The sequence below is a fragment of the Quercus lobata genome, chromosome 2 (genome assembly GCF_001633185.2).
Source record: "Quercus lobata isolate SW786 chromosome 2, ValleyOak3.0 Primary Assembly, whole genome shotgun sequence".
Lineage (NCBI taxonomy): Eukaryota > Viridiplantae > Streptophyta > Magnoliopsida > Fagales > Fagaceae > Quercus > Quercus lobata.
In genome coordinates, this window is record NC_044905.1 from 88624902 (window position 1) to 88696990 (window position 72089).

General features: G+C 37.5%; 4 protein-coding genes across 11 annotated transcripts; all 4 read left to right on the forward strand.

Annotated features, from left to right (window-relative positions):
* Positions 1-33877: 33877 nt before the first annotated feature.
* LOC115977066 lies at positions 33878-38120 on the forward strand. 2 transcript variants are annotated; one of them, XM_031098706.1, is made up of 3 exons: positions 33878-34097; positions 36443-36617; positions 37668-38120. In XM_031098706.1, exons 2-3 carry the CDS (start codon positions 36466-36468, stop codon positions 37813-37815), a joined length of 300 nt encoding a protein of 99 aa, XP_030954566.1. In that variant the 5' UTR covers positions 33878-34097; positions 36443-36465; the 3' UTR covers positions 37816-38120. The 2 variants fall into 2 exon arrangements, with proteins under 2 accessions (XP_030954566.1, XP_030954565.1); XM_031098705.1 differs by having other exon boundaries at positions 33880-34097; positions 36461-36617.
* A 4996-nt stretch (positions 38121-43116) lies between these two features.
* Positions 43117-44534, forward strand: LOC115956969 (probable carboxylesterase 15). The gene has a single exon (XM_031075226.1). The coding sequence runs from the start codon at positions 43257-43259 to the stop codon at positions 44274-44276; it is 1020 nt and encodes a 339-aa protein (XP_030931086.1). The 5' UTR covers positions 43117-43256; the 3' UTR covers positions 44277-44534.
* Positions 44535-47206: 2672 nt separating this feature from the next.
* On the forward strand, positions 47207-51799 carry LOC115977068. Of its 5 annotated transcripts, none has more exons than XM_031098710.1 (6): positions 47208-47557; positions 49061-49106; positions 49202-49463; positions 49870-49960; positions 51281-51347; positions 51447-51799. In XM_031098710.1, the coding sequence occupies exons 3-6, from the start codon at positions 49289-49291 to the stop codon at positions 51498-51500; spliced, it is 387 nt and encodes a 128-aa protein (XP_030954570.1). In that variant the 5' UTR covers positions 47208-47557; positions 49061-49106; positions 49202-49288; the 3' UTR covers positions 51501-51799. The 5 variants fall into 5 exon arrangements, with proteins under 5 accessions (XP_030954567.1, XP_030954570.1, XP_030954572.1 ...); XM_031098712.1 differs by having other exon boundaries at positions 49207-49463; XM_031098707.1 differs by lacking the exon at positions 49061-49106 and having other exon boundaries at positions 47207-47557; positions 49207-49463.
* Positions 51800-67101: 15302 nt separating this feature from the next.
* Positions 67102-70830, forward strand: LOC115977069 (EIN3-binding F-box protein 1-like). 3 transcript variants are annotated; one of them, XM_031098714.1, is made up of 3 exons: positions 67102-67393; positions 68085-69990; positions 70048-70830. In XM_031098714.1, the coding sequence occupies exons 1-3, from the start codon at positions 67369-67371 to the stop codon at positions 70049-70051; spliced, it is 1935 nt and encodes a 644-aa protein (XP_030954574.1). In that variant the 5' UTR covers positions 67102-67368; the 3' UTR covers positions 70052-70830. The 3 variants fall into 3 exon arrangements, with proteins under 3 accessions (XP_030954574.1, XP_030954575.1, XP_030954573.1); XM_031098715.1 differs by having other exon boundaries at positions 67103-67393; positions 68085-70031; positions 70089-70830; XM_031098713.1 differs by having other exon boundaries at positions 67103-67393; positions 68085-70830.
* Positions 70831-72089: the final 1259 nt, after the last annotated feature.

Genomic DNA, 72089 nt, shown 5'->3' on the forward strand with positions numbered 1-72089 from the left:
CAAGATTGGAATTATTAATATGACATTTTTGTAAGACTTATTATGCAGCATGACAAAGTACATGATTCATTCGTGGAATTTTATTGAAAATTTCCTTCAACTTCAACTTGAAATTCAGCGGATTTGATTGTGGCTTTTACCCACACGCATTGGTTATGGTGAAAGACAGGCAACAAGTAACAACGACAATACATATATAAAATTATATATATTCAACCAACTAGTTGAAAATTCTCGACCTAAAACACTAATAAATTGCAGTACCATGTACATCTTGGTTTTAGGCATGCAAATGATACAATGGTCCCAGACCTCTAGTCTCCAGTCAAAGACAATGAAATTTGGGATCAATTTATTCGAGCAAAAGAGAACTTAAACAAGCAAGTTTCGTGTAAAATGAGTTAAATAACATAATATATGGGGCATGGTGAGCATAGGAACACTTTTGTAATGATATGAGTTTGAATAGAAAGTAATAGACTAAGGTCATGTGATGTGAATAATTAATGACCTTTGGATTAACTGACATGCCCACCCATAACGTTAGGACACGTTTTGTAAGTTCAATCTCATCATTTTAGGATACATCCAAAGTTAAATTCCTTTAAAGTCTTTATCCAACAACAAAAAAAAGACTCATGACTCATGTGAATAATGATTTGAAGTTTACTTTAAATCGCCTAGCTAGAATCATGTAGTTCAACAACTAACATCTTCTAATCCTGAATTAAAGTCATAAAAGTGCCAACAATTTTGGTATCTTTCTTATGCAAGTTGAAGAAGAAAAATTGGTAAACTTTAAATCTAACAACCAAATGCTTGTGCGTGTGCAATGATGCAAATTATCACTTCTTAAACCTGATCTTTCCACAAAATTTGACAGGAAAAATATCAATGTTCTTTCGTTTTGATCTAATCTTGAATGAAAGTCATAAAAGTGCCAACAATTTGGTAGCTTTCTTTTTTTTCCAATTTCCGATCATCAGATTTTTATTGAATTTCCAAGAAACCAAAAAAATTATTTGCACCCAATTATTATTATTATATTTTAAATCACTTATCAAAAATTATTATATTTTAGATTTTTTTTTTTTTTTTTTTTTTTTGCTGGTCATGGGTTTAAGTCCGAGAATCAATTTCTAAAAAAACATATATATGGATGTAAGGTTATCTACAACGACCTCTCTCATACCCCACAAAAAAGTGGGAGCTTTAAGCACCGAGTACAAGATTTTTATGTTGAATACTTTTTTTTTTTTTTTGACAATTTGTTTTGTTCTATTTTTTTGGTAAATTTATAGGTTAATAATAATTTTTTCCAAATTATGTATAGGAGAGGGTTATGGTTTTTTTTGTTTTTTTCCGCTTGAGTAATACTACGTCCAAATAAATTTCACAATAAATATGAGATGACAAGTTATCACTAATTCTAATTTGGGCTTGCCACTAAAATTATTTTTTTGTCTACCAATAACAGCTAATGACTTCTTGCCACCTAAAATTTATTGTAAAAATATTGTAAAAAATATTATGAACGTAGCATTTCTCAACTTCTTTTGGCCAAAACTCCCAAGGCTCATTGAATATAAGAAGTTTCCTTGATTTTACTTGTTTCATTGTGGAAAGTAGAAAATAAAAGTAACAAAATAAGTATGAAAATAGCTCTTGTGAACTCTACACCTCAAGATAGAAAAAGCTAAAGATGCTTTTGTATTATTGCCTTCAACGGGTAAAAAATTTGCATTATTATAGGTACCTGGTAGCCCTAGGAATAATAGTACATGTAAGTCTATGACATTCGTGTGAATACATATGAGCCGTCCAAAGTGGAATCCAGAAGCTTCTTCTCTTGGCAAAAGTTTTGAAGGTTCTCGAAATCTTCCTAGTGAATTTGTTCGCATAAAACAATGGTTTTTTTTTTTTTTTTAAAGGAACATTGAGGATAAATTCAGAAAAGAAAATTTGACTAATTACAAGATATAAACCTCCATATATTACAAAAATTAGGATAGAGGATTTTTATTTGTTCTTGATCTTACTTGGGACGTTCTACTAGGTACGATATCAAGTATTATAAATTTATAGTATCTTCTTATAGTTACTCCCAAAAATTAAGATTATTTTTAAGATTTTCCAATTTAATCATTTATTAATATTTTAACACTCAATTGGAATTCTCTCTTAATGATTAAGGTATAGGTAAAATGTTGGGTAAAGGACAAAATACCTCCATTTATTAGTCTTTATCATTTTACCTCACGACTTTTTAAATATTACACACACATGATGTGAATGTCTTGGTCTATGCAACGTACACACACAATACCACCTCCTTTCAAAGGTCTACGGGGCGGAGCCACATAGTGGCTTGTTGTGGCCCCTGCAAAAAAAAAAAAAAAATTTCCCATTAGACTATGAAGAAAAAATAAATAGGCCCCCCCAACATTAGACAGCCGGCCCCCCCTACCCATTTCTCACCCATTCTCCTAGCCCTCAATCAAAAATTAGGAACACCCTCAAATTAAAAAAAAAAAAAATTATCTGTTCTACTTTCAAGCAAGCAAAAAAAAAAAAAAAAAAAAAAAAAATTGTAACAGAGCCAAGCCCACGGCGAGCCCAATAGATTACAGAGGTAGCTCGCTCACGGCAAGCCCACGGATTCTCAACCAAAAAAAAAAAAAATCAATACAGAGAATCATAAATGAAACTCATCACGTCGCTGGCAAAGAAATCAAACCCATCACGTTGCTGGTAGAGAAATCAAATCCCAATACTGTTTATACAGAGCAAAAGCAAAACAAACTCCAGCAAACCAAACACAGAGGTGTTTATCTAAAAAAAAAATCCCCAATACACAAACCAAAACCAAACCCCAGCAAACCAAACCTAGTAACCCACGGTCACGTCGCCGCAGCTCGCTCGTCGTCATCGTCGTCGCTCGCCCCTCATCGCAGATCGCAGATCTTAGATCGGAGATCGCAGATCGCAGATCTTAGATCGGAGATCGCAAATCATAGATCAAAGATTGCAGATCGCTCTGCCTCTGCTTTGGTGCTCGGTGCTTCTTTCGGCCCTCCCTCAAGGTATTTCTCTCTTTTTCTCTCTAACTCTCTCTCAGTCTCTCTTTCTTTATCTCACTGAAATGAAAAAATAAAATGAAATTTTTGCAAATCGTATATCGATCATCGGAGATCGCAGATCGTTTTGCCTCTGCTCTGGTGCAGCGGTGCTCGTTGCTCCCTCCAGCAGTCCGGCCCTCCCTCAAGGTTTTTCTCTTTGACTCTCTCTCAGTCTCTCTCTCTCTTTATCTCACTGAATGAAAAAATGAAATGAAATTTATGAACGAGTCTCTCTCTTTATTCTTTAATAACCTATCTGATCTCAGTAAGTCGCTCTCTCTTTTGAACTGTGAGTCTCTTATTGGCTGGCTTTTGCTTTTTTCCTGTTTTTGTCTTTTTAAATTTGGCTTTATCTTATCCCTTTTTGTTGGTCAATGTGTTGGTGTTGGTGAAATATTGATTGTCATTTAGTGTAACGTGTATTGTGATTTATGATTGGCATTGTGAAATTTTCTGATTGCAGCTGGCTATTGTGATTGGGGCGCATGTTTTGCTTGTCTGTTGTCTATTGAGTAGGGTTGGGAGGGGGTAGATGGGCTCATGGGGCCGGGTAAACAATAATTAAAGCAATGTAATGTGCAGCACATTACACTGTTTTAATTATTGTGCTGCACATGGAATGTATAATGTTCGGCTCTTTTAATGTAATATGTACAAAGGGCTAAACAATATAACAAATTAAAGCAGTATAATTAATGACAAATAAATTAAAGCAATATAGTTTATTGTTACGCTAAATAACAATAATTAAAGCTATATAATTAAATTAACCAATACATTATAAAAGACAAATTAATTAAATTGTTTTTGTTTAAGGGGTTATTATTAATTAAAGTTGTATTAAAAATGGGTTGAATGTTTAAATTATAGTGGAAATTTTGTTTTTTTCTTGAGTATGAATAACATTCATATAACTAAGTAAAAATTTCTAATTAAAATTTTATTTTTTTAAAATTCTTTTCAGGTTAATTTTTGAGTCATATTCTTAAAGCTAAAAGAATTATGAGTAAACGAAAAATAATTAATGCATTCTTTAAGAAAAAAGATGTTAGCAATTCAGAAATTAGGACACCTGTGGCTGTAGAAATAAATGTTAATACTTCAATGCCTGATGAACACCCTTCCAAATGTCCAAAACTTCAATTTGAAGAGATAGATAGTGATCCAGGATCACGTAAACAAATATGTGAATTTCCTATCAACAAACAAGATGAAATCCTATGAGTTTATCTCATAGAAGGTCCATATCAACCTAAAAATATAGACTATCCATACAATGATGATACTCATCGTCGTCGATTTCAACCTTCATGGTTTGATTCACATAAGGATTGGTTGGAATACTCACCTTCAATGGATGCGATATATTGTCTACCTTGCTACCTTTTTAGTAAGAAACCAATAGGTTGTCCCGGATTAGATGCATTCATTTCAACACGAACCACGTAAATACTGTCTTGTGCGTGTGATTGTTTTTCTTTTGGCGTTTTGTTTTCTCTATTTTTTTGTTTCTCACAGGTTTGGAATTTCGGTTGAATTCCCAACATGTTCAAGTATATAATTATATATGAAAGTTGATAATTTTGTATCCAATAGACTTAAGAATTATATTTAGTATATCTCTGTTACAACCCGGCCCCCCTAAGTATTTATTCTTGGCTACACCCCTGAAGGTCTATAAGTTATAACACCAAAAAATGAGTATTTTTGTTAGATTTTATCAATTCATATGTAAAACATGAATTTACATGATATTGAAACTCGGTAACATTTGAAAAGTTATGTTGGTAACTTAATAATAGCCTTCATATGATAGGATGAATTTTGTCATTAACCTAAAATATTTTTACTTTAAATGAGGAGTATAGATTAGAAACACGTTTCAACTCAACAACATATATCTCTGTACCACTTATCCTCAAAAAATTCTATAAATTGAAAGAGATGAGATACAATATGAAAGTATATATGATTAATCCTTTTGTCAGACGGCTAAGTTTTTTGTCCAATACTTGTAATGGAGCAGATATGAAACTAACAAGTACTAATATTTTTAGAACATGTGTTGCCTCTAGTACTGTATAAGAGTATGGGAGGCAAACCAAATCCTTATTAGATGTGCACCGCGCAATTAACTTTTAATGATTAAGACTGAAAGTGTAAATTGTTTACTTTTAAATTTTTAATCTCAGCGTTTAAATCAGAAAAGTATTCAACCTTTTAATTTACAGTATTTTTTTAACCCCTTTTAACTTCTCTCTCCCAAATTAAACGTGGGAATGGACGGCGGCGACAAAATCTCCCATATTCTCAAAAGAAAACTTGATTGGTGAGCATGACATGTTCGTTCACAATGAACCAGTCAAAAATTACCACGACTATAAAAGAAGCATGACGTTTCGAAATCTCATAGATGCTTCCAGGATCCACTTTCTCTGTTACCTCAGCAACTTTTTTTTATAAACATATCTTAAAGGTAATAAAAATTCAAGAGTGGGTTTTGAAAAACTAGGGGCTTCCATAAACGTAGCTTTTGAATTTGGTATCTATATAGCCTATAGCCTCTTTCCACGAAAGAGCCAATACTTTTGCTTCACTATACCATTACAAGTTATGATAATGGAAGTCACCCAATAATGTTTCCCCTTCTTGCCTCATTCTTGTTAGGCATCATGCCTATATGCCTATATAAATTTAATAATAATACAACAAACCCAATTGATCAAATTGCAACAATTTTTTTTGATAGTTTTTTCTTGCTAATCATGTTTGGCTCAATTTAAGAAATGGGTAATTATTAAAGAGAAAGGTTTTGCAGTGTACTTGTATGCAGCAAATGCTGCGTATAGGAATATGTGACAGCAAAAAGAAAAGAATAAAAGTCTAAATTCTACCTGATCATGTGTATTGTACATAATCTTTGAATACATATCTTTTATTTTTTATTTTTGCTATTATATACCTCTGTATGCAACAATTACTGTATACAGGTATGTGACAAAACTTTTCTCATCATTAAATTACAGTGAAAGTTACTTCACATTGAAGCTTAGGTGGGAGAGTTTAGTGTTGGGTGTCTTTGTCTCGCTCTCTAAACATGGTAAGCATGCACCTGTATCCAATCGTTACCATAAAAAAGAAAAATGGGCGGTTTGAAGATAAGGTCAAAGCTTTGATTAAGATATTCCTTGTAGTTAAATTAATTAGTGGTAATGACGTTGGTTGATGTGCCTCTTGGCTCAATTAAGTAGCATTAAAAACATAACTATTTGCAGAAAAAATTAACCATATATTGCAAAAGTGATACGCATTTGTTTCTAATTCGCCAACAAATTTATCAACTTTGTACATCACATTCGTCCTAAATCGTTCCTACGTCACTAGCCTGTTACCAAAAGTCAAGCGGTCCTTTCAAAACATATGTAAACAAATTTCCTCTGCTTTTTTAAAAAAAAAAAAAAAAAACTAATTAATAAAAGTGTTGTTAATTTTAAGTAAATGTTAAAGTGATGCTATTTTAATTACAATTTATAACGTTAACCATGGTAAAATATATCGATAAAATTGTTGTGTTTCAAGTATTAAGTTTTGAAAAAAAAATACTAGGATAGCTACAAAGTTCACAATTTTTGTTACAATCCACTACATAGCAAGTTGTAACAAAATTATGTAAATAGTTGTGATCCTAGCATTGTTTTTAAATTTTTTTTTTTATCGTGTATTATTAGTAGAGACATTATTTATGGAGGAAAGCAAATCGAGTGATGGAAAGATAATGTTTTCTCTAATTTAATTAGATGGAAAAGAAAGAAGGGAAACGAGTAATGGGAAGAGGTTTCAATGGGGCTCACTTTTCATTTTTCTTTTTTTTTCACTTTTGTGCTTTCGGTCGAATTTGGGTGGCTGAAAGGAAAGCAAGGGCCATTTTTTTCATATGTGAAATGACTTTTATGGCCTTGTAGTTAATAAATGTCATCAAATAGTTTAATAACTACGTATAAGGATAAAATAGTAAAATTCTTAATAGATAACTTTCTAGCTATGCTTGGTAGAAAAGAAAACAAAAACAATGGAAAAGTATAATTGGTATTTCTAGACTTTGGTGGAATAGAAATGTTGAGGAAAGGGCTAGAACCTTGTAGTATAATTGGTATTTCTAGACTTTTTTAATTTAAATGTTTATAATTCAAATTCTTCTTATCTAACTATCAAATTATTAAAATAAAAAAAAGTTCTTAAGGAGAGAAAAATGGGTTGTATAGAAAATTTTCCAACGCCTACAAAAATTCTTCCACCCAAGGATGGACGGAAAACTAGAGGCAAAATAGGATGGGTAAATGAATGAACAAATTGAGATTTTTAACAAGAAAACTTAAAAAATAAATAAGTCAATCAATTGAGAGCATGATTGGGAGAGCCTCGATATAATTTTTGTAACGGACATATAAATTGAAATGTTTTAACATGAAAAACCTTTTTTTTTTATTATAAAAGAAATCATAATATAGATTTAATTAAGATATAATATTTAAAATATGAGTTTCCATATATATATATATATATATATATGTGGGTATCTAAGGCATGCTTGGCAATGTCCTAGGCATTCAAGCAACGTTCTTGGCCGTCCTCGGCATGCTTTGCAACGTTCTCGGCATGCTTGCAACGTCATTGGTTGACCTCAGCATGTTTTGCAACCTAGGCGTCCCACATCGAAAGAAAACCCCCCCATTTTCTGCCTTATAAGCTGTGAAGTAAAGGGAGTAGTGTACCACTAACCTCTTTGTGATCACAGAGATGCTTGGTGGTACACTACTCCCTTTACTTCACAGCTTATAAGGCAGAAAGTGGAGGGGTTTTCTTTCGATGTGGGACGCCTAAGTTGCAAAGCATGCCGAGGTCAACCAAGGACGTTGCTTGAATGCCTAGGACGTTGCCAAGCATGCCTTAGGTACCCACAATTTATATATATATATATATATATATATATATATAATTAAAATAAATCAATGAATATGTGGAATAGATATACACATCACTTACTTTCTTTCTTTTTTCGGTTGAGAAATTGATTTTCTTCCTTCCATCAATTTTCTTTACTAAACAAAAGAAATTGATAATTATTATCTACTTTTTCACTTTTTCATTTTTTTTTTCTATTGCTTACTAGTAGAAAAATCTTTCTTCTTGATTTTGTATCTGCCATGTGTGTGTGTTTTTTTTTAAAACCATATACTTTCCAAAATTCTATATGTAAGTTCATTGGCTTTGTAATAAATATGTAAATTGTAATTGATAATTCAATAGTTATAGTGAACAGTGGAGATTTGAACTCTAGACTTACAAATTGGCATTTTTCTCAGTAAATCCATGTTGGAAAGAAAACAAATGTTTGGAAAATATTTAAAAATATATCAAACACTATTTTCCTTAGAAAACCAACTAGTCTTATAATTACTAAGAGCATTCGGATATCTCTTTTTTAGGCGAAAGTACATAATTAGTCCCTGAAATTTATCCTATGTGCGCAATTGGTTTCTCAAGTTTCAAGTAAGCACAATTGGTTCCTCAAGTTTTCAAAATGAGCAATATAAGTCATTCGGTTAACTTCTGTTAGTGATGTTACTTATGTAGCTAACGGAATAATGATCTAACTTTTTTTAAATGATGTGGCATTCTTTTTTATTAAAAAATTACAAAATTAAATTAACACATAAGAAAGAGATTAGACCATTCTAATTCAAATCTTTGTCCTAGCCCAGTACAAAAGTGATCGACGGTGCCATGGCAATGTCAACATAATGGAAAGAAAAACTTTATCCAGCACCGTCGATTATGTGCCTTGGCTTTAATCGGATTAAGACAATTGCAATTGTCTTAAAGAAAAACGTTATTGTTTGATGGTGCAACCTTTAAGCAATTGTTTTAGAATGATTGACAGTGCCACATTGGACGAAGACAAGGTGACTCCGGTGTACAAGCTCGAAGAGATCTACGAGCTTTGCAAAACTACCAGAGGAAGCCAGAGAGTGGGTAGACTAAAGTTCCACCAAATAGTTAGACTAAATTTTCACCAATGTAGTTGCAGACCCATGTTTGGATGAAGTGGGTTAGTGGGTCCCACAGTTTCATTGACAAGAGACTCCCAAGAACAATGCGGTTGTAAAAGGTGGCCCCATCCATGAATAGTTGTAGATATGCACCACCATGGTCATCCATGTTTGGCGGAGGATGGTCCAATGATTTCTCGGGTCAGGTTCCGGTGATGGGCCGATGGAAATGTGGCCAGCAATTTGGAACTTAGAGAGAGTGAGAGAGTAAAGTGGGGGAGGTCTGAGTTGGAATAGAGTATTTGAGTTGAAGATTCCGAATATAACAGGTGTGTGTAAATAATATATGGAGTGTGATAACAAATGAATAGTGCAGTGGACAATTGTATTTGGGATGATCTAAATCTAATTCAATAGCTATTGATGGTATTTAATAAAAATAAATGCCACGTCATTTAAAAAATGTCAAATCATTATTCTGTTAGTCACATAAGTAATACCGTTAATCAAAAGATTTATATTACTCATTTTAAAAACTTGAGGGACTAATTGTGCTCACTTGAAACTTGAGGGACCAATTGCGCATACATGATAAATTTCAAGGACAATAGGGTAGTTTCGCCAAATTGTAATTAATAATTCAATAGTTGTGGGGCCGGGGAGCTTACGATCCGACCCACGCTCTACCTGGGAACAGGGCCCGTGCCGAGGAGGTCATGTGCCGAGGATGAATAATCGAAGGCCGAGGTGTCAAGAGGCACAGCTGGGGACCACCTTATCCTTGGCATTCCAGGATTTCAATGGGAAGAGCAACGACTCGATGAGATCTATCCCCAAAAAACCCCCTGAGGGGGATGTGAATGGAATGGAGCCCATGTGGAGATACGGCGCAAAATTGGTTCAAAGAAAACACGTCTCCTTCGCATTAAATGCACCTGCCAGCATCCTAATCACGTTAATGAGAAAAGACGCTTGGGCAGTGTAACTTCGATCATCACAACTAAATAGAAAGTAAGAGGGTACAGTTGAGGTGACAGATACAGAAGTAAGCACCTGCCTTCGCATTAATGAGAAAAGACGCTTGGGCGGTGTAACTTCGATCATCGCAACTAACAGAAAGTAAGAGGGTACAGTTAAGGTGACGAATATAGAAGTAAGCACCTGTCTGACCAACAGGTGGAGGACTAATATCAACCAAGAAGGACTATATAGTGAAAGAGGGAGGTGCGCCAAAGGGGGCTGGGAAAAATGGCCAAAAACCTGAGCCTCCCAGCCCGCCTCCAGGAGAAAGACTCCTAGGGTGAGAATGACTTAACCATGTATGAATACCACGAAAAACCCACTACCTGGTGACCAAGGCCTAGCCTTTCAAACCCACGCTCTACAAATGATATTGTTTGGGCCTTTTTACGTGCGAATCCAACACTGTTACGGTTCGTTACTAATCGTGTCCTTACAATAGTTATAATGAACAATTGAGATTTGAACTCTGGACTTACAAATTGGCATTCTTCTCAGTAAATCCATGTTGGAAAGAAAACAAATGTTTGGAAAATATTTAAAAATATATCAAACACTATTTTCCTTAGAAAACCAACTAGTCTTATAATTACTAAGAGCATTCGGATATCTCTTTTTTATTTTTATCATTAGAGTAAAAATAAATCTTTGTTTTCCTAAAGGGTCTGAAGTCGTATTGGGTTTAATAGTATTTCTTGTCGGGGGTCTTCATAAAGTTTTTTTTCCGAGTACAAGTGGAAATTGCATAAAGAAGGATTTAAAGGGTATTCCATTTTAAGTTTTTGCCATTCCAACAATTTCTTTTCTCTTTCCTCAGACATTCTCTATCAATTCATTCTTTCTTCATCCTTCGTAAGTGAGGTGGCAATTGATGCATTCACTGAATTATTAAAATTGTTTTATAAAAAGCATAGTCATGTATCTTTGACAAAAACTACTAATCTTATTGTATGCTTTTTAGGGTTTATTTATTTTGTCTTTTTAATTTTTAGAACCTTGATTGTTTTTCTTTCTCAGTCTTATTCTTTTTCCCAAAAACTAGTTGTTATAATCTTGATAGTTATAATAGTTGGGCTATGCAACACCATGATTTCTAATATTCTGACTGATCTTATTACCACTCTAATCCTTGGTTTAGCTATACCTTGCATTCTAAACATATTAGAATTGCTTAATCAAATGGAAGAGTTTGTTAAACTCTTTTTTTCTCTCTCTCTCTGTGTAACAATTCTCAGCATCCTATAAACATTTTCTGTATCAACTTTGAAGAGGATAAAATATGGCTTGATGGGCCTGATGTAATGGACCTGACGGATCCGATTCCATGGGCCAACGAGGAGCTGGCCCAACATTCGCTAAAGCCCATCGTTGGTAGGTACAGTAAAAGCCCTAGATGCAGAGTCCTTGCTGCTTATGCCTGAGTCACCCTAGAATCCCAAAATAGGAATCCTAGCGCAAAGGGGATTCTAGGAGATACGCGCGCCGAAGGAAGATCTTCTCTACAAGGAAAGATCTTGCTCACTACGTTTGGAAATATTCAAGTAGAGTCCTATAAGGAAAAGACTTCAACACCAAGGAAGAGAGACCGACCTTCTACAACTATAAAAGCCCCAATACCCTCACAAATCAAGGTACGCATAATTTACCCTCTCTAACACTCTAGAGTTGTGAGAATAGTTCTAACTTGACCTTCGGAGGGTATTTGGCCGGCACCACATCGGTGCTTTCTGTGAGGTCTTCTATTATTTTGTTGTGCAGGTCTACTTTGAGCGTGCAAGTGCTGTGTGACCTATTGGTGATTTTTTCGGCATCATCAAACTTTAAAGGAAAAAAAATAAAATAAACTGTTCTGTGTGATTTGGTAATTCTTAGGGTCATAACTTCTTGTTTCTTCACTTGTGGCATACTAACAAGATTGAAGTCGTATTCGTGGAGACAGGCATGGGCCAATGGCTTCATGATGACCAGTGACCACTCTAGGAGTAATCGAAATGTCAGTTTTTGCCATAATCAAATATGAAAAGGTAAATTTGTTGAATACTACTTCAAAACAAGTTGACCACCTTTACTAATTCTTGATTATTTCATGTAGGTAATTGAGAAAGCTGAATATTCCTTACTGATTTTGAGCCAATTATTAGTTTCTTCCAATATCCCAACAATGGTTCTCATTGAACACTTCTTTGCAAAGTCATCAATTTTATATTTGAGTGTTTTTAACAACTTTAGTCTCAATTGAAACTCTCTCAAAAACGAAAAGAAAAAAGAATTGATTTCTTTATACTAATACCATGATGATCATGCCAAAATCATGAATTATCAACCCTGTTATTGCAATGTTAAATGCATTTCATGAAATATATGACCATTCTGAGGATTTGTCATATGCATAAAGTATTTTAAATATAATATATATATATATATATATATATATATATATTTTTTTTTTAATTGTAAATTTTAAATGGTGTCGTTTCAGTCAAATACCTTAATTCAACTTGAAACATATACATTTCAAACTTCCAATTTGCCATCTGTAACAATAGGGCTTAATTTAGGACCAGCACAACACACTTTGGAGTCCAAGGCGGCAATTTTTAGTGGGAATTTATCTTATTTTAAATATTTTATTGAATAATATTTATGTTTTGGTTTTTTTTGGAGTCTACCTCTCTAGTCTCTTAGTAAGTCATGCTTAATGGACTTTTATATAGACTTTCTATTAGGGTTACAAAAATCCACATGTACAGCAAACTTAATAAATCATGTCATTTGAAAAAATTGAATTTGCGATTCTTGATCGTTTGAACTTGGAATTGAACAACAGTCGAACTTACATAAACTTAGATTTCTTTAGCAAATCTTGGGTTTTCGTCTTCAACTTATTAATTTACATTGAGAACTCAACAAGACTCAATCTTTTTGTCATTGGTTGCCAACACTTAGTCCGTTAGACCTAACAAATATCACTTTAGGGACTAATAGTCTATATATATATATATATATATATATAATATCACTTTAGGGACTAATAGTCTATATATATAAATATATATATATATATATATTTATTTATTTATTTATTTATATATACTTATTGTTTATTTATTTTTCCCATCATTTATACAATGGAGCAAGATCAAGTCTCTTTTCCATGCCATACTAAAGACATATTGTCCACTTTCTAGGCCTTTTTCTTCTTATTTCATTTCCTTTGTGTTTTCAAGTTAAATAAGGTTATGTTTGGTAATAGTTTTTGTTTTCTATTTTCAAAAACTTGTTTTTGGGAATATAAAGAAAAAACAATTTTCTTGTATTTTTGAAATAAAAAACATGTTTGCTTAGCTGAAATTAAAAAGATCGTTTTTTGAAGAAAAAAATAAAATATATTAAAATATGTTGTTACTAGGATTTGAACTCTAATACTAACTCATTAAATGAGATAAGTTCATTAAATTAAATGCTTATTTTCATTGACTTTTGAAAATTACTTTTGCATGTTTTTAGTTTTCTTCACAAATTGAGTTTTGAGAACAATTTTTGTTTTCTATCCATTTTGAGTTGCCAAACAAGTTTTTTAGTCTCAAAAATAGAAAATTATTTTTGGAAACAAAAAATAAGAAGAAAAAACAGTTACCAAACATACCCTAAGATTTTTTCTTTCCTATTTTTTGTTTTTGTTTTTTTTTGAAATAGAGGGTGACCATTTCATAACAAAGAATTGGCAATTAACAAATTTAAAAGTGATTATAATGACAATTGACACATCAATTAAAATCAGTTATCAATCCTTATTTGGTGAATTATAAAATCTAAATCTGATTCTGAAATCAATATTTTCTATTTCGAAGCAAATAGAGAAAATCCTGAGACTCCAAAAAGTGCAATGAAAGTGATTAGAAAACACAGTCTCAGTCATGGGCCTACCCAGAAACAAATGTAACTGCACTAAGTGGCCCATTTCAATCGCACTAAATGGGCCTAAGATATTCAAGGTCCATGCTCAATATACACTTTTGCTGAATCGCGAATCACAAAAATACCCACTGAGTGAGAAGGAGCGTGAAGGTCTTTTTTCTTCTTTTGTTCTCTGCCAAACGCCGCGCTCACCAAACAGGTACTCACTACTCACTACTCATTTCTAAAACTAGTAGTTAGAATCAAATTCACGGAATTCATTTTCTGGGTTTAACTTTGAAAGAGGTGCGATTACTTGAAAACTAAATTCCCTGGAAATGTTTTTTCCATTACGAAGAATTTCATTTTTTATGACACTAGGGTTTTTGAAGGTCTTGGTCTGATCTGTTGTATGTAATTTGTTGTTATTGTCACCAGGGGCGGCCCTAGACATTTTGGGGCCTAAGGCGAGAATTAGAAATATATGTGTATGTGTATGTGTATGTGTATTTATGTATGTGTATGTGTATGAGTGTGTATGTGTATGTGTATGTGTATGTTTATGTGTGTGTATGTGTATGTTTATGTTTATGTGTATGTGTGTTTATGTTTATATTCATTTATATTTATGTATGTTTATATATGTGTGTATGTTTATGTATGTGTATGTGTATGAGTGTGTATGTACGTGTGTATGTTTATGTATGTGTGTATGTTTATATATATTTATATTTATAAACATAAATATAAACATAAATACATATTTACATAAACATACATGAACACAAACAAACATACACAAAAACAAACAAATATAAACACACATACACATAAACACGCATAAACAAACATAAACAAAAACAAACAAATATAAACACACATACACATAAACACACACACATAAACATAAACATACATAGACATAAACACACATACAGACTGAAAAAAATTAAACCTTCATATAGATTAGAAAAAATTGCAAACTAACACCAATCCTCAAACAATTTCATTAGTTACTTTAGTGTGCTAAATCGAGCCTTTATGTGTGTTTATGTTTATATTTAAGTTTATGTGTGTGTATGTTTACGTTTATTTGAGTTTATACGTGTTTTTGTGTATGTGTGTTTAAGTTTATGTATATGTATATTTATGTGTATGTGTGTATATGTTTATGTGTATTTGAATGTGTATGTATATGTGTATGTGTATGTTTATGTATGTGTGTGTATGTGTGCTTATGTATGTGTATGTGTATGTGTTTATGCGTGCTTATATTTATGTATGTTTATGTGTATGTGTATGTGTATGTGTATGTATATGTGTTTATGCGTGCTTATGTATGTGTATGTGTATGTGTATGTGTATTTGTATGTGTATGTGTATTTGTAGATCTCTTTGTCTTTTTCAGATTCAGGTACAATACCCTGATGCAGTTATAATTAATGGCTGAGATTAAAAGTTGAAAAAACAACTTTCAATCTCAACCATTAAATAAAATATATTAAAGGAGAGTTAAAAAGTTTTTAAAAAAAAAAGAGTAAAAAATGTATAAAAAAATACCTGCTGTACAGCACCGAGATCCCAGGCCCATACAGACCCCGGGCCCAACCTCATGCCGTCCTTGAGCACAGTTTCATACAGGCCCTAGGCCCAGTCCCGTGCCGGCCTTAGGCACAGGCTCATAAAAAAGGTCCAGTTCTCCTGCTCCCTTCTTGAAGCTTCTTTGATGAACAAACAAGTGTAAGATATTGGGATCCATGTGGTGGTCGGTCAAAAGTTCCCGGTCATGTATATAAACCTTTCCCGGGAAGGTGCGATTTGCACAGGAAACTGAATTGCCGAACATAATCGGGCAAGATGGAACCAAGTTCCAAGATCATAAATGCCGCACCGCCCTCCCACCTGAACATCCACTTTAATCAGAAAACATTGGACCTTCAGTAGCACTAACGGTGGCTGTAATCATAACCACCCCACTAACCTTGGTTATAAATAGAAGAAAGTTGGGAGAAGATGGGGGTTCAGAAAATTTGGGGGAAAAGAGTGAAAGAGTGAACATCAACTGGGCGTTGCTTTGAGTCTCTCTGCCGAGAACGACCCATAGTAGGAAATCTTCAAGCCCACTACAAATAGATTGTGAGCCCATAGTAATCCAAGGCCCATAGGTCTTATACATGGTTCTTACAATTGGCACCCACCGTGGGGCCCTCCTACAAAGCTGTGGTTCGACTGAGACTCAAACGACGAGGATGTCTGAGGAGCGTTCAGGAGAGCGTGAACCAAGCGGCTCCATGGGATCTTCTCGGGGGTCAACATGGAGGGAGAGAAGGCAAAAAAGGCGGGAAGATAGGGAGCACTCAAGAAGGGAGGAAGGGTCCGGACAAGGAGAAGGGTCGGCTCAGACACACTGGACGGTTTCGGACGTCTCGGCGCATCGGCAGCATGACGAAAGGGACCGAGAGCTGGAACGGTTACGCAGACTGGTAATGGACTTAGAGCTGGAAGCAAGGGGTCGGCGAGATGAAAGGAATCGCAACTCCCAGCAAAGGAGAAACTAGGGTAAGGCCTCCAGCCAGTCTAATACGCATCGATCCCGAGACCGGTCGCGCTCCCAAGAGTCGCACCGGCAATCACGGGAACCACGCCATCGGCGGAACCGCTCACGGTCGCACGGTTATGATCACCAAGGATCAGAATCACCGGAAGAACGACTGCACCACAATGCCTCCATGGACGCAATGAGCCGGGCTCTGCGGATGGCAGCCCGGTCACCGTTCTTCGATGACATTGAACGGGCCCCTATGCCGAGCAGATTCACACGACCACCATTCAATTCGTATGAGGGAAGGACAGATCCCGTGGAGCATGTTAGCCATTACATCCACATGATGTCCTTGCATGCGCACAACGATGCATTAATGTGTAAGGTTTTCCCCTCTAGTCTCGGTTCCACGGCACTGAGATGGTTCAATGGTTTGCGGAAGGGTTCCATACACAGTTTTGCCGAGCTGATTCAAGAATTCGGCAGCAGGTTCGTGACATGTAGCCGGGTGCAACAGCCGGTCGACGCACTACTTTCCATGAAGATGAGGGTCGGGGAAACCCTTCGGAGTTATGCCAGCCGATACTGGGAACTCTACAACGAGATTGGTGGAGGAAACGAGAAAATTGCGGCAAGTACCTTCAGAATGGGGCTCCCTGAGGATTCTGAATTACGGGAGTCATTGACGAGAAGACCCCCCGAGGACATGAGGCAACTGATGGGACGCATAGAGGAGTACAAACGCCTGGAAGATGACCGGCTGCAAAGCAGGGGGAAAGCTCCTTTAGTGGGGAGATCTCGGCAAAGCGTTTTGCCGGCAAAACCGAAACGAGACTTCAGAATGTAGGGACCAGAGGTGCAGATCGACGGGGTCAATGTGGTATTTAAAGAGCCAGTGCACAAGATCCTGGAACGGATAAAAAACGAGCCATTCTTCAGGTGGCCGAACAAAATGGGGGGCGACCCATCTCGGAGGAACCAAAACCTATACTGCACCTATCACAGAGACAAGGGGCATACGACCGAACAGTGCCGGGTATTAAAAGATCATCTCGGACAGCTAGCAAGGGCCGGGTACTTGAAAGAGTTTGTAACAGATTCCGTTGACCGAGAAACCGGGCAGGGAGCCCAACAGAAAAGGAATCCCCTTCCACCACCCCTGGGGGTAATCAAAGTCATCCATGCCGCACTAAGAAGGGCAGCAGCGGCAAAAAGGATACTGACAGTGGCCTGCACGGAAGGAGAATCATCCAAGAAGAAGAAGAAAGGTGGACGGCCGACCATCTCGTTCGGAGAAGACGATTTCGAGGGGACGGTCCAACCCCACGACGATGCTTTGGTGGTGACAGCCCGGATAGGCGGATTCCTGGTGAAGAGGGTAATGATTGATCAAGGAAGCGGAGCCGACGTTATGTACCTGGATCTCTTTGAAGGGCTAGGGTTAAAGACCCAGGATTTGGCGAAGTATGACACGCCGTTGGTCTCGTTTGATGGGAGGGTTGTAATTCCCGAGGGGCAGATCTCTCTCCCAGTGGACATGGAAGGCAAGACAGTTATAGTTACATTTATAGTAGTCCGATCATTCGCACCGTACACCGCAATCCTAGGAAGGCCGTGGATTCACGCCATGGGGGCTGTCCCGTCCACCCTTCACGTGAAAGTGAAATTTCCTACCGAGAATGGAGTTGCCGTGGTAAGGGGGAATCAACAGGTGGCGAGGCAGTGCCTTGTCGCCGCGGTCCGGTGGGAGAAGGAACAGCTCGGTCGAACTGAGGAGAACGAGAAAGAAAATTCATAGCAATTACAGAAACCCCAGGGGGAAGCTGGGGCGGACGTTGCCGAGGAGGTGCTGAAGGTAATAATTCTCCCAGATGCTGACAAGTATTTCCAGATAGGTACAAGCATGAACGACCGGGAAAAGGTAGATATGTTGCTATTCCTATTGCAGAACGTGGATGTTTTTGCATGGAGCCCGTATGAAGTGCCCGGCGTAGATCCCGAGTTCATTGTCCACAGACTCAACGTGGATCCGTTATTCCCCCCAAAAAAGCAGAAACCGAGAAGAGCGTCGAGGGAACACGTTGATGCAGTAAACCTGGAGGTACAGCGGCTGAAGGATGCCGGAGCCATAAAGGAGATATTCTTCCCGAAGTGGTTGGCAAACACTGTCGTGGTGAAGAAGAAGAACGGGAAATGGAGAGTTTGTGTGGATTTCACAGACTTGAACAAGGCATGTCCCAAGGACCCATTCCCGATGCCCAAGATTGACCAGCTAGTAGATGCGACGTACGGGCATCCGAGGATGAGCTTCCTAGATGCCTTCCAAGGCTACCACCAGATTGCCTTGGCGCCCGAAGACCGAGAAAAGACAGCATTTATCTCCCCGAATGCAAATTATCACTACGAGGTCATGCCGTTCGGATTAAAGAACGCCGGGGCTACGTATCAGCGAATGATGACGAGAATGTTCCGAGAGAAAATTGGATGCACGGTTGAAGTTTATATCGATGATATGGTGGTGAAAAGCAGAATTGAGTCGCAGCACACCGAAGACCTCCGGGGAGTGTTTGAGATACTACGTCGGCACAAATTGCGCTTGAATGCCGAGAAGTGCACTTTCGGAGTGGGGGCTGGTAAGTTCCTGGGATATCTGATCTCTACTCGGGGAATAGAAGCTAACCCCGACCAGATAGAAGCCGTGAACCGCCTCAAACCACCAAGCAATCCAAAAGAGGTGCAAGTGCTCACTGGAATGCTAGCGGCCCTGAACAGATTCATCTCCAAGTCTGCCGACCGTTGCCGGCCTTTTTATCAGCTTCTGAAAAAGTGGAAGGGGTTTCGATGGGACGAGAGCTGCGATGAAGCCTTTCGAGAGCTAAAGGAGTATTTGGCAAAGGCGCCGAGGTTGACGGCCCCGGAGCCCGGGGAGGATCTGTTTATGTATCTCGCTGTCACCGACCATGCCGTAAGTGCTGTGTTGCTAAGAGACCGGGGAGTGCAGATGCCGGTGTATTACGTGAGCAAAACCTTGGTCGATGCCGAGACAAGGTACCTACCTCTCGAGAAGTTAGTTTTGGCCCTGGTGCACGCCACGAGAAAGTTGCCACATTACTTCCAGGCACACACAGTGTTCGTCCTCACCGAGTATCCGTTGCAGTCACTATTGAAGAGATCAGACTTCACAGGGCGGATTGCCAAATGGGGGACTCGGTTGGGATCGTTTGACATAAGATACCGGCCTAGAAGCTCAGTGAAGGGACAGGTTCTGGCTGACTTCATCGCAGAGTTTACACCCAAGGATGAAGGCAAAATAATCTGTAGTACGGAGATTCGCCCGTGGAGGTTATTTGTGGACGGCGCATCGAATGCTATGGGGGCCGGGGCTGGTATAGTCATAGTCACCCCTGAGGGTATACGACTGGAACACTCCCTTAGATTGGGGTTCAAAGCCTCGAACAACGAAGCCGAGTACGAAGCCATGCTGGCCGGGTTAAGGGCAGTATTACATCTGGGCGCAAAGGACGTAGAGATCTACTCTGATTCTCGACTGGTGGTTTATCAGATCACTGGGGACTTCGAAGCTCGGGACCCCAGAATGAAAGCTTATCTCAGTACGGCAAAGCAGATTATCGGTCAGTTTAAAACGGCAAAGATATCCCAGGTAGCCCGGTCACAAAACAAGCACGCTGACTCTCTTGCCACGTTAGCCTCATCGGCTACCGAGGATACGCCGAGGCTCATCACGGTAGAACTTTTAAGGGAGCCAAGCATCCATGTGAAGAATGTTCCCGACCAAGCCGGAGTAGAGATTGCGTAGGTGGCAGTGGCTGGTCCAAATTGGATGAGCCCGATCATAGACTTCCTTGCCGAAGATAAAGTTCCGGAGAATGAGGCCGAGGCCAACAAGATTCGACGAATGGCTCCCAGATTCTGGCTGTCTTCAGACCGAAAACTGTACCGAAGATCCTTCGCAGGCCCTTACCTCTTGTGCCTACATCCGGAAAGAGTCAAAGAGCTTCTAACCGAGCTGCATGAGGGAGTGTGCGGCGGGCATGCCGGGGGACGATCTTTAGCACACAAAGCAATGACACAGGGGTTTTGGTGGCCACAGATGCAGAAGGATGCCGCCGAATACGTTCGAAGTTGCGAACAGTGTCAAAAGCACGCCCCAATGATCCATCAGCCTGCAGGGCAGCTAAATCCTGTCAGCAGCCCGTGGCCATTTGCACAATGGGGGCTTGACATCCTTGGGCCATTCCCCCGGGCAACGGGGAACCGCCGTTTTGTATTGGTGGCTGTAGATTACTTCACAAAGTGGGCTGAAGCTGAAGCCTTGGCTAATATCCGGGATGCTGACGTGAAAAAGTTTGTATGGAAAAACATAGTTACACGGTTTGGGGTGCCGAATTCGCTAGTGACGGACAATGGGCTGCAGTTCGACAGCAATGCTTTCCGGAGCTTTTGTAGTAAGCTTGGCATCAAGAACAAGTATTCAACCCCGGCGTACCCACAAAGCAACGGCCAAGCTGAAGCGGTAAACAAGACTATTTTGAACGGGCTCAAGAGAAGGTTGGACGGAGCGAAGGGAAGATGGGCGGAAGAGCTACCCAGTGTATTGTGGGCCTATCGTACGACCCCCAGGAGATCCACGGGTGAAACCCCGTTTTCCCTGACATACGGCTCAGAAGCAGTAATACCAACCGAGGTGAGCTTATGCAGTGCGCGTGTTGCCGGGTTTGACCCCATACAGAACGCCGACCTGATGATGGAACACTTGGATTGGCTAGAAGAATGCAGGGAGGCCGCGACCATACGTCTTGCCGAGTATCAGCAGAAGCTAGCCCAAAGGTACAACCGAAACGTGAAAAGCAGGGAATTCAGTGCCGGGGAACTAGTTTTAAGACGGGTAGTAGGGAACATGCGGGACTTGGCTGCAAGGAAGCTCGCTCAGAGTTGGGAAGGACCATACAGAGTCACAGCCATTGTGGGTGCAGGGGCCTACTACTTGGAAGACCTTGACGAGAGGCCGCTCCCCCGACCATGGAACGCCAACAACTTGAAGAAATTCTACGCATAATCATCGGTGTAAGCCAGAACTTGTATTCCATTAAAATTAAGAGCATGATGAACTTTTTTGTAGATGCTGCTTTTGATACCTTAACTGCGCACTAAGAGAATTACAGTTAAATCTCTAAGGACAAAAACCTGACCCTCGGCTCGATCAATATCGTCGAGCAGGTGGAAACCTTACACATAAATCTCTAAGGACAGAAACCTGACCCTCGGCTCGATCAATATCGCCGAGCAGGTGGAAACCTTACACATAAATCTCTAAGGACAGAAACCTGACCCTCGGGTCTCGGTAAACACAGAATCTCTACCTGACCCTCGGCTCGATCAATATCGCCGAGCAGGTGGAAACCTTAACATAAATCTCTAAGGACAGAAACCTGACCCTCGGCTCGATCAATATCGCCGAGCAGGTGGAAACCTTACACATAAATCTCTAAGGAGAAACCTGACCCTCGGCTCGATCAATATCGCCGAGCAGGTGGAAACCTACAAATGAATCTCTAAGGGCAGAAACCTGACCCTCGGCTCGATCAATATCGCCGAGCAGGTGGAAACCTTACACATAAATCTCTAAGGACAGAAACCTGACCCTCGGCTCGATCAATATCGCCGAGCAGGTGGAAACCTTACACATAAATCTCTTTGACCGAGCACATAGAAACCTACAATAAATCTCTAAGGGCAGAAACCTGACCCTCGGCTCGATCAATATCGCCGAGAAGGTGGAAACCTTACACATGAATCTCTAAAGACAGAAACCTGGCTCTCGGTTAAACTCAACTTAACAAGCAAATAATCTTAAGACGAAAGCACGATTCCCGGTTCATCGAAGCCTGATGAAAACCTAACCCTTTTTACAAATACTAAGTCAAATAGCGCTCTTAAATTGCACAAAGCGCCGCACAGTAGGTTCTCGGGGGTATCATTCTATTAAGCAGCCATAGCATTGACGTGATTCAAGCAAAACACATAAATAGATGTAAACTCACTCAACAAATTGAGACGGAAAAAGAAAACGGACTGCTAATTAAATAAAGCAGTTGTGCAATCACCACATCCCAGTGACATGGACAAATAAAACCAACAAAATAAAGCAATTGTTCGGTCACCACATCCCGGTGACATAAGCAAATAAAACTAATAAAATAAAAATAAGCAAAAAATAAAAGTAAAATTAGCTGGGAGGTTGAGTCGGCGGAGTCACGTCCTGCTGGACGGTCAGAGGAAAGGGCGGGGCCTTACCGAGAAGCTCTTGCACAGTCGGGATACTGGTGACTTCCATCTCTTCGGGCTCGGCGTGAGCATCGATTTGTTCAACCAACTCCCTCATGCTAGCCGTCTCCTCCTCGTCAATAGCAACCGGGGCTTCCTTGGCGGCAGATGCAGGGCTCGGGAATGGAATCTGGCCGGGGTCTCTCAGATGGGAATTTTCGGGAACTCCCAGTGCTTGGAGAGCGGCAAACCACCCGGCCTCAAAACCCATATTCCGAGCACGAGCCACCACCGGCTCTGCGGAATTCTCGGCATCGGCAAAACCGACATCATACCATTTTTGCTCCGCTGCAGCCAAGCCTGCCCTGAGGTCGGCAATCTCCTCGGCGTTGGAAGTGTTAAGGCTGATGGCTTCCGCTAGCTTGAGCTCCGTGTCATTCTGCTTAGTCAAGAGCTCTGCGTACCTCTTCTCGGCTAACGCCTGGTTCTTCTCTGCAGCAGCCTTCAGTTTTTCCTTAGCCGATTTCACAGCTGACTCCCGCGCCCCCCTTTCGAGCTCATTTTCCTCGGCAAGCTCCCGTGCGCGGGCAGCCACAATGTGAGCCATTTGAGCGGCCTAGGAGGCAAAAAGGTTAGAAAGGAAGCAAAAGGAAATCTAATTGGAGTAAATAAGACAAAAAAGTTACCGCAATGGCGTGCCACTCTAACCGACGCCCCACAGACTCCTCGGATCCATCCTCGAAAGCATGCAAGTCCTCGGGGAGCAGGAGAGCTTCGGCCAAAGTTTGGGCAATACGGCCACCCTCGCCCTTGTCCCACATCCGAACAGAGGCAGTTGAGGGCAAAGGCTTGCCGTCCAAGATGAACTTTGGCTTCCACGCTGGAGCCACTTAGGAAGAGGACGCTCCCCCCGTGATAGCTTCGGTTTGCGGCTCACGGATAACGACTGAACCTGCCGGACGGGGAGGAGTCTGGACAGCGGCATCCCCCGGGACCATGTGAGGTTGGTCGGTAACTTTCTGCTTCTTCTTGGCACGACCAGCCTGCGAGGGGGATGGGGGCTGGGGCAATTGACCCCGTCCCTGAGAAGGCGGGGGCTGATTGGGTTGCCGAGCACCGGGCACGAATCGTTCTATTTCCGTTGACCGAGAAACCGGGCAGGGAGCCCAACAGAAAAGGAATCCCCTTCCACCACCCCTGGGGGTAATCAAAGTCATCCATGCCGCACTAAGAAGGGCAGCAGCGGCAAAAAGGATACTGACAGTGGCCTGCACGGAAGGAGAATCATCCAAGAAGAAGAAGAAAGGTGGACGGCCGACCATCTCGTTCGGAGAAGACGATTTCGAGGGGACGGTCCAACCCCACGACGATGCTTTGGTGGTGACAGCCCGGATAGGCGGATTCCTGGTGAAGAGGGTAATGATTGATCAAGGAAGCGGAGCCGACGTTATGTACCTGGATCTCTTTGAAGGGCTAGGGTTAAAGACCCAGGATTTGGCGAAGTATGACACGCCGTTGGTCTCGTTTGATGGGAGGGTTGTAATTCCCGAGGGGCAGATCTCTCTCCCAGTGGACATGGAAGGCAAGACAGTTATAGTTACATTTATAGTAGTCCGATCATTCGCACCGTACACCGCAATCCTAGGAAGGCCGTGGATTCACGCCATGGGGGCTGTCCCGTCCACCCTTCACGTGAAAGTGAAATTTCCTACCGAGAATGGAGTTGCCGTGGTAAGGGGGAATCAACAGGTGGCGAGGCAGTGCCTTGTCGCCGCGGTCCGGTGGGAGAAGGAACAGCTCGGTCGAACTGAGGAGAACGAGAAAGAAAATTCATAGCAATTACAGAAACCCCAGGGGGAAGCTGGGGCGGACGTTGCCGAGGAGGTGCTGAAGGTAATAATTCTCCCAGATGCTGACAAGTATTTCCAGATAGGTACAAGCATGAACGACCGGGAAAAGGTAGATATGTTGCTATTCCTATTGCAGAACGTGGATGTTTTTGCATGGAGCCCGTATGAAGTGCCCGGCGTAGATCCCGAGTTCATTGTCCACAGACTCAACGTGGATCCGTTATTCCCCCCAAAAAAGCAGAAACCGAGAAGAGCGTCGAGGGAACACGTTGATGCAGTAAACCTGGAGGTACAGCGGCTGAAGGATGCCGGAGCCATAAAGGAGATATTCTTCCCGAAGTGGTTGGCAAACACTGTCGTGGTGAAGAAGAAGAACGGGAAATGGAGAGTTTGTGTGGATTTCACAGACTTGAACAAGGCATGTCCCAAGGACCCATTCCCGATGCCCAAGATTGACCAGCTAGTAGATGCGACGTACGGGCATCCGAGGATGAGCTTCCTAGATGCCTTCCAAGGCTACCACCAGATTGCCTTGGCGCCCGAAGACCGAGAAAAGACTGCATTTATCTCCCCGAATGCAAATTATCACTACGAGGTCATGCCGTTCGGATTAAAGAACGCCGGGGCTACGTATCAGCGAATGATGACGAGAATGTTCCGAGAGAAAATTGGCTGCACGGTTGAAGTTTATATCGATGATATGGTGGTGAAAAGCAGAATTGAGTCGCAGCACACCGAAGACCTCCGGGGAGTGTTTGAGATACTACGTCGGCACAAATTGCGCTTGAATGCCGAGAAGTGCACTTTCGGAGTGGGGGCTGGTAAGTTCCTGGGATATCTGATCTCTACTCGGGGAATAGAAGCTAACCCCGACCAGATAGAAGCCGTGAACCGCCTCAAACCACCAAGCAATCCCAAAGAGGTGCAAGTGCTCACTGGAATGTTAGCGGCCCCGAACAGATTCATCTCCAAGTCTGCCGACCGTTGCCGGCCTTTTTATCAGCTTCTGAAAAAGTGGAAGGGGTTTCGATGGGACGAGAGCTGCGATGAAGCCTTTCGAGAGCTAAAGGAGTATTTGGCAAAGGCGCCGAGGTTGACGGCCCCGGAGCCCGGGGAGGATCTGTTTATGTATCTCGCTGTCACCGACCATGCAGTAAGTGCTGTGTTGCTAAGAGACCGGGGAGTGCAGATGCCGGTGTATTACGTGAGCAAAACCTTGGTCGATGCCGAGACAAGGTACCTGCCTCTCGAGAAGTTAGTTTTGGCTCTGGTGCACGCCACGAGAAAGTTGCCACATTACTTCCAGGCACACACAGTGTTCGTCCTCACCGAGTATCCATTGCAGTCACTATTGAAGAGATCAGACTTCACAGGGCGGATTGCCAAGTGGGGGACTCGGTTGGGATCGTTTGACATAAGCTACCGGCCTAGAAGCTCAGTGAAGGGACAGGTTCTGGCTGACTTCATCGCAGAGTTTACACCCAAGGATGAAGGTAAGATAATCTGTAGTACGGAGATTCGCCCGTGGAGGTTATTTGTGGACGGCGCATCGAATGCTATGGGGGCCGGGGTTGGTATAGTCATAGTCACCCCTGAGGGTATACGACTGGAACACTCCCTCAGATTGGGGTTCAAAGCCTCGAACAACGAAGCCGAGTACGAAGCCATGCTGGCCGGGTTAAGGGCAGTATTACATCTGGGCGCAAAGGACGTAGAGATCTACTCTGATTCTCGACTGGTGGTTTATCAGATCACTGGGGACTTCGAAGCTCGGGACCCCAGAATGAAAGCTTATCTCAGTACGGCAAAGCAGATTATCGGTCAGTTTAAAACGGCAAAGATATCCCAGGTAGCCCGGTCACAAAACAAGCACGCTGATTCTCTTGCCACGTTAGCCTCATCGGCTACTGAGGATACGCCGAGGCTCATCACGGTAGAACTTGTAAGGGAGCCAAGCATCCATGTGAAGAATGTTCCCGACCAAGCCGGAGTAGAGATTGCGCAGGTGACAGTGGCTGGTCCAAATTGGATGAGCCCGATCATGGACTTCCTTGCCGAAGATAAAGTTCCGGAGAATGAGGCCGAGGCCAACAAGATTCGACGAATGGCTCCCAGATTCTGGCTGTCTTCAGACCGAAAACTGTACCGAAGATCCTTCGCAGGCCCTTACCTCTTGTGCCTACATCCGGAAAGAGTCAAAGAGCTTCTAACCGAGCTGCATGAGGGAGTGTGCGGCGGGCATGCCGGGGGACGATCTTTAGCACACCGAGCAATGACACAGGGGTTTTGGTGGCCACAGATGCAGAAGGATGCCGCCGAATACGTTCGAAGTTGCGAACAGTGTCAAAAGCACGCCCCAATGATCCATCAGCCTGCAGGGCAGCTAAATCCTGTCAGCAGCCCATGGCCATTTGCACAATGGGGGCTTGACATCCTTGGGCCATTCCCCCGGGCAACGGGGAACTGCCGTTTTGTATTGGTGGCTGTAGATTACTTCACAAAGTGGGCTGAAGCTGAAGCCTTGGCTAATATCCGAGATGCTGACGTGAAAAAGTTTGTATGGAAAAACATAGTTACACGGTTTGGGGTGCCGAATTCGCTAGTGACGGACAATGGGCTGCAGTTCGACAGCAATGCTTTCCGGAGCTTTTGTAGTAAGCTTGGCATCAAGAACAAATATTCAACCCCGACGTACCCACAAGGCAACGGCCAAGCTGAAGCGGTAAACAAGACTATTTTGAACGAGCTCAAGAGAAGGTTGGACGGAGCGAAGGGAAGATGGGTGGAAGAGCTACCCAGTGTATTGTGGGCCTATCGTACGACCCCCAGGAGATCCACGGGTGAAACCCCATTTTCCCTGACATACGGTCAGAAGCAGTAATACCAACCGAGGTGAGCTTATGCAGTGCACGAGTTGCCGGGTTTGACCCCATACAGAACGCCGACCTGATGATGGAACAATTGGATTGGCTAGAAGAACGCAGGGAGGCCGCGACCATACGTCTTGCCGAGTATCAGCAGAAGCTAGCCCAAAGGTACAACCGAAACGTGAAAAGTAGGGAATTCAGTGCCGGGGAACTAGTTTTAAGACAAGTAGTAGGGAACATGCAGGACTTGGCTGCAGGGAAGCTCGCTCAGAGTTGGGAAGGACCATACAGAGTCACAGCCATTGCGGGTGCAGGGGCCTACTACTTGGAAGACCTTGACGAGAGGCCGCTCCCCCGACCATGGAACGCCAACAACTTGAAGAAATTCTACGCATAATCATCGGTGTAAGCCAGAACTTGTATTCCATTAAAATTAAGAGCATGATGAACTTTTTTGTAGATGCTGTTTTTGATACCTTAACCGCGCACTAAGAGAATTACAGTTAAATCTCTAAGGACAGAAACCTGACCCTCGGCTCGATCAATATCGCCGAGCAGGTGGAAACCTTACACATAAATCTCTAAGGACAGAAACCTGACCCTCGGCTCGATCAATATCGCCGAGCAGGTGAAAACCTACAAATGAATCTCTAAGGGCAGAAACCTGACCCTCGGCTCAATCAATATCGCCGAGCAGGTGGAAACCTTACACATAAATCTCTAAGGACAGAAACCTGACCCTCGGCTCGATCAATATCGCCGAGTAGGTGGAAACCTTACACATAAATCTCTAAGGACAGAAACTTGACCCTCGGCTCGATCAATATCGCCGAGCAGGTGGAAACCTACAAATGAATCTCTAAGGGCAGAAACCTGACCCTCGGCTCGATCAATATCGCCGAGCAGGTGGAAACCTTACACATGAATCTCTAAAGACAGAAACCTGGCTCTCGGTTAAACTCAACTTAACAAGCAAATAATCTTAAGACGAAAGCACGATTCCCGGTTCATCGAAGCCTGATGAAAACCTAACCCTTTTTACAAATACTAAGTCAAATAGCGCTCTTAAATTGCACAAAGCGCCGCACAGTAGGTTCTCGGGGGTATCATTCTATTAAGCAGCCATAGCATTGACGTGATTCAAGCAAAACACATAAATAGATGTAAACTCACTCAACAAATTGAGACGGAAAAAGAAAACGGACTGCTAATTAAATAAAGCAGTTGTGCAATCACCACATCCCAGTGACATGGACAAATAAAACCAACAAAATAAAGCAATTGTTCGGTCACCACATCCCGGTGACATAAGCAAATAAAACTAATAAAATAAAAATAAGCAAAAAATAAAAGTAAAATTAGCTGGGAGGTTGAGTCGGCGGAGTCACGTCCTGCTGGACGGTCAGAGGAAAGGGCGGGGCCTTACCGAGAAGCTCTTGCACAGTCGGGATACTGGTGACTTCCATCTCTTCGGGCTCGGCGTGAGCATCGATTTGTTCAACCAACTCCCTCATGCTAGCCGTCTCCTCCTCGTCAATAGCAACCGGGGCTTCCTTGGCGGCAGATGCAGGGCTCGGGAATGGAATCTGGCCGGGGTCTCTCAGATGGGAATTTTCGGGAACTCCCAGTGCTTGGAGAGCGGCAAACCACCCGGCCTCAAAACCCATATTCCGAGCACGAGCCACCACCGGCTCTGCGGAATTCTCGGCATCGGCAAAACCGACATCATACCATTTTTGCTCCGCTGCAGCCAAGCCTGCCCTGAGGTCGGCAATCTCCTCGGCGTTGGAAGTGTTAAGGCTGATGGCTTCCGCTAGCTTGAGCTCCGTGTCATTCTGCTTAGTCAAGAGCTCTGCGTACCTCTTCTCGGCTAACGCCTGGTTCTTCTCTGCAGCAGCCTTCAGTTTTTCCTTAGCCGATTTCACAGCTGACTCCCGCGCCCCCCTTTCGAGCTCATTTTCCTCGGCAAGCTCCCGTGCGCGGGCAGCCACAATGTGAGCCATTTGAGCGGCCTAGGAGGCAAAAAGGTTAGAAAGGAAGCAAAAGGAAATCTAATTGGAGTAAATAAGACAAAAAAGTTACCGCAATGGCGTGCCACTCTAACCGACGCCCCACAGACTCCTCGGATCCATCCTCGAAAGCATGCAAGTCCTCGGGGAGCAGGAGAGCTTCGGCCAAAGTTTGGGCAATACGGCCACCCTCGCCCTTGTCCCACATCCGAACAGAGGCAGTTGAGGGCAAAGGCTTGCCGTCCAAGATGAACTTTGGCTTCCACGCTGGAGCCACTTAGGAAGAGGACGCTCCCCCCGTGATAGCTTCGGTTTGCGGCTCACGGATAACGACTGAACCTGCCGGACGGGGAGGAGTCTGGACAGCGGCATCCCCCGGGACCATGTGAGGTTGGTCGGTAACTTTCTGCTTCTTCTTGGCACGACCAGCCTGCGAGGGGGATGGGGGCTGGGGCAATTGACCCCGTCCCTGAGAAGGCGGGGGCTGATTGGGTTGCCGAGCACCGGGCACGAATCGTTCTATTGACATCACCTTCCTCGATACCATCTCTCCGCTAGACTGGACAGCTTCAGCTAGCAGGGCAGCCGCTTCTATCGCTTGTTGTTGAGGCACAGCGGCTGGGTTCTCGGGAATGAGCTGCTCTTGTGCTTGTTCTTCCTGCTGTATGGGTTCGTGGGCTAACTCCCTGAGGCGCCGGGATGCTTGCTCTGCGGATTCGTCTCGCAAAGGGGCTAGCTCGTCCGCGCAAGTATACCGCGGTCCAAATTCTCTCGCTTCCCCGGTTGTAAGCTTCGGCGGCAAAAAGTTGACGTACCGGACGTCTATATACGATAGCAGGGGGCTGTCAACTATCAGTGCCTGCTTGAAAGGTTGCCAGGTAGAATAAACAGGCTCCACTCCGAGGATCAAGTGAGAAGCCCGTAGTTGCCCGTCCCAATGCACGTATATCTCGGAACGGAGGACGAAGTTTAAATCCTTGGCGTGAACGGGCCTGAGATCCTGCACAAACACTTTGCCGTCTGCAAAAGAACAGGTGACATATTAGTCTCTTATAATGAAGATTGTACGGGGGAAAGAAAATAATTGTATGAAGGGGATGGTACGAACCCATTTCACGCTTTGTAAGGGGGCAAGGGATATCCCCGGCAAACCAATTGCCGCGCACCCTAACGAAATCCCCGGCGGAGTTCCTGTTCGAATCAGGTAGGCATGATATCAGCCGTACCCGAGCATCTCTTGTCTTTAGGTAATAATTGGTGGCCTTGCTCCCACAGAGCCTATACATTTGGTTAATATCGTGGTGGTCTAACTGTAAGTTAAAGGTGTGGTTTAGCTTACTGACACAACTAACTACCCGGTAAAAATTGGGGGGAAGCTGGTCGGGGCACAGCCCATAGTAAGTAAGTGCGTTTACCAGGAGGGGATCTACGGGGAATCTGACCCCACCTTCTAAAATGGACATCAAAGGAAAGAAGGCTGTACCCCGTCCTCGGTGGAGTTCAATATCACTCTCATGGCAGTAGGCTACATCCACGTCACTAGGAATGTTAAATTTACTCCTAAAGGTGGCCAAGGCAGCAGGGGATTCTAAGAGGTAAGAGTAACCCATATCTAACGCCTAAAAACTACGAAAGTGAACTCAAAGAAATAAAGCCGAAGGAACAGGAAAGGGAAGAAAAACTTACTTTGGGTTCTAAGGAGGAAAAGAACACTGAGCAGGCAAGCGCACAGAAATGTGGTCGGCAGAGAGTAAGCACTAAAGATCGGAGGCAAAGGAAAAATAGAATAGTGTTCAGAGGGGGACTATTTATAGAACCAGAAGGAGGTGGGGAAGAAGAAACGCCTAATCGAACAATAAATGGGCACAGTGTACGAGCGACCCAACGAATGCCAAGCGTAACTGATTCGCACGCCGCTTCGGTTCGCGAACCGTCAGGCAATGATGACGACTGCGCCTGGCACAGCGAAACAGCGCGTCTTTTGAGATGAATATTAATGAGAAAAGACAGTCCGAAGTCCCAGGCTAGAAGATCCCCGAGGTCAAAAGGCCCAGGTAGCTCCTTGATTCTTCTCGGCGACCGAGTATGAATCAAGGGGGGGCTATTGTACGGCACCGAGATCCCAGGCCCATACAGACCCCGAGCCCAACCTCATGCCGTCCTTGAGCACAGTTTCATACAGGCCCTAGGCCCAGTCCTGTGCCGGCCTTAGGCACAGGCCCATAAAAAAGGTCCAGTTCTCCTGCTCCCTTCTTGAAACTTCTTTGATGAACAAACAAGTGTAAGATATTGGGATCCATGTGGTGGTCGGTCAAAAGTTCCCGGTCATGTATATAAACCTTTCCCGGGAAGGTGCGATTTGCACAGGAAACTGAATTGCCGAACATAATCGGGCAAGATGGAACCAAGTTCCAAGATCATAAATGCCGCACCGCCCTCCCACCTGAACATCCACTTTAATCAGAAAACATTGGACCTTCAGTAGCACTAACGGTGGCTGTAATCATAACCACCCCACTAACCTTGGCTATAAATAGAAGAAAGTTGGGAGAAGATGGGGGTTCAGAAAATTTGGGGGAAAAGAGTGAAAGAGTGAACATCAACTGGGCGTTGCTTTGAGTCTCTCTGCCGAGAACGACGCATAGTAGGAAATCTTCAAGCCCACTACAAATAGATTGTGAGCCCATAGTAATCCAAGGCCCATAGGTCTTATACTTGGTTCTTACACCTGCGATGCACCTGATCTCAGTTCGTCTTTCTTCTCTCACTATTTTTCTTTTCTTCTTTTTTATGTGGTGCTTTATTCTTCTTCCTTTTATTTCTCTTTATACGTCGCCTAGGCTGACAGGAGAGGAGCGAGCGAAAGCCATGTCAAGAAAGGAAATCGAAAATTGTGCTGCCGAGCCAAAAACTATGAAAATCTCTTCCTCTCAACTCAGACGATCCATTTAGGTGAAATTGTGGCTCACGAGACTTCACCAGATTATGGTGTGTGATTTTTGTTTATTTATTTATTTGTTTGATTAATTTGGATTTAAAATTAGTTCAACAAGATGATTCTTCTTCTAAAATATAATAACAAAACCAATATATGTTTTTTTAATAGTGGGTTCACTTTCAGTGTTTTCATTTTGTGGGTTTTGTGTTTTGATTTCGGTGGGTGTGATTTGATTTGTGATTTGGTGGGCTTCTGGGTTTTTGTTGCGATTTGATTTTGGCTGGGTTTTGGCCGTGGTGGTGGTCGTGATTTGATTTTGGCTAGGTTTCAGTAGTGATGCATGATTAGAGGTGATGAGCTTAAAAAGCTCTGGCCATGGAGGTTTAGAATGAGAGCTTGGTGATCAGCCATGGAGCACGGTGTGACGTGGGTTGAGGCAGAGAGAGGATGAGAGGGAAATAGGGGTGGCTCTAGACATTTTGGGTCCTAAGGTGAGAACTAAAAATTGGGCATTTTTTTTATACTTATATGTTAATTAAATTAATGTTTATTTAATATTTTTATATTATATTTTTCATAATTATTTTCATTTTCTTCTAAATTATTTTGAAGTTCATTATCAAGATTTGTTGTATTGCAAAATTGAACATCATCTTCTTCTAAATTATTTTGGTGAATTTTTTGCCCATTTGTGATATTTTCATCTAAATTTTGTGTTATATTTTGTTTATTATTAATAACAAATTTATCCATTGATCCTTTTTGAGACTCAATTAATTTTTCTTCTTTTTTTAAGTTTTTCATATCCAAATATATATTTTCTAGTAGACATTTCTAATCAAACAATATATTTATAAAGACTAAAATAAAAAAATAACTTTCAAGTGTAGAGCAAATGAGAAATAGAACTTGATTTATATAAAAAGTATTGTTGTAGTTTCACTGAACAATAACAAGTTTTTAGCAATTTCAAGCTACATAAATTGAAAAAAAAAAAAAAGCACAAGCATAACAAAAATTTAAGCACAGCCATAACACTGACACAAGACTTATTAATAAGGCCACCCACCAAAAAATAAAAAATAAAAAATAAAAAATAAACAACAAACAAAAAAACAATCCTATCTATAACAAAAAAAAAAAAAAATGCAGACTTAAAAAAAAAAAAAAAAAAAAAAAAAAAAAAAAACCTTGAAGGCCCAAACTTAACGCCCAGTCCAGGGAGGGTCCAGGCAGCCATAATGATAAACTGATAAGTGATAAACAAAGTTACAAAACCAGCCAGGGAGGGCCCAAACAAACAAAGTTATCTTAAGTTCTTAACAAATAAAATGGCCCAAATATTTATAATTTTATACCTGATTCCTGAACCTCAGAACCTGATACGGTGAGGTGAGCAGTTGAGACTTGAGAGAGGCGGAGAGCAGAGAATCAGAGAGAGGCTGAGGCGGTTCAGCTGGAGACTGAACAGTGGAGACTGGAGACTAGAGAGAGGCGGAGAGCAGAGACTAGAGAGAAAGGTAAAATTTTTAGTGTTTTGATTTGTGATTGTTTTGTGGTTAATCTCTTAGATCGGATTTGTAGTTTATCTGGTTGATTTTTGGTCAATGATTTTGTTTAGAACCAATGTTTAATAGGATTTACCAAAATTTTTGTTTTTTTTGGTTAAAAGGATGTGCCAGATTATTTTTGTAATTCATTTGAAACTAAATATATATATATATATATTTTTTTTTCCTCTACTACCCGGTTGGTTCTTTTCTAAAATTTTGGGGCCCCCTTCCACTTGGGGGCCTTAGGCAATTGCCTAACTCGCCTAAGGGAAGGGCCGGCCCTGATTGTCACTGTATCTTATTATGTAAGTTATTTATGTAAGTTCAATCTTGAATGAGAGTTTTAGTTATGGTTTAATTAATCACTCTGGTGCAAGAATTATAACATATATAATAGTATAATGCAATTTTTTGTGTGTGCTGGAAATGAATGTTTATAATTTTAAGAGAATGTGTGCTTGTTTATTTGCAAGAAAGAAATTTTGGCATTGGGTCAAAGTTAGGTTCAAACAATTCTATAGGTGCACTACATTAGGTTCCCCAATTAAATTCATTTGCATAATTGTATTGTATTGAATTTAATTGCCCTTGGAAAAGTTGACACTATTTATGCTTCATTCGTCAATGTAACCATGTATTTGAATTTAATTGGGGAATCTAATGTACTACACCTAAGGAATTGTTCCTAAGCTTTACCCGTATGTATTATTATCCTTTTATTTTTTTTTGGAAAAGTAAGGTCTTAAACTCTCTTTTTTCCCATAACATAACAGCCCACATCACATTCTGAGAAGCATAGTCAGCACTCAGCACCCTTGCCAGACTCTTGTTTGGTTATTGCTAGGCATGTACATGGTGCATGTTTCCCCTTGGATGTTGATGATTTTAGGATTGTTAAATGTATTTGTTATAGGTGTTTAAAGACTGTTTTAAACTTTCCTCTCTTCGCCGTAAGTAAAGGGACTCGAGTTTTAAGAAAAGAATGACAGTGTTAGACATCCTGTTGGACTAGGCTTTTTTCAATGTAGGTGATTGATATGAATGTACTCCGCCTGCCAGGGCCAAAGCTACCATGTTCAGGCTAGGATCCCCAAAAAGTTTCAAAATCCCATTATTTGGTCTCTGTATACATAAGAGCACTCACATCTGTTTGTGCATAATAGAAAAAAGATGCAAGATTTACACAATTTAGCCAAAAACTAACCTACATCAGAGAGTGCAAAAGTGTGTAAATATACACATTAGCTACAGTAACCGTGTATATTTACACGGTTACTGTAGCTGTGTATTTATATTTTATTAATATTCTGTTTTTGGTTTTACTTTTCTCTCTCCTCTAAGCAAACCGAGTCTCTCTCTATCCTTGTCTCTGTTCTCTCTTGCTTCTCTTCTCCCTCATTGGTGATCAAGGTCTGGGAGAGCTTGGGCTCATTTGGATTTTCTGGTGGTGGTAAGGAGGTTGTCGAGTAAGGATGGGTGCAGATTTGTTTTGGGTAAGGCCAGATATGGGTTTCTTTTGGTGGTTTTGGAAGTTTCGTTGAGATTCATTGACGGCTGTGTTTGCAATGGTGGAGGAACAATGGTGGCTGATTGATTTTCTGTTTGGGATTGATTGGTGGTAGGATGGCTGATTTTGGGTTTCTCTTAGCTTTGTGGGTTGCATGTTTATAGCTATGAATTTTCTAGGTTGCAGGTTTATGGGTATGAATTTTCTGGGTTTATGGGTATGAAATTTTCTACGTTTATGGGTTGCAACGATTTTCTAGGTTTATGGGATTGCTATAATTTTTTTTTTTTTTTTTTTTTTTTTGGGGGAATTTTCTGGGTTGTTTATATGATGTTGAGTCTCTGTTCCTATAAGATAGAGATTCTAGAGATAGGAAGAGAGAGAGCGGAAAAGGATTGAAGGAAAAGAGATAGGAAGAGAGAGAGAGATAGCAGGTTGAAGGAAATAATAAAAAAATATAGAAGAATGAATATTTTTTTGAATAAATTTGTAGAATAGATAATCTGATGTGGGTGTTTTGTAAAAGTGATTGTTTAAAATAGAAAAAGTAGGTTCTTTTTGTAAAATAGACAGTAATTTTTACACCTGCTAGTGCAATTGCTAAGGCCACTTTTTTGAATTTGTTTCCATGCTCCCTTTCTTACTCCTGTGTACTAGTAAGGGCTTCTATGCTTTGATGGTCTTTGGTAGCATAGTTGTTGAAATATAGTTTGAATGCGTGCTAGTATATAATAGAAATTGAATTTATCTTGTAACTCTAAATTAATAATTTTGAGTGTCGTATTCATGCATTAAAACTGGACAGTGTGTTCCTGATCTGCAGAAGCCATGAAGGTGCGATCATCTGTGAAGAAGATGTGCGAGTTCTGTAAGACGATTAAACGTCGTGGTCGAGTTTACGTCATATGTTCGGCCAATCCCAAACATAAGCAACGACAGGGCATGTCAACATTTGCATATGAAGGCCCAACTCCTCCTATGTATGTGCTTTTTCATGTATTCTTTTCCCATTATTTTCTTAAATATTCTGTGTTATGCGTACACGTGTTATGACTTATGGGTCAACCAATGGGTTCATACTTTGATTTAGCTTGAATTATGTGCATCACCAAATATAAGTTAGATTCCAGACTGTCCATTCCCTTTATAAAAATTGCATCCCAAAGGCTTTGATGACATTGAATCCCCATCAGTTTTGCTGGTAGCCATCTTACCTGATCCGGAATGATGGTTAAGGCTAGCTTTTTAATGTTTTATTGATGACAATTTGGTTACTCATTTTCAAGCCCATACTTGAAAAAGAGGAGAGGGGAAAAAATGAAAAAGACCCTCCTAAAAGTCATTTTCAAGTCCATATCTCTACAGGGTTGGGAACAGTTCTTTACGCTCTTTTGTGGTAGCCATCTCTTGTTGAGACCCTTTTATTTTTTTGGAGACTTGAGAGAGCTTGACCAATTTTGATTGATTAGTGCCTACTTAAAATGTAGAGGACATGACAGTTTTAAATACTTACATATATCGTTGATGTTATCAAATCTAAGCTGATAGCTGATGACCTGTTTTGAGGGGGGGAAGAATTCTTCATGAGTTCTTGCTAAAAGTGTAAGGTGATCTGGATGCATGAATCAATAATTTTCTGCTTATTCTTGATTTTTTTCGTGAGGCATGCATGTTTGTGTTTTCCATAGTCCAGAAGAATTCTATCTACATTTGGTTATTTTTGCAGACAGTATCTACTTCTTTTTGTCATTTTGTTTACCAAATTATTCTCAACGGTTTTTGGTTTTTGAGAAAGTCCAAATCTAAAGTTCTCTACCCCTCCCTCTTCAACACTTACATATAGACACAAGCACATGATAATATAAAAGCCTTTCCCACTTTGCTTGTTGGAATGAAGCTGCCCACCCAGTTGGATAGGTTTGTCAAATGAACTCCTGTACTTACTCATATAATGCAGATCCCAGTTAAAGAATCTTTTCTTGGAGCAGCAATGGAATATCCAGTAATATATTTGTTGGTTTTATTCTCAGATATTCAGAAACAAGTGCTAAACTAGAGATTATACCTGTTCACCAACGACCTGGTTTGGCTTCTCTCATTCCCAAAAAGCTGGAACCTTCAATAATGTTTGGCTGGAGTGCGGGCCTTGCATCCATTCTATTCAAAAAGGTGAATTAGCATCCCTCCTGTTTAGAAGGGTGAGAATGAAATGGGACAGAGGTGAAGTTTGATAATTTACTTGGAACTGTTTAAGCCTTGATGAATTTTGTTGCCGTGCTACATTGTCCATTATGTCATCTTGCAATGCTATGTTTTTATTTCATTTACTCTCTCTCTCTCTCTCTCAATAGCGGGAACTGGGAAGGATTGTTGAAAAAAAAGAGTAAAAATAAGATACAAGATTGCCTTGAGTACAGATAACAAATGTTTTTCAATTCGTGGGACTTTGAAATTTTGAAAGATTTGGGATGTTGGAAAGGCTTCCTTTTTTTCCCCCATCTTGCTATACTTTGAAGCGCAATTTAGTGCTGAAATCTATGTAACTTGAAAAGATATTAAGGATAGGGTTTACAAGTTAGATTTGGAAGTCTAAGAGCCTTGTAGCTCTCCTGACACTTCCTAGTGTTACGGAGATGTATATGGTTCAAATCTCTCATTTTCCATTGTAATTGTTGAATTATCAAAAAAAGAAGAATTTAGATTTGGAATGCATGATCATGGATAAGAAATATAAGTAGGCTTTAGTAGCTTTCCCAGCTAGGAAATGTGTCTACCCCTAGAATAAAAAGGACCCTGGAATACCAAATTCTTTAAAATTTTTATAACTCATTCTTTCCTTGCCATTCTGTTAAGAATGCTTTAGAGTTCTAAGTTAATTTTCCATGAAGTTCTTAGAACACTATACATTTTTTTGTAAATGACAAAATTTGGCTACAAACTTAGTTGTAGCTATAACTTCTACTAAAAAAATTAATATAGTTATATATTTTGAAAATCTAATTGTTGGATTACATGGTTTTATGTTGTTAACATACATATAAAATTTAATGTAAATTGGATGTTATTTATTATTTGATTTATAAACTTATTTTTTATGCATAATTTTAGATTACAAACACTTGAAATTTAAATATTTGATTAATGACATAGTTATTAATCTTTGATCCTCTGGAAATTTTGCAAATATGTAGGATATAAGAAAAAAAAATGTAATCCAATGGTGGATTTGTTAAAATTCACATACAATAAAAAGATACCAAGTTTGTAACCAGCCAAATTTTGTAATTTTGCAAAATGAGTTCCAAAAAATGGGTTGGGATTTGTCTTTTATCAACATTTAGAATAAATATTGGCCAACATTATTTTGATATCTATGTAAATGTTGATAATGTAGCAAAAACTTAATCCACTTGTTTACAATTTGTTAAGAAAGAAGAAACTAAGGTACAATTGAAAACGGTGGTGTTTTCATACTTGCCAAAGATAAGTGAGTAATGTTACAACTATAAACAATTTTACAATATTTTTTCAAACTGTTGATGTGGTTAATTTTTTATTGGTTTTCATCTAGACTAGTCATTAACATCACTTTTTCATTTATCAATAATCACTCACTGTATTTACAGTTTGTACAATTTTTTATAAAAAAATTTGTATCTATAACATTACTCAAGATAAGTAGCAACATGACCAACTTTTTTTTTTTTTTTTTTTGAGAAAGCAGCCCACAAGTGAGGGCCGAATTTATTCATGAATAAGATCAAGATCATGGTTGTTAACATCCACAATGTCAGGAGGAATTTCCTCCATCCATACTAACAGAGGATTAAAAAATTATCTTCGAGCTAAGCGGTGAGCCACACTATTACCCATATGCTTAATATGATGAAAGGAAATGCTACTATTACCCATACGCTTAAATGAGTCCGCTTATAATACAAACAATACGGCATCCTTTTTTGTTTCACTAGAAGTAGTTGCAGTAAAGAAACCGTTTTTTCATTCTTCATCAAAAAAAGTAAAGAAACCGTTTTCTTGCTATACTAAAAGTAGTTGCAGTAAAGAAACGGCGTCGCCTATTATAAGTGGGGTGTGCTGTTCATTAACAGACTAGACGCATGTTGTATATATAAAGCAGAGTATGTTGTAAATTTGTAATTAATTTGTATTTTACTTTTCATTTTTATACACTTGGATATAATAAAGATCAGAGCTTTATTAGATGGTTCTTCTTGTATTTTACACAATTGATTGATATGATTTCAAAATATCTTCACGTTGGTTTTAGAAAAATGTTGGATGAGCCCAAAAAAAAAAGTGTGATGGAACCTCCTATTGGTTTCATGTACCAAAATTTTTGATTTTGAAGTATAGATTCCGGTGGTTTATTATTAACGTTCATTCTTTCTACACGTTCAGTTGTGTTGCTGCTTTGTTGAGAAATTGAGATATATAATTGGTTCCAACTTCCAAGCTCTATAAGAAGCTCGAACACACTTTTAGATTGAAATTTCCATTATGTTCAATTATGTATCAAATACAACGAAAAATAAGATTAATAAATACCTGCCAACGTTGTTTTGTTAAATTATGTATTCAACATTTGTTTAGATGCTATAAAATGACACGACACATTGGGCCAGCACTAAACATTTTCAGATTTGTCATTGTACAACCATGTTTAGTTGCCTTGCCATCACTGTTTTGCTTTATCCTAGAATTCTATCTTTGACAATTTTTGCCACAATTATCTTACATGGTAGATTGTCGTTTTTACATAGACCTACTATTTTTTCTCTATTACTTACAGTTTGTCAGATAGTTGTGGAAAAAGTTGTGATTCTAAAATTTTGAGAAAATTTACCATTCTTTTAATTCCCTCACCCCACCTCCAAATTCGCATTAAGCATGTCTTTGCTAAGGCTATTGGATAATTTGGATTTGCAATTCATACTGATTTTCAATTTTGTTAGGTTGTCACCAAAACACATGCTTAAGTTTAATAAATTATTGTTGCCCAAGAAAAAAAGGAAAAAAAAGACTGCAGGCATGTAGCATTCACATCCGAGTTCGTAAAAAAATATCTATTTTACACTTTAAAAGATTATTTTATCTATTTTACCAACTCATTTAACAATATATTCAACATCTCAATTCTTATTTTTATATATAACCCAATTAAAATAATATAAAAGCCAAAATGCAAAACTCACCCTCTAAGTTTTATCATTTTTCATTTCAGTCTTATAAATTTGGATTTTGTTATTTCAGTCCTCTAAGTTTCATTTCTTCCTAATTAAGTCCTCTGTTAATGTGCCATTAGTTTCTACCATTAACTTAATTTTTTTATATTTAATTTTAATTTTAATTTTTATATTTATTTCTTAATTTTAGAAAAATGGTTAATTAAAAAAAATAGAGAAAGCCAATTAGAGGAACATTCCTCCCACACTTGAACAACAAAAATGAAACCCCACCCTGATTTGAGAAATTGAGAATGAGAAAGAGAAAGAAGGGAAAAGAGGGAGAAAGAAATGAAAAAACAGTGAAACAGTGAGAAAGTGAGAACGTGAATATAGAGAGAGAATAAGAAAGTGAGAGAAAGTGAGGGAAAATTTTACTGTGAGAGAGTGAGAGAGATGTGACTACTTCTTCAAAGTAGATCTTGATTCTTTGGGGCCGGTCCTCATATGAGTTTTGTGAGCTCTCCCATTTTGGCTTCTGGGTTTTGAAAAATTCAAATTTTGAATTAAAATTATATTTCTTTTTGGTTAGGTTGGAACCGTGTACTTGAGTTTCTCAATATTGAATCTGGGTTTTGTAGAATTGTAAAAAATGTTAAGGTTTTAAGGGACTGGTTCTTGTATAGTGGACTTTGTGTGCTTTGTTTTAATGGAGTTGTTTGTGTACTCGTGGTTGAATTCTGTACGCTTGAGAGGTAAACATGGCTCCATTAATGGATTTTTGTAGTTAGCCAAAAAAAGAGTTAAAAAGAAGGGCAATCCTAGTAACAGTAAGATTCTACCTTTCGGTAAAAAAAAAAAAAAAAAGGTGTAGTAAATAGTAACCATGTAGAACCACAATTTACTCTATATTAGAGGGTGAGTTTTACATTTTAGCCTAATATAAACTACTCTTCTCTCTCTCTCTCTCCAATATGGGAATAAAAAATATTGTTTAATTTTTAGCAACTTATTACAGAGAGCATTTAGCATTGGGGGTTGTAAACCCCCCCCCCCCCCCCAAATTGCAATTTTTACATCCCAAAAACATTTATTAAAAAAAAAAAAACCCACTTTATTCTCTCTCCTCTCTCCTTTATTTATTCTCTCTCTCTCTCATATTTATTTTATTAGTTAGTTTATATCATTTTATTAGGTTGTATATAAAAATAAGAACTGAGATGTTAAGTGTATTGTTAAATGCGATAGTAAAATAAATAAAGTAGTGTTTTAGAGTGTAAAATGTGTATATTTTTACAAAACCAGATGTGAATGCTTTAAAGTTGGTATTGATACCAACTTACTATAGCAAATTGGTATAATTTTTTACATATAGCAACTCGGATGTTGCATGTTTTTAAGGGTTTGGGTTGTAAAATAGCAATTTGGAAGGGGGGATTTACACCCCAATACTCTAAGAGCACTAGCATCTTAGGATGCAAAAAGAAAAAAAAAAAAGAAAATATCCTCAAACACCACTTTATGTATTTTACTAACTCATTTTACAACTTACCAAACATCTCAGTTCTTATTTTTACATACAACCAAATAAAATAATATAAACTACCTAATAAATTAATATAAAATAGGAGAGAGATGCGATTTTTTTTAAATTTATTTGGGAAGACAGAATAAAATATTATATAATAAGTATACAAACTCACAACCTATTTACCAATTTACTGTTCATTGTTGCTAAAAAAATTTAGCAATAGCAACCCGGATAAAATTAGTGTTTGGGGCATTCGGATGTAAAATAGCAATTGAAAGATTTTTACACTCTCAATGCTAAATATTAGCTTTAAAACATGTGAGAGTAACGACTCAAAGAAGGCCGCTTATTTATTTATTTATTATTCAAGTATTCACTATTTATATACATTCAACTCTTAACAACTTTTGATTCCAAAAAAAAAAAAAAAAAAAAAAAACTCTTAACAACTTTTGATCTCAAAAAAATTAAAAAAAAAAAAAAAATCCCTAGAATAGACTCACACTAAAAACAGTGTCAAGTATTACCTTTAGATCACACGGCATACCTTTCTCAAAAAAAAAAAAAAAAAAAATCACACGGCATACTTTCTTTTGGCTGAATTTCCTGATGAAGTATGCCGTGTGATCTAAAAGGTAATAACTTGACACTGTTTTTAGTGTGAGTCTATTCTAGGGATTTTTTTTTTTTTTTTTTTTTTTTTTTTTTTTTTTTTTACGTGTAAAAACATCAAAACATGATGATTTTCCACTGAGAAAACTTTTCCATGGAAAATTTTTTCCACAAATTAATTTACTACTCAAATATGTCCGACAAGTCTCCTCTGTACTGTTGAAGTCGTTAGATAGAGAAATCCGAATTTGTGGTTCATACTCAAAGAGTAACAACATCTAGCTAAGGTTGCCATGGCTTCCCACAAGAAGATTGTTGAAGAGGTATCAGGCTGGTTACGTGTTTTTGATGATGGCACAGTGGATCGCACCTGGACGGGTCCACCAGAGGCGGAGTTCTTGATGAAACCAGTTCCACCTCATGAAGAATTCATTGAAGGGGTTGCGACTCGTGACGTGACCATCAATCCAAACACTGGGCTGGCTGTTCGGATTTACATTCCAGAGAAGAACACAGATGGCCAGATCAATAATAAGAATAAGTTTCCTCTCGTACTTCATTTTCATGGTGGTGGCTTTTCCATTAGCCAAGCTAATTGGTACATGTACTATCACTTTTATGCACGGCTTGTGCGCACAACTTGTGCTGTTTGTGTTTCTGTCTACCTTCCTCTAGCTCCTGAACATAAGCTCCCAGCTGCATGTGATGAAGCTTATGCTGCGTTCCTTTGGCTTTCTGCTGTGGCTCGTGGTGACTCATCGGAATCGTGGCTCGAGACTTGTTCTGATTTCGGGCAAGTTTTTCTTATTGGGGATAGCACGGGTGGGAACCTCGTTCATCACATAGCGGCTCGAGCTGGATCTATTGATATCCAACCAATGCAGTTATTAGGTGGTATAGCATTACATCCGGGCTTTCAACGAGCTGAGCCAAGTAAGTCATTTTTAGAAATGCCAGAAACACCCTTGCTAACTCGTGACATGGTAAATAAATTCATGTCCTTAGCATTGCCTATTGGTAGTACTAAGGACCACCCAATAACGTGCCCAATGGGCCCACTAGCACCGCCGCTCGCAACCCTCAAGCTACCGCCAATGTTGGTGGTGGTGGCAGAGAACGACTTGCTTCGTGACTCGGAACTTGAGTACTGTGAGGCCATGAAAGAGGCCAAAAAGGATGTGGAGGTTTTGATTAATCATGGTATGGGACATAGCTTCTATTTTGATAAGTTAGCCATTGACATGGACCGGAAGACGGCAACTCAAGTCGATAAGCTATTTGAGGAAATTACAAATTTTATTAACAAGCATTAAGGCTCAAGGTCGTTACTTATGTGGGATTAAGATTGCGAACTTGTCATTTCTGATCTTTGCTTTTATTAGAATAAACATAGCCTTTTGAGGAACCCTCTTAGTGGAAATAGACCTCCTAAGTTTAAAGTGAGTGTTGGTAAGTGATTGATTCCTTAACTAGAGGGTACTGCATTCGCTATGATGTTGCCAGCTTTTTATTTTTGGTTTTGTATGAATAATCAGGGCATGCTATTCAGTGTAATTGTCTGCTATTTATTGTAATTGCTTGCTTCCGTTTGTTGTTGTTCTAATTTGGTGTTTGCACATAAATATATATGGAAAATTTATGCTTAGAGCCCAAACAAATATGCATTGGATTAAACTCATATGGGCGTAATAACACTAAAATTGTGAGTCTAACTCATGATTTAGTGTTATTTAACACGTGTGTATACACACTAGTGTGTAATAAGTTTTACCCTCATACTTATTATAAATACAAAATGTGGATAGGGTATTTTATTCGCTTTCAATTTTTGTGAAAATTGCTCGATTTTAACTTGAATGTCTCAAAATGGCGTTTTTCTTAATATCATAAATAAATTGGAGTCAACCAAACTTAAGAGGGTGTGCGATATTATTATACTCTTGAAGTATTATGCAATTTAAATATTGTTAATACCCATTTTTGTAACACATTTCATACAAGCCCGACTTCCTTGTGGGCTCAATTCATGTATTATATTATATTTTATTATTTTAAGTATGGCCCAAGCCCATGCAACTTATGGGGAAATTGAGAAAGTGTGGTTTTGAGGGTATGGGTTAGTTCCTTTCGGATCTTTTGCATGAGCCCAGCCCATGCATGCTACCAAGTGGGTAATGGACGTTGGTAGTACCTTAGGCTCATGGACGAGGTCTTGTATCCAAAATTTCCACCTCAAAAGAGCTTTTATGCTCTGGGTAATTAAGCCCAAAGTTTCTGCCCTAACCTAATTTTGCTACTATATTTTCTTTTCCACTCAAAACACACAGCTGACCCTAAACTAATTAGCTAGCCTATTGTAACCAAATGCAGCTGTTAAAAGCCTACAATGACAAGGAAAAAATAGTTAATGGAGTTAGCCACTTTATTTCCAAAATCATGTAAAAAGCAAGCCAACTCTCTTACCCAATTAAAGCAAATTTGACTATAACCTCTTTGATTGAGACCTTGGGGTTCAAAACTTCTTCTATGAAACAAAAACCAGTCACTTAGAGCACCCCAAATTCAATACAAAAGGCCCAAATCAGATTCAAAATGGAGTAGTCACGTTCTACTCACATACCTAAAACTTCAAAGCAAAACCCCATTCAGCCAGTCAACAATCTCACAATTCTGAAGCTTGGGGGTGGAAATATAGGTAAAGGAGAACCTTCTCTCTCTTTCTCACTACCTCTCTCAATTCCCTCTTCTGGGTAACTGTAGGTTGAAGTTTCAGACCTGTTATTTTTTTATGGTTTTCTGCACTTTTGTTATAAGCATTTTGATTCTCTCTTGTCAAAGCACCATTAGCTTTTTGTTAATTATACATTTGGAATTTTGGGCTTGATTCTCCACCAATAAACACTTCTAAAGAACCCAAGGGGAGATTTTGGCCGTTTTCGCATTTTCGGCCCTTGTCGCAAAACGTTCTCAACAAATATCAAGTGCAATAGATTGATTATGTTGGGGGAAATAAACTATTACCATAAGACTATGCTTTGAATTCCACCAATGAAAGTATAATAATAATAATATTCCTAGTTTCATCTAGTGCTTACCACAAACTTATGCAAAGTTATGGGCACCTATGATAAATTATTAGTCTTTAGCTTTTAGTTTTTTCTTATTTTTTTATAAAATTTTTATAGTACTTTTAGCAAAACATCAATTAACTTATTTTATTTAGTTTTTTTAGTTTTTATCTACATTGTTTTCAGCAAAAAAAACTAGATGAGTTATTCCTAAACAGATATTAAAAAAGTTTGTAGTTGTAAAGACTATTAGTAATTTTTTTTTTTTTTGTGTGAATAATTTCAAATGATCTCAAAAGTCAAAACATCAATTATGGACATACGCAATTTAATCACCAGAACAGTTATATTATGTTTAGCACATTCGTCCCATTAGCCTATTTGATATCATTACCACCATAATCATTCTATTCATCACTATTCACAAGTAGCTCCTTCACCACTCTACTTTAACCTTTTAATGTTTCCAATTTTTTCATTACACTCGTTAATATAATTTTACTTGTACATAAGAAAAGTTTATTTATAAATGTCTACTAATTTGTTTTATCAAAGTCATGTAGCTTAGTAATATTGCTCGATTTTCCTATTGAAAAAAAGAAACTTGTGCTCAATTCCTCCCTCCTCCACTAATTGTTAATATATACACATACATGTTTAAGTCTATGGTGCCTTTGTCACATGAGACAGGAAGGGAGACAAAAAATACTCTACATAGCCAAATGGAAACACAAAATTTGCACGTGTAGCTCATAAAATATGGAGTATTCTCAAATTAATTACTTAATTTAATGTAGACCAAACTTTTTTTTTTTTAAATACTAAATATTTTAACACACACATACAAGGAGAGATGAGAGAAAGGAGAAGGTTTTAAAGAAACTAATAGTAGTGTATATTCAAAACGACCTTAATGTAGACCAAACTGATTTAACAAATTGATGACGAAATAAAAATTTCCTATGCTTGATTTTTTTTTTTTTTTTTTTATGTTTAATTCCAATATGACCAAAAAAAAAAATATGAAAACAGTGACCCTCCATTATTAGTGTTACTGTTATGTCACTAATCAAAAGTGGGGCAAGTAGGGAAGTGGAGCCAGTGGGAATCAATAAGAAGAAGAAAAGAAGGCCCAATACATCATTTAAAGTGAAAACCAAAAAGACCCAATAAGATTCTCAGAATCAAATCCACTACACGTTTCTGCTCAGCTAAGCTAAAGCTTTTTCATTTTCAACACTGTTTTACTTGACCCGATAACAAATAATAATAAAATACTCAAACAAAATAAAAAGCTTTACCCATTTTTTAAAAATATTTTCTCTATTTCTCTTCACTACCATTTTGAAACCCTAAAATTCTCATCTGGATTTTGAATTCCCATCTATCAATTTTCTCGGAATCCATGTCCCAATCTTGAATATTTTTAATTTTTATTATTATTATTATTATTTTTGGGTTTCGATTATGGTAACACTAAACAGTTCCATCAGTTCTTGGCTTCGTCACTTCCTCGCTTACATGGGGTAAGTATTTGATTTCGAGCCCTAATTCTTCATTTTTTTTTTATTCCACTTGGACTCGATTCTGTGAAAAAAAAAAAAAATGGGTCTGGGTTTTTTTTTTGTTTTCCAAAGCAAGAAAAGTAATTTTAGTTAAAGTTGTTCTTACTTGTAATTTAATTTTTGAGACTGTCGGTTGACTTGTTTGTATGTTATGGTATTGCTGATTATAGAAATATTTCTGACCCCTCAAAGAAAATTTGATTATACAAATATTATCCTTTTTAGTCAAAACCTGTAACCAACCAGGTTCTACTTTGAAAACTAATTGCCACTAATATTATTCTGATTTGTGTGTGCGTGCGTGCATTTATCTTCTTTGGTAGATTGACTAAATGGGTAGGATTTGATTTTGATAGAAATGATGTGGGAGTTGATTAAGCAGTTTTGGTAATGGAAAAGGGTAAGAGGTTTTTTGGTTTGTTATGTTTGGTTGGGTGTGTGAGTGTGGGTTTGATTCCTATCCTATGAGACCTCGGAATCTTTGTACTGGTAATAACAGATTGAAAACAGTGGTGCCGTAAATTTACACACAGCATTAGCATGGTGGGTTGGGATTGCAGAAGCGGGATTTGTATGCATCTCTGTCCGGCACAGAGATACTAACTGTTGGGCCACAACCTTAGCATTCAAGTTATCTGTAGTAAACCTTTTTCCGACTCCGATAAGTCCCACCCGTATCACATTTTCAGTGAAAATGATGAGGACATCAAGATTGGGAACAATTGTGTGTGCACGCTATAAAACCCTCACTTTTATATTTTTGTTTATGTCTTTTGTGTGGTATTTTCTCTTTGTTAATTTTGTCTCAAACTACTCTGGAATGTTTTCTCATGTTAAGGTTTCAGAATTAGGGCCTTTTCCAGTTTCCACCCATTGCTGAAGCAATTTGATTCTAACATCTTCATCACTGTCTTACACCCTTACTAGTTATCAATCTGTTTTAATGTTTCGGTGATTTCCTTTGTACTTTATTATTGTGCCTGAGGTTTCGTTATGCAAAATGGAAACTAAATGAATCAATTGAGTGTGCATTATGTCATCGATAATGACATGGAGAGTAAATGAGTCCATTGAAAATTAACATAGGTATTGATGTAATGAATTTCTCATCTTGAACAGGCAATTGGAGCCAGAACTAAAAGAAAATGAATTTACTTGTAAAGACCCATTTGAAACTAAATCACACATTCAATTTTTGTAGAGTATCCAAACATTTCCTATTTATAGTGCCTTGACACTTTAAAGTAAAAATATCTAGTTATTCTTTTGCATTTTAACTATTGGTGTCCGTTTCTATCTAGGAAAATGATTGAGAAACTGCACCAGGATGTACTTTTCATCTAGTGTCCTTGATAATTATGAATCAAGTTGGATAGTCTTTTTATCACATTGTTGATGCAGTAACAGACTGTATCTTACTTTGCAACTATTGTACTTAACTAACATATTCTTTCTCCTAAACAGGAAAGGAAAAAGGAAAATAAAATGTTGATGACTACTGCATTTACTGGTTTAAGTGCTGACACTTACTGATTTGGCCTTAATTCTGTACTATCTTGGTTGCTGCTATTTATTATATATGTGGTTTAACTTGGTTTATAACAGAACAGTGGTTGTTTTGGATGCTGCACTAAACCCACGCCAATTATTGCTGTTGATGAGCCCTCAAAGGGACTAAAAATTCAAGGGCGAATGGTGAGAAAACCTAGCATATCAGATGATTTTTGGAGTACCAGCACATGTGATCTGGAGAACAGCACTGTTCAATCTCAAAGAAGCATATCATCTATCAGCACGTTGAACCAGGCCCTCAGTTTTGGCAGTGGCAGTGCTAGCATGAACAGCCAGTCTGACTTTGTAAATCATGGTAAGTTTTCTTCATATGTTATTCTTTATTTTCTGCTTGTGTTCTGCGAGGTAGAGGAAGGCCTAAACTAACATTGGGGTTGAAGTAGTAAAAATGACATGTTAATTAAAGAGGTAACAGAAAGTGTAATTTAGGATAGGATAGAACACAGAGAAGAATAGATGTGTTCAACCCGATATAGTCTGCCAAGGATCTATAGTCGACCGCAAAATCTTGGGACTGAGGTTTTGTTGTTGTTGTAGTACTAAGAAAGTATGGTTGTTCTTATATGCTGCTATCATTAAGGTTTTTTGGTGAGCTTTGTTCATGGTTATGGGTTTATGGCTTGTACTTCATTGATGCCAGATTTAGTGCAATGCTACGTTGTGAGACTATGTCATGAAACATGTACATTTTTCAATTGCAGGTCTTCTTCTCTGGAATCAAACCAGGCTTCAATGGATTGGAAGTAGCAGGCCTAGGAATCAAACTCAACAAAGTCAGGAACCCAGATTAAGGTGAGTTACTTCATACTGGTGCCTTTTATGAAGAATTCATTGATTGAAATCCTGCAGCAATCATCTATTAAGTTTATAGACTTAAGAGGCAAAATTTGCTTAATAGTACTTTTTAAGGAAAAAATTGGGTGAATATCATATGTTTGAAGTTTTTTAGTTAGTTAGACTGTTTTTTGTAAGTCGAGTTTGGCAAACTCGAGTTTGGGCTAGAAGTTGAGTTTGACAAACTCGACTTCCAAGCAATATTGATGCATTCTGCTTGGTCCTGCTTGGAAGTCGACTTTGTCCAGCCCAAACTCGACTTCCAAAAACAGTCTAACTTACTAAATAACTTATTTCGTATACTACTTTCCTAAAATTTTTCTAAAAACATACTATTTGGCAAATTTTGCCGACTTAAGAAGGGAGTGCTTAATGTGGTGCTCTCTTTTATGGTTTTTGATAACATAGTCAGTAACTGTCGATTTAAGCATTACTGCATGCATTATTTGCGATCGTTAGGAAGTTAATAGTGATCAGTGAGATAAGTGCCTTTGAAATCTGATTATGAAGGGAGAAATTAGGAGTGTTCACCAAACCGCAAAAATCGCACCAAAACCGCCCGCAAAATAGCATAATCGAATCGCATCGCATCGCACTGCAAATAACAATGCATTGCACTGCATCATGGAGTGTAGTTTGCAGTTTTATAATAAGAAAACCACACAAATTGCACCACATCGCACCCTCTCTATATATTAATATATTTATTTTTTTAATATTAAATATATTATTAATTAATAGTTTAATAACCCTAGTTTTCAAAAAAAAAAAAAAAAAATTTAATAATCCTTACAAGTGTTGATTAGGAAAGCCAACCCAAACTAAAGAAAAACTAACTTAATATTTTAAAACTTTGCCCAAAACAAAAGGGAAAATCCGTTTTTTGCTAGGTAGGAAAAACCTAAAATTTGAAATATATATTGGTTTTAAACTGCATCTTATTCACCGCACTGCACAAGTGACCACAAAAATGAGGTGCGGTGCGGTTATGATTTTCGTTAACTCTAAACAGCATCACACCACACCGCATTGCACATGTGACCTCAAAAATGAGGTGTAATATAGTTATAGTTTTACCTAAACCGCATCACAAAGTGCAGTGTTAAAAATGATCCAAAACCGCACCGCGAACATCCCTAGGAGAAATCATACAAAGGGATAAATTATAAACACACATAACTGTAAGGAATAAATTATTACATGAGTTATTCTTTGTTCCACACTCTATGAGCTATAATCCCCCAAAATTTATGTTTGTTTCACTTATTGTCTTTGCAGTTGGAATGCGTCTTACGAAAATTTGCTTGGGACCAAACAGCCTTTCCCCCACCCTATGCCTCTTTCTGTAAGTCTGCTATGTAATTTGGTAATCTTGCTTTATGTTGTTGGAATTTTATGCTAATTACACAGTTTGCTATTTGTGTTTTAAACTTTTAATTGATAGGAAATGGTAGAATTTCTAGTGGAGGTCTGGGAGCAGGAAGGGCTGTATGATTGAGGAAGTATATCATACCAAGATCCCACTGTGTCCTTTTTAACTCTTAAGAGTCTTTTGTGTATAGTTGGGGGCAAAGGAGGAAGAAAAAGAATGAGCAAATTTGTCTATCTCAATTGTAATACTACACACTAATGACAATCCTTTTTTTCTTTCTTTTTCTTTTTTAATCTATTTCCATTTTCTCCTGTACATGACCCTCTACTATATTCAAACCGAATACAGATGCAAATATGTAGATAACACTGAACTTGATGTTTTCTTTTCTTTTCCTTTCCATTTTGGCGGGCTGATTAACTTTTTCTTCTTGTTCTTATCCTTTTTTTTTTCCTCCTCATACTATTGTTTATGCATTATGTTATTGAGTTGTATATCTTTACCTATTTTTAGTCGGTCATTAAACAAAAAGTAAAAGGTATTAGTGCATGCACCCTAAGAAGAAACATTGCAATTGATACATTTCTCGCCCGCTATATTGACTAGACTAGTAAAGGCTCAACTGGACATCAATTGTCAACTAGGGTGACTGAATTGAACACGGCCAAGCCTTGGTGAAGAAGGATAGGCTTATTTCCAATTTGCCAATTTTTTAGAGGTACTTTGAATCATAAGCAGTGGGCTTGTGATTCATGTACAAGGACTTTGTTACATACGGTTCAAATATGTTAGGTCAGTGGTTGTGGTTGTTGAAACGGCAGGGTTGGTCTTTGTTTATACCTTTCCAAATGCTTGAGGGAATGCACGAAATTTCTACCATTTGACTACATGCAAGAATGTTGGATATACCAATCGTCTTTGGGAGTCAAAAGCTCTGAATTTTAAAGGTGCATATTTTTCTTAGACTGAATTGTATTTCACACATTTACGTTATCAAGGGTCAGATTCAAAGACGTTTGTAGGAATTTCTTGTCTCAACGCTAGGGAGCAAGTGCTATGGCCTATGGGACTTCTATTTATCACGCAGAGGGAGAGAGAGAGAGAGAGAGAGAGAGAGAGAGCCCTGCATTTTTTGACTGTTGAACATGAACCGTGGGTCACCTCTAATAATGATACCTCCTGATTCAGTGAAACATTTAGGTGGTTGGTTGGGGCCAAATGCTATTGATGATGGCAAAATTATGCTTCTTGTTTTAGCACATATTGGCAAGTGTCATCCATACCACACGTCTGCTGAGGGGTCTAGAGACTAGAAGACTTAGGATGCAACGAATCAATTATTCACCAAAATGAATCTTGATCAAATAATTGTCTAAGATCTCATGCATTACAATTTTTTTTTTTACTTCCTCTTTTTAAAGTCATATATCTGACTCAGTAATAGCCAATGCAATCCGTTTGTTTTCTTAATTCGTTTTATACTTTTATGTTTGTCCACTTTCAATTCATTCCCGCACCAAATTAGTGCCACCCATGCATATTTAAAAAACTAACCTTATTAAAAAAAAAAAAAGAAAAAAAAAAAAAAAAAAAAAAAAAAAAAAAATATTTTAAAAACTAACCATATTTTCTCAAAAAAAAAAAAACCATATTAACTTTAAAAAAAAAAAAAACCATATTTAATTTTTTTTTTTAATAAAAAAGACAACATATCTTTGATACTTTTTTTTTATGAGACATATCTTTGATACTGTGTTAAAGGACTTGCGCCTTAATATCTCTAGCACATCCAAAAAAATCTAGTGGTGGAGACTTGAAGACAACTCGAGTTTAGAAAGGAAAGTGTGAGTGTGACTGATTTAGATGTGGAGCGGACCAAAATAGAGAAAATTCAATGTAGCATAAATGACATGTCCAAACGAAAGCCAAATGCACATAATGATTTAAGGCTTGAATGTTGAGCTATTGCATATCATACTTCTAGAGGCTACAAATTAGATGTGTGGAAAAGAAAAAAAAGAAAAAAAATATTACTAATATTTTTTTCTTTTCCAAACCTAATTGAAACTTCGTGTGACTTATAAAAAAAAAAAAAAGCAGAAGCTTTTTGTGTGCTAAATCATTGTTGAAGACCAATTCCCCTTGACATTTTGAAGCTTGATTTTTTGCAAACTATTCTCCCACACCAACACAATAGATTGTCAACATTAGTTATCAAATTTTCCACATGGATACACCTCTCTCTCTCTCTCTCACTAAAATAGAAATTGGAAATTAGATTTTAGCTTTTAAATATTTTTATTAAATTTTACACTTAAATCATAATAATTGATTCTCTGTATGAAAGTAACCTTGGTTTGATTAGAATTAATTTATTGAACTTTGAGTCAAATTTATCTTTATTTGGGTTAGTTGAGGCTATTGAGTAATTATATTGTTAAGTGAAGTTGTAAGAGTGCATTTTTTATAAATAGATTATATTGTTCAACGCTTTAAAATGTATTTTATTCTTGTCCTATTATAATTTTATATTATAGATTTGTATATTTTATTCGTAAGTATTTTTTTTAATTTTAAATTTGTAATAAAAACTATAAGAACAAGAAAATTCTTTGTAAGAAGTTAGATTAGAAGACACTGAAATAATACCAAATATATATATATATATATATATATATATATATAACAATGAAAATATCATAATGATGTTCAATTATGTAATATAAATATATAATAACTCTTGATCATATATATATATATATATTAGATTCTTTTAGTAAATTTGAATCTCAAAATTCTTGCAAAAATGTTGGATTTTAAATTTATTATTATTCATTTATTGATATTTAAATAAAAAAAAATGTTTCACTTAAAGTTTTCATCTTTGGTATTGTGGTGGGCCTTTTGTGATTTTGGGCTGGACTGCCTCCTACTATACTGAGGCCCAAGTGTTCTGGATAAGAGAGTTGGGATCGATCTAATTGCAACTTACCTTGGTTCAGCTTGTGCATAAATTATGCCCCGTTTGTTGAAACTTTGGTCACATGCCCATGGTAGGCGAAGTTGTTATAGAAGAGTTATGGCAGAAACATACAGTATGACAATAAAGGCAATACGCTTCCCGTTAGACAAAATAAATAAGGAATCCTTAAGTAAAGTAGGAAAAGAGCAATATAAGAAACACGTTATAAGTGAAATTACAAAGGCAAGAAATGAAATAATTTTGATAAATAGTGAAATCAAAGGGAAAATGTTAGTCTGCCGTGTTTAATTGTGCTACAGGACTAATACCAAGGAGGGAACCGCTTCCTCAACGTGGATAACCTCACAGGATAATCCTGCTGTAGAAATTATCCACTTTAAGGGAATGGACCTGAATGGCTTATGCCCAAGCAAATTCTTTATCCTCAACAGAGAGTAGGCTTTTAAAGGGAGAGAAGGGATTAGCCTATTGGTGTACACTTGCCATTCTACACTCTCTATTTCTCTTCTTTCTCTTTTCTCTCCGTTTTGTTATTTTGATTCTTTCCCCACTCCTATTCTTTCTTTCTTAGCGCTTACTCGTGTAGTATTATGGTGAAGGTGGTGCTATGATTCTCTCCTAGTGATTGCTACTGTTGCGATGATCCTATTGTGCACGGCGAGGACCATTTATGTACTGCATGCCGTGACTTTTTTTTACCATTTTAGTCTTTAACTACTTTTGTCTGAATTTGGATGTCCTTCCCAACCACCCATTGGTTTGTCAGCTGCCCGGTTATCACCACTTACCTGTACTGGCTGTGCCATTCCCCATTACTAGATAAAGAAGGTTGTTTTGTTTACTTGTTCACCGTGGCATTCTTATCCACCACGGTGTGGGTATTCTTTCTTGCTATCCCTCATGGTATACACTTAGTAGTTCCAGCTCATCCTTCCTTCTTTTGGGTGGTATGTCATCCTAGTAGGATATCTCCCCCAAAAGAATCTGAGTGGGAACCTCAGAATAGATTTTCCCTTCTCCCCACCACCAGATCATACCCTCTCTTACCTCTGACCTATGACCCACCACTCTTGTTTTGGCTGGGTATAGGTTGGTGGTGGCTGGGCCTTGCACGTGCTCCACTTTTGTGTACGCCCAAAGCTTGTCCGCTGCTCATGCGTTTGCCATGGCCTGGAGGTTCATCTGTGCATTCTTTCGCTCATCCTTGACCTCTTATGGCGTGAATTGTTTTATGATTTTTCATTCTTTATTGGCTTGCTCCTTTCAAGGGATGGGCCTTTGCTTGATTGTGGGTTTTCCTCTCTTTAACCCACTCTTTGCTCCTTCCGTAATCCTGTTACCATTCATGTCATGCCACTTTGCTATTTCTACTGTGGTGTTATTTGACCCATGCTTGCTGGGCCTCTTTTGGGCCTGCTACATGTTCTTCTTTCAATAGGTTACAATGACCCAGTATAGTCATTGGATTTATACTCATGCTACTTTGAGCTTTCTTGACCCATTACATTGCTTGTGGGCTCCTTTGGCCCATTTCTTTCTCCTTGGGCATCCTCGGCCCATTTGCTTTCCTTGGGTATCCTCTGCCCATTTGCTAATTCTGCATTCCTATGGGTTTTTACTAACTCTTTTGAGCTTCCCTAGCCCAATTACCGTATCCTTCATCCTTGAGGCTCATGGACTTTCCATCAACCCCTTACTTTCTTACTTCATTACTTCGGGCCTGTTGTGACCCATTCTTACTTTTCTACATCACATAATACCCATGAGTTTACTACTTCTTTCTCTGGGCTCCTTTAGACCTATTTGCTCTCCTCAAGGCCTATTTATTTACTTTATGGGCCTATGATCCATTTTCCTGTCATTCGGGCTTAATGGTTTTTTTTTCCCTCAATCCACTAACTCTTTTTTGCTTCTATTGTTGGGCTTCTCCTTGCAATTGGGCTTCTCCAAAATGAGCTTCAATAGGTATCAAATAGTATCCGGTTGTCATTATAAATAATTAAAAAAAAAAAAAGTTGCAATCCTAAGTCCTAACAATACTAGGGGAGAGGAGGAACGATAGTCATATTCTACATATTTTGTCATTGTTTTAATGGCTATTTTTTATTCCTTTTTATTTGATTTTGGTTATAATGTAGTATTTGGATGGATGAGGAGCATAGGGAAGGGCAATATGGGTGTTTAATTTTTTTTAAAAATTCGTTTAGACCATTATGGTGGATTAACTACCATTTTTAAGCATTTTAATCAATTGTTTACAAGATAGTTAATTGATCAATATTCAAGCATAAGATTAAGCATGGTTAAAAACAATCACACATAGACGATGATATTTGTTCTTTAAGTGAAAAGCCAATAAGTAAAAACCCTCTATAGGGCCAGTGGCGAAGCCATGATTTTTTTCCTAAGGGGCCAAGTTAAACATAATTAAATTATTGAAAAAAAAAAACCTTTTATGAGCAAAAAGTTGTATCCAACATTCTTATATGGTACTAAAATCATTTATAATTGATTTTAAATGGACCTTTTTAGCCAAATTTTTTTCTATGTTCATAATTAAACAATCACTCAAAATCTCATGTTTCATATTGTCAAAATTCAAGATCACATTTGAAGGAAAAAAAAAATATCTATTAGCTTAAGTTCACATCTTGGAGCCTTTCTAAGGTATTCAAATAGATATTTTGTCCTTAAAATGTGATCCTGGATTTTGACAATATGAAATATGAGATTTTGAATGAATCTTTAATTATGAATGTAGAAAAAAATTTGCTAAAAAGTTTTGTGGGGCCTAAACAATTTACGGGCCGGGCCCATTTACCTGGGGAAAATCCAAAGGCCCAAGCCGAGGAGGGCTATGGCCCAAACTCGACCAAATAGCCTATGGACATCGCCGAGGACGGCTCAGTCCTCGGCAGACCCAAAGTTCCCCCTCTGAAAGGAGGGCAGAAACGGTATAGGACCGAAACCAGGACAAAAGATCTAAAATATCCAGGGAAAGCTGCTGTTATTACCATTTAATGCTCTGAACCTGACAGAGCCGCATTCTTTGGCTTTTACAACCATCCCCAACGACTTTGGGGGATAGGCTGATGGGATAAGTATCAATTTTGGAAAGATTGACCCTATACGTGGACGAAGGACAATGAACGCAGGCGAATATAAAAGGAAAAAGAAGTAACCTAAAAGGGGGTTGGGAAAAATGGCCAGAAACCAGGGCCTCCCAGCCCACCTCCAGGAGAAAGACTCCAGGGGTGTAGGAAGGCTTAAGTTCATACGAACACCGCGAAAAACCCACCGCCTATCGAACAAGGCCTAGCCTTCCAAACCCACGCTCTACAAATGATATTGTTAGGGGCCTTTTCACGTGCGAACCCGACACTGTTACGGTCCGTCACGAATCGCGTCCTTACAAGTTTCATTCAGAATCAATTATAAATGATTTTAGTACCATAAAAAAACGTTGGATATACAACTTTTTGATCATAAAATTAAGGTTTTTTTTCTTAAGAATTTTATTATGTTTAGCCTCCCCCCAAGGAAAAAATCCTAGCTAAAAGCTTCTTGAACATTTGATGTCATCTTTGTTGTTTCAAACAGATGACTCCAATATACATATGATGATATTTTTGTTTGGATGTATAAGCCTCTCAAAGGAGTATTAATGGGAAAGGTAGGAAGAACTAGAAGGCTTTCTTTCTATTTTTCTGTATTTAGTGCAGTTGTCTTCCTTCTTACGGAATTAGGGTTGAAATTTCATTTAAATACCACTAAGGTATGCTTGGCTACAAATCAGTCGAAAAAGCCTAGGTCGATGGCTTTCCTTTAATAGGTTTGCCGGAACATAAAATCTAGCAACAATCTGTCGAAACTTTATGTGCAAAATCTCCAGTTCAGTTGATTAATCTAGCCACTTCGCTCAACCAAAATCTTCATTTCAACACAGTGAATAGTATTCTTCATTCTTCAGTCTTCATCATCAATTACACCATACAATTACAATTAAAACTACAATTAAACATATTTGAACAATTACAATTTTTATTATATGGAATTAGTCAACACTATAAATAAATCCTAATGTAATTAACTTTGTTTGGATGTTTTTTTAAATAAAGAGAGAAATGTTTTGAGGGGATTTTTCAATATATCTTCCAATTGTTTTAAATTTTAATCTTTCTAGTTTTCAAAGAAAAAGTATTTTATGAGACAAATTTATTCCGTATAGGACCCACATGTTGTGAGGAGTTGCTGTATCCATAACATCAGCTTTCCCTTTCTTACTAATTTTTTTGAACTTGAGCTTGATTGCCTTTGACTTTTGGCAAAGGTAAGGGAGAAAACCCATTTCCAACGCCAATATAATGATATATCTCCCATCTTTATTTTTCCGAAAATCAAGCTCTGGAAACTTCTGCATTGGTTTGACAAGGTAAAAGAAAAAAAAAAGGTTAATTAAAGAAGATAGATACATGCAGAGAGACATCCCCATACAATGAATATTTCTTTTTTCTTTTCCTTTTTTTTTTTTGTCCCCTAAGACATTAGTGACATACAATGAATATTTCAACATAAAGAAGAATGAAACTTCGAATAGAATAAAGATGACATTGATTTGTATTCTAGGCCACCCATAGTTGGAAGGATCGACTGATATTTAACCACTATTAAAATAAGAAATAACCCCCAATAAACTATAGATGTCTACGTTGTCTCATAAAAAAAAAAAAAGATGTCTACGTTGGTTTTTCCAAGGCATTTGTATAGATGGACCGTAATTACAAATATTTTTAATAGCTTGGCCAGCATAAAACCAAGTCATCAAAGACCAAAAAGACTAACAATGAACCTGGGCTGATAAATGTCTTAAAAGTTCAACAAACCCTTTAGACTATAGCACTAGGGCAAAATTTGCTCAAACGCATCTTTTTGGAAAAATATTAACAAAAAAGTATGCGGATGAAATATTTTAGTAAGTTAGACTTTTTTTTTTTTTTTTTTTTTTAAGGGAAACTCGAGTCTATGAAACTTGAGTTCCAAGATTTTTCGCAAGGAACTTGAGTTCCACGTTTTGTTTTTTTGGTTTTTTTTTTTTTGGTTCATGTCAAACTTCACGCAAGAGGGAATTGGGTTAACAAACTCGAGTTCCAAAAATAATCCAACTTACTAAAATGTTTCATCTGTATGCTATGCACCAAATTTTTTTTCTAAAAAGCTACTATTTGGCAAATTTTGCCATAGCACTAGCATGTATTGCCGTTCTTTTTATCCATACTTTATCATTGAGCAAAACTTATGTACAATACTTAGGTACTGTTCATTAGATCACCTTTTAAGATTCTGCCATGTGTATTCTCCAAAAAAACAAAAAAAAAAAATTCTGCTATGTGGATTTTTTCTTATAGAATAAAAGTGTATTTTTTAGTTAAGTAGTCACATAGCTAAATTTTAAAAGAGGAATATAAGTAATAGCACCTAAAATACTATACCTAAGTTTTGTGGTTTATCATTGTATGTGGATATGTATATCACAAATTGACAAGGTCTTGCGGTCCTACCCTTTGAATAAAGTATACGTATAGTATAACCGTGTGCATATCTTTTTAAATACTCTGAAAAAAAAAAACAACACACAAAACCATGTGGATACAATTTGGGGCTTGGTGGGCACAAACTATATATTATAGACTATATATTAAACAAATACTTTAATCACACGGCATGAAATGTGCTCAACATCAAAATATTAATGCTTGGACATTGGAGCCCTGCGCCCTTTTATGATTTAAGAAATCTCATCCTGATTCTTTTGGTGGATGAATCATGTTCATGCTTTTAATTTAACCTACTTCGCAACAACTCCATATTGTGCTGCTTCTGTGTAAAAGAAACATAACAAGGCTCAACCATTACAACAATAATCTTTTCACACTGGTTGAGATGATCCAATAAGATGTTAATAAAAATGATGTTAATAATAATAAATTTATATGAAATAATTTCACTCTAATAATAAGTTACTATGTCAATAATTAAGAAAAAAAATAGTAAAATAATTTTATATCATTAAAATTACTCTTTTTTGCTTACGACAAACAAGTGAGAAAGTAGAGAGTTGAACCTAAATTATCGTTCACAGAAGAGAATTGAATATGGTAGCAATAATTCACTGCTCCTAACTATTATTATCATTATTATTTCCACTAGTGGGGTCTTTTTATTGCATGTGTAGCGTTAGGTGCACTAAAGTTTTAGGTGATTTGAGATATCTTTGAAGATCAAAGAGAACCCCCATATCCGTATCAAACTATTTAAGACAATATAATTTTATTTATCACGTTGCAAATTTTTGTGATTATTAATTTATGGATAATTGTTATATCTTGGTCCTCTAAACCTTCTTGAGGCCTGGCATGATTGTTTCTGACATTCAGATTAGCAATAGCAATACGTGAGATTGACACTTTGACACCCACTCGCCTAGTTGTCACAACAAGGCCATGAGGATCAACAGTGAATCTGGTAAATATTATTTTTGTAGTTCCAGTTTTTTTTTTTTTTTTTTGAGTAAATTTGTAGTTCCAGTTGATCACATAATATTTGAAATAAAAAAGACGAACTACTTGATAAGGAAAAAAAGACCCTAATATATGATAATGTTCTTGTACTATAAATTGAGTTTTTATTTTATTTTATACATATATATATAACATACAGTAAATTGAGTTTGAGAAGAAATTATTATTGAATCATGAATGAATATATACTAAGCATGCATCTTATATGAAATTTCGAAAAGAATGTATATATTAGGGTGTTTTACTATCATTTGCTTATTTTTCTAAGTCTAAGATACAGAGCCTATGACAAGTGGGAAGATAGCTAGAAGCTTTTAAAGATAGATCCAATGATTCTAGCCTTGTTAATTCCTACTCCTCCTACCACTTTCTCAGTTGCCAATTGCTTTAATTTCTACCCACACCTAGTAGTAGGACCATATATATATATATATATATATATATATATATATATTTATTTATGTAGCCATGCCAACTCATTCATATATATACAATGCACTTCTAACCTAACCGTTAAAAGAGGAGTTATAAATATTTGTTAATGAATTATTTTAAAAAAATTTTAATATCACCTTTTTATGAAATACAAAAAAATTATAAAAAATTCCGTTAGTTTTTTTTTTTTTTCATAAAAATGCCTTTAAGACATTCATTAACAAAATCTTTTTATATTTCGAATCTTCAATAACTATTTGTCTAGTTATAAAATCAAATAAAGCAAGTTATTTGTCATACACCTAACCTCACAGCATAACACTAGTTATAGATTAATAATCTTGTATAATAGTATGTGTATCAGTATGAAGAGATCTCGATTAAAAAAGAAAAAAAAGAACGAAAGCCATCTTATTCAATAGAAGGAAAATGCAAGGAAATAAAGAAGGGAGAGGTGTTCGGGAATTTGACGCGGTCACAGGGAATGAAAGTATGAACAAAAGCCAAAGTTGGTATAAAAAGTCGAAAGAGATCCATTGATTCTAACCCACTATTTATTGATAACGCAATTTTTTTCAGTTTCGTCTTTTTATTTCGTTTCATACGTTGGGCCCTTTATATATATTATACAATGTCAAATTCATTGTACATCCCAACCAAAATTGTCCAAAAGAAAAGAACCATCTATTTTATATTTACAATTATATATATATATATATATATATTTTTGGTATACCCATTGGTCCCCCTCAAAACCGAGTATAGATTTTTCCAAGTCAAACAAGGTAATACACATTTTGATTCACTGTACCATCCTGAAGCGACAAGGAAAAACCCAAAAAAGACCACTTCCAATGAGCTCAAAGGCCCTACTAGTTGACTTTTTATGCCATTTTAAGGCAAGTTAATTAAATTTATTTTGACTATTAGGTATAAGTACCAAAATATATGTTTCATAACAAAAAAAACTAAAATATATGTTTACATTGAATTTAATTGTTATTATAAAAAAATTGTATTTTTTATAATAAATATGATAAAATTTAACTTTTATTTCATGATGATTGTTTTTTATAATCAGTCCAAACATCAATCACTTTTTAGTATAGACGAGATTTGAACTTCAAATCTCTTTTTTAATGATAAGAGATTTTACTAATTGTGCTAATTTTGAAAATAATATTATTTATATTTTATTAATCAATTCAATTCATGTATTTGAATTTAATTAAAAACTTAAAAAAAAAATATGTTTCATATATAAGAAATTGTAATTAATTTTTTTCATCTATATTTCTAGTATGATGAATGCAGCTTTCCTTTTTGTTTTTTTCTTTGGATAGGAGTTTTTTAGCCTTTTTTGAATTGAAGTTCATAAAAACTTGCAACTTGATGGAGCCATGCGTCTATAAGTGCATGAATTAGGGAAGTTGAAAAACCTCAGTCGGGTAACTATGATTGGACAACTAGAATGGTGTCATGAAAAGAGACAATACCACTATTTCCTAGCCAAATTCTATGCACTATGGAGAAAGAGACAAGTGATATACACATAACAATTTTAATAATTGTTACCGAAAATGAAAGCAATAAATAATGTGAGAATAGTACAATAATAATACATATAAAACCCAAAATTCCCAAAACCACTAATGGGAAATGATATCACTTCATGAATCTAATCACTTGAAAGCTGAAAGTGATTATACAGACAACTTGTATACTTTAATTAAGCTAACGTGTCCAAAATAAATTGGTTCAAAGGAACATTACAAAAATGTTTGTCCTTGTCATTTGATTTGAACGTCCCAAATCAAAACAATGTATTCTTCTTCTATCATATAATGCTAATGCTAATGCTAATCCCCTATACCAATTTTTGGGTATCATTCTTTTTTTTCCAAAGTATACTTTATTTGGTCCTTGAGGATGTGAAAACTCATCCGATAAGCCAAAAGAGATTAGACAAAGACAACCACTTTTTATAACCCATATATTTTGCACCAAGTTGTTGTTTGTAAAGCTATATTGGGATTGAAAGACAAACAAAATTTTCCAAGTACAGGTGGGAATTTGGAATTCTTGGAATCCCAAATCCCAAGTCCATTGTTAGAGTAATCCAATTTGAGAAAGCTCATGGTTTCTCCTTTGTTAACCGCGAGCTATATGACTAGATACTATTAACCAAAACCAACAAAAGTCTAATACAATTTTACAACTTGTTCTTTTTATCTTAATTAGTGCCATTTGCACAACTTGTTCCAATAATGCACTTCAATCTCATTTTTAATAATTAAGAGTGACAATTGTGTTTTGTTTTTTTTATTGATGACAAATACGTGTTCACTCTTCACACAAATTATAAGTTTATTTTATGTTTGTTTGCAAACTTCCAACTATGTTACTTGTTCTTTCAGTCTTTCCAATCAAAAAGCATATTACTGTTAGACTCTTATCATTAATTCCGTGTCATTTCAACACAAGAATTTTGGACACAATTTGATGTAATTACAATAAACCAAATGGAAAAGATAGATTTAGCCACTCGTGTAAGTTAGAACCTCTTGTTTTTTTTGTTGAATATAAATTAAAATATTGCAAGTAAAAGTTTTTTAAAATACTATTATATATTTTATTTAAGACTTTTTCCTTTTAATATTTTTTAAAAAATTGAAAATGTAATTAAGTTAAATTTCCTTTGTAACATTATGCAAAAGTAATAATAAGCATATCCAATCAATAATTCGGAGCCGTTAACATTAAGAAAATCAGAATTAGATGCTGTAAATTTTTTTTTCTTTTTTTAATCAAAAGAGAAGATATATTCATAGCAAAAGATGCACTAATGATTGTTTGGTCCCTAAGGCTAATCAAGAAGGAAAAGAAAAGGCTATCCAAAACAGCTGCTTGCCAATATCATTATAGTTTGCCGTTGATGCACCGAACCTAGTAACCTATCGGCCATGGATGCTGTATATCTTTAAAATTAGGTCTCATATTACTTTTTAGGTTTTTAGTGAATAGAAGAACTATTATGGCCAAGTCTATGTAAAATTCAAATCCTTATGATTGATTGATCTCTCACCATTTTCTATTAAAAAAAGAATAATTTTTACATTAATTTATTTTCTTATTCCAAAAAATAACTCTATAAGCATTGTTATTAAATCAAAACCGACCTAACTGATTGGATTGGCAAACTGATGACAAGATTTTGATTGGTTGATTAGATTGTTTAAACATGTGATTTGATCGTATCCAATCAAATTCGGTAGGTTCTTTGTAACATGTTCAATCTAAACGGGTTCTTCATGTACTCCAAATCACTTATCTATGTAATTTTTTTAATAAATAGTATGGTATTTGGTCTTTTTGGGGGGGGGGGGGTGGAAACCATATTAAGAAGAAAAAAAATCAATAATTATAATGTATCTAATAATTTATTTGTGATTATTGTCATAATTTTATCTCTTAATCTTATATTTTACAAAGTTATTATGAAGAAAATTATAAAATTCAAAAAGATTTAAGTTATTTTCGATCATTAACTTTTTTTAATTTTTTTTGTAGGGGTGTTAGGTCCAGCAATATATATATCTATGTATATGTTGGGCCGGGGACCCAATCCGAGTACATGAAGTAGTCCGAGGAGTGGTGAACATTATCAGGGGAGTCCGTGTTAAAGTGAAGAGGTTAGTTTTGACCATAAGGGTCCATGAGGGAGGTTCGAGGATGAATACCTTCTCAGCTAGTCAGAGTCGAGGTCCGAAGGGGTGATCCACCATCCAAGGCAGCGTTCCAAGAGATTCTATTGATACAGATAAGCATCAAAGAAGCGCAAGATAGAGGGAAGTCCTAAAATATCTAAAGAGAAAGCTGCTACCACCGCATTAAATGCTCTGCACCTAACCAACTAGCCGCATTAATGTGGAGGTGATATTTGAAGAGTAATTTTCAGCCTTATAGCTACTTCTAGAGACTTCAAGAAGGGGCTGATGGGATAAGAATCAACACCAGCAATCTACCCTACACGTGAAGGGTGAAGAGGAAAGAAGGAAGATAGTATAAAACAGAAAGAAGACCCTGAGGAATAGGGATCGAGAAATTGAGAAGAAAACACAGTAGCAATCAAGAATTGAACTTGTAATCAAACTTGAGAAGAAATATATATATATAAGAACTGATTTACTCGGATTGTGCCAAGGACAATTCTTTTTAGATTAAACCAGTCTATCTTTATTTTCTTGTCATCGGGATCCACTTTGCTTGTTGTCTGACTCATTAAAGCCCAGTTTTCCAACTCACTCTCTACAAATTTATTGTATTGGGCTTTTTGGGGCTAAATTCATCCATTCTTTGGACTTGGGAGTCAAACTGTGTCCTTACATTTTTAATAATATTTTTCTTAAATGTATCATTCCTTCTTCTTTTTATGTTGAACTTCTTAACATTGTATCTAATTTTGCTCATAATTGTTATTTTTTAAATTATTTACTTAGTAACTTAACTAGAATATTCTTTTTTTTTTCTTCTTTAATATAGGAAATAGAATAGTCTTTTATGACTTAAAATGTAGCCATTTGTCCGAATATTGAATCTAAATATTTATACCTAGTAACTTAAGGATTTGATCATTAAAACATTTTGAAAAAAAAAAAAAAAAGTACTGGGCTCTTTATATTTAACTTACATAAAGAGTATGTCATTATATACTTATGTATTTCATTGTAAACATTTTAAATAATCTCTTCATCTTCTTTGCTTAGAATTGATCTATTAATTTTAAATATTTTAATTTTAATTGAAAATGTGGTTCTACAATTCCACTCATAATTTCACATAATTTCTTCTTCCTCTTTGTTTAAAATTGATCTATTAATTTTAAAAATTTAAATTCTAATTGAAAATGTAGTTCCACAATTCCACTCATGAACCAATTTTTCAAAGAACATTTCACATAGTTTCTTCTTCCTCTTTGTTTAAAATTGATCTATTAATTTTAAACATTTTAATTATAATTGAAAATATGGTTCCATAATTCCACTCATGATCCACTTTTTCAATGAACATTTTACATAATTTCTTCAACTTCTCTGTTTAAAATTGATATATTAATTTTAAATATTTTAATTATAATTGAAAACGTGGTTCCACAATTCCACTCATGATCCAATTTTTCAATGAACATTTCACATAATTTCTTCTTCCTCTTTGTTTAAAATTGATCTATTAATTTTAAACATTTTAATTCTAATTGAAAATATGGTTCCATAATTCCACTCATGATCCACTTTTTCAACAAACCTTTTACATAATTTATTCTTCTTTCTTTCTTTCTTTAAAATTGATCTAATGATTTTAAACATTTTAAACATTGTTATCTCAATTAAAAAAAAAATGTGGTTCCACAATTCCACTCATGATTCACCTGTTCAACAAGTAAAAACCCCCATGTAGTTGCCGTCTAGGTAGGTTTTACATTTTACAAAAACAAAAAGGTCAAACAACAACAACAACAACAACAACAAAAGGTGAAAAAGGGGAATAGGCGGTAACCGGTTGATGAAATTGATGACGTGGTGGGCTGGAGCTGTGGACTGAAAGACCGGTTTTGAAGGGAGATACATTGCATTTTGCATGATGTTAGAGATGTGCCTGAATCTGAAATGTGCCTCTGAGTGTGACACCTTTATTTTTCCTTATTCCTTTTCTTCTTCTTTTTTCTCTCTCTTTTCCCAATAAATATTTTATATATAAAACCCTTTTTGCCTTAACACCCATATCTACATTTTTTACACGTACATACCTTGCTTGCATTCTCAAAAACTCAATCTTCTTCTTCATCTTCTTTTTTGCCCTACTTGTTGGGGTTTCAGATGCTCTTGAGCTTTGTTTTCCTGATAATAACAATAACAACGACAACAGTTGTGTGTGGAGGGTTTTGTGCTTCTGAGGCATTGTTTGGATTTTGTTTCTTCTGGTTTATTAGTCTTTGCTCATGCCTACCCTTGTCAATTACAGTGGTAAGCTTTTCTGGGTCTTTGCTATTTTTTCTGTTTTCCTTTTTGATTAAGTGGTGTTTGATTGTATTTTTTTTTTTTTTTTGGAGGATTTGGGTTCATGGGGTGTTCTTTATTTTTGTTTGATTTTAATGGGTGTGTCTTGGTTGCTAATTTAATATTGTATTGATCTGCATGCTCATAGTTTGAGGTCCTGAGTATATTTTTGATATGGGAATCGTCACTGATTTGGATTATCATAATTGGAAATTGAATCACACTATATTTGTTGATTGATTCTATTAGGTGATATGCTTTAAAACCCACTTCATCCTTGGGGAAGATCTCTCTTTTTTTCTTTTTCTTTTTTTGTAATAAATTTTTCTGGTACACAAAGCCTATGCCTTTTTTTTGTTCATGGGAACATCAAGTAGGAGCCTTTTAGGTTCAGGAAGATTGTTATTTTCTAGAAGCAAACTTGGACATTTATGATCTAATTATGCTTAGAATACATGGTAGATTCTTATTGGATTTGCTTTGCAGAGTGAAGGAAACTTAGATCTTTCCTTATGGAGTAACATGTTAGAAACCGTTTTTGTGTGAAAATAATAGATTTAGCTAGTTTTAAACAATTTTCTTTGCCGATTCCAAAATAGAAAAATAAATTTGTGTGGACAATTTTATCTGATATTATTTTTTGTCATTGGGATTTCAGGTGATGATGAATTCTATTCTGGGGGTTCTTTTTACCCAAATCCTATGGATTTGGGTTGCTTGTTCTCAATTGTTTCCCAAGTGGATGTGTACTGCCCCCCAAGCAAGCGGCCTCGAATTAGTGCCCCATTCATCTTTGGAAGAAATGAACTTGAGCAGGACAAGAAACCTTCCATTGAAGTTCTTCCTGATGAATGCCTTTTTGAGATCTTCAGACGCCTTGATGGAGGCAAAGAGAAGAGCTCTTGTGCTTGTGTCTCCAAGCGTTGGCTTATGCTTTTGAGTAGCATCCGTAAGGCTGAAATTTGCCATGAGTTGCCGGTTTCTAATGATGTTGATATGGTCACTGGTGATGAAGATCAAGATCTTGAAAGTGATGGATACCTTTCAAGGTGTTTGGAAGGGAAGAAAGCTACAGACATTAGGCTTGCTGCAATTGCAGTTGGAACTAGTAGCTGTGGGGGACTAGGAAAGTTATCAATCCGAGGAAGCAACTCTCTTCGTGGGGTCACAAACCTTGGCCTCTCATCTATTGCCCATGGTTGCCCTTCTCTCAAGGCTCTTACTTTGTGGAATGTTCCTTATATTGGAGATGATGGACTATCTGAGATAGCTAAAGGATGCAATTTGTTGGAGAAGCTTGACCTTTGCCAGTGTCCCACAATTTCCAACAAGGCTTTGATTGCAATTGCAGAGAATTGCCCAAATTTAACTTCTTTGAATATTGAATCATGCTCAAAGATTGGGAATGAGGGCTTGGAAGCTATTGGAAGGCTTTGCCCCAAGTTACACAGTGTCTCTATCAAAGATTGTCCCCTTGTTAGGGATCATGGAGTATCAAATCTTTTGTCTACAGCTTCTATGTTGTCAAAGGTCAAGCTTCAGAGCGTGAACATCACAGATTTCTCCCTTGCCGTGATTGGGCACTATGGCAAAGCCATTACAAATCTAGTCCTTAGTGGTCTCCAAAATGTGAGTGAGAAAGGCTTTTGGGTCATGGGTAATGCCCAGGGTCTCCAAAAGCTGACGTCGTTGACAGTTACTTCTTGTCGTGGGATAACAGATGTGAGTCTTGAAGCCATCGGGAAGGGATGCATCAACCTGAAGCAGATGTGCCTTCGCAAGTGCTGCTTTGTATCCAACAATGGAATGGTAGCTTTTGCCAAAGCCGCAGGATCACTGGAGTGCCTCCAATTGGAAGAGTGTAACAGGGTCACCCTATCAGGGATTGTTGGTGCCCTCTCAAACTGTGGTACAAAGTTGAAGTCTCTTACCCTAGTGAAGTGTATGGGAATCAGGGATATGGCTTTGGGATTTGCCATGCCCTCTCCTTGCACGTCTCTTCGATCCTTGTCCGTAAGATACTGCCCTGGATTTGGTACTGCTAGCCTGGCTATGGTGGGTAAGTTGTGCCCTCAGATTCAGCATGTAGACTTGAGTGGACTTTGTGGAATAACTGATCCTGGGCTTCTCCCTCTTCTAGAGAGCTGCGAAGCAGGACTTGTGAAAGTGAATCTCAGTGGCTGCTTTAATATCACAGATGATGTAATTTTGGCCTTGGCTAGGCTACATGGAGGAACCCTCGAGCTGCTCAACCTTGAGGGATGCAGGAAGATTACTGATGCTAGCTTGGTGGCAATTGCAGACAATTGCTTGTTACTCAACGATCTAGATGTGTCAAAGTGTGCGATCACTGACTCTGGTGTTGCAGTGCTTTCTCGTGCAGAGCAGCTCAGTCTGCAGGTCCTTTCATTGTCAGGTTGCTCTAAAGTATCAAACAAGAGCATACCTTTCCTGGAAAAATTGGGTAAGACGCTGGTGGGATTAAATGTCCAACACTGCAATTCAATCAGCAGTAGTACAGTTGAGCTGCTCCTAGACTCTTTGTGGAAATGCGATATTCTCTCCTAATCGGGGATGGAACCTTACACTTTTGCTGGATCAAGAGGCGGAGATATTCTCTCCTAATCGGGGATGGAACCTTACACTTTTGCTGGATCAAGAGGCGGATATAGCGGTGTTGAATCAGATTAGGAAATCCAAAACTCTAGTATGACCTCAAAATATAGTAGATGCATAAAGCTCTTAAGTCAACTCACATGGTTGGTAGTTTCAGCATACCTTTTCGGCCCATCCTCAGTGGGGGTGCCTATGGCTCAGTGGCTTGGTTGTTTTCCGGGGGACTCTGGCAGATCACTTATCCAACCTTTTTTGCAGGCTTTCCCAATATAGGAAAGCTTGTTCAACTATTTTGCTCCCCATTAATGGGAGGCTTCTTACTTTATTGCCATGGTTCCCTGAGAATACAGTTACCAAGTCCTGGTTTGAGGTTCCCACTTGCTCCTGGTTTTGTTTGCTGGATGTTCATACCCCCCAGTGTTTTAGCTTGGTTACAGGTTTTCGAGAGTGTTAAGCTTTCTTTATTTCCAGTCTCACAAAGTCTGTTGTCAGATTCAGTCCAAGTTAGTTTTTAGTGTCTAATAAGGTTCCTGAAGTTGTTTGGGATCCTTGTTTTCTACATTCACAAGTGTGGTTGCTTTGTGCAGTTCTAAGCGATGGTTTCCTTGGATATATTGGTTGTAGCATGCAGTGGTGGTGGCAGATACTTCATCGTGTTTGCCATGACAACCTTGTTGGTTGTTGTTGTTATTGCTGTCTTTAGCTTTTGCAGGTTTCTCTTGTTTATGGATTGTACACTGCAACTACTTTGTTGTTTAGTAATGAAATGGGGTCTTTTTTGTTTTGTATTTCTCTTGTTGGGGATGGAATCTTGTATGTTTCGTGGTTATGTGATCTCTCTCTCTCTCCACCTGGACCTTCCTTTACCCCTTTCTTTTTCTAACAGTCTTAGAAATTGCTTCCTCATCCCTGAGAAATCCTTGGGAAAATTAGATTTTAATCCGATAAATTTGTCTTACAAGCCAAACCTTACAGTATTAAAATAACAAATTAAACCCACAAGATTCATACAAATGTAACAAATTAACCTTGTTAACACCGTTAGGATCTCTTGATCTGAGGTTTAATTCGTTATGAACCTCAAATTTAATTTAATTCTTTTGAAACTATATAATATAATTTATTATATTCTAAAACTATAGGGTTTAAAATGGTTTTTTCTTTTTTTCTTTTTTGGGCGCCGAATTAAAATGTTACATTTATCTAGTGCTAAAAGAGGTTCACACTAAAAGAGGTTTGAGCCGACTCATCCACAAAGAAAAAGAAAAAAAAAAAAAAAAAAAAAGGCAAAGCTTGAGCCTTAATGTGACGATTAATGTTTTTCACCAAAAATAATAAGTTGCACATTCGAGTTTGAGAGTTAATTTCTCTATTTTAAAAAAATTATGTAAATAATATCTTTTCAGACCTCACCAAATTGGGAGCTTTATCTTGTGTATACAATTTTTATTCATTTATTATGTTAGATCTTAGATTGGCGGATTCTATGACCTAGTAATATCTTATCGAGTATGTGATATGTGTCAAAAGTATAAATTTAAAAGACCCAAGATGTAGTTCAAAAGAAAGTAGTTACTCAATGCCTTGTTAGCCGCTTGATTGTTGATTGATTGATAGAAAAAAGAGCTTCAACTAAACTTCGATTAAAACTCAATCAATCAAAAGCTGTGAAATCAAAATCTAACGTATTTTAATTAGGAAAAATTACAACTTACCTATATGTGGTTTGAAATTTGACACTTTACCCATTTGAGATTAGCTCAGTTAGAATTTTATAACCCGCTTTTGTTAAAAATAGAGCTAAATGTGTAATTTTACTCCACTTTTATGTCTCTCTCTTTCAAAAGCACAAAAAACATAAAAATACAAGATCAAATAAAATAAAAAAATAATCCAGCGGAACACTTGCATCATAAGATTTCAAATCATAAGTAGGTAATTTAAATTTCAGTCAAACCTTAGACAAATAAAGTGTCAAATTTCAAACCAAATATATACAACTTAAATTTTACCCAAATCGCATATAAGCTGTAATTTGCCCTTTTAA

Bases quoted from the DNA above. Each gene is read 5' to 3' on its own strand.
- LOC115977068 (XM_031098707.1), top strand. From the start codon at position 47,499: ATGGTAACACTAAACAGTTCCATCAGTTCTTGGCTTCGTCACTTCCTC. The intron at 47,558-49,206 runs GTAAGTATTTGA...ATAACAGAACAG, and splicing joins CACTTCCTCGCTTACATGGG to TGGTTGTTTTGGATGCTGCA. The intron at 49,464-49,869 runs GTAAGTTTTCTT...TTTCAATTGCAG, and splicing joins GTCTGACTTTGTAAATCATG to GTCTTCTTCTCTGGAATCAA.
- LOC115956969 (XM_031075226.1), top strand. From the start codon at position 43,257: ATGGCTTCCCACAAGAAGATTGTTGAAGAGGTATCAGGCTGGTTACGT.
- LOC115977069 (XM_031098714.1), top strand. From the start codon at position 67,369: ATGCCTACCCTTGTCAATTACAGTG. The intron at 67,394-68,084 runs GTAAGCTTTTCT...TTGGGATTTCAG, and splicing joins TACCCTTGTCAATTACAGTG to GTGATGATGAATTCTATTCT.
- LOC115977066 (XM_031098706.1), top strand. From the start codon at position 36,466: ATGAAGGTGCGATCATCTGTGAAGAAGATGTGCGAGTTCTGTAAGACG. The intron at 36,618-37,667 runs GTATGTGCTTTT...TTTTATTCTCAG, and splicing joins GAAGGCCCAACTCCTCCTAT to ATATTCAGAAACAAGTGCTA.